This window comes from Phascolarctos cinereus, unplaced genomic scaffold (genome assembly GCF_003287225.1).
Source record: "Phascolarctos cinereus isolate Bilbo 61053 unplaced genomic scaffold, phaCin_HiC Scaffold_5;HRSCAF=322, whole genome shotgun sequence".
NCBI classification, from domain to species: Eukaryota; Metazoa; Chordata; class Mammalia; order Diprotodontia; family Phascolarctidae; genus Phascolarctos; species Phascolarctos cinereus.
In genome coordinates this window covers 353,407,306-353,468,253 of record NW_027555958.1, presented here as the reverse complement: position 1 = coordinate 353,468,253, position 60,948 = coordinate 353,407,306, and the positions used below count along the sequence as shown (strand labels likewise).

At 42.7% G+C, this 60,948-nt stretch overlaps 1 protein-coding gene across 5 annotated transcripts; it reads right to left on the bottom strand.

The window, feature by feature from the left end:
* Positions 1–993: 993 nt before the first annotated feature.
* On the bottom strand, positions 994–45,347 carry TMEM63A (transmembrane protein 63A). Of its 5 annotated transcripts, none has more exons than XM_020982156.2 (24): positions 45,181–45,347; positions 40,445–40,661; positions 34,768–34,967; positions 32,572–32,651; positions 29,602–29,665; positions 28,181–28,218; positions 23,353–23,495; positions 22,639–22,690; positions 21,157–21,265; positions 19,283–19,353; positions 17,275–17,355; positions 16,727–16,850; positions 16,362–16,495; positions 14,535–14,672; positions 12,307–12,460; positions 11,151–11,257; positions 10,927–11,013; positions 9,721–9,783; positions 8,791–8,953; positions 6,213–6,318; positions 5,697–5,864; positions 4,128–4,243; positions 3,582–3,644; positions 994–2,145 (listed from the first exon to the last, which is right to left on the bottom strand). In XM_020982156.2, exons 3-24 carry the CDS (start codon positions 34,963–34,965, stop codon positions 1,984–1,986), a joined length of 2,421 nt encoding a protein of 806 aa, XP_020837815.1. In that variant the 5' UTR covers positions 34,966–34,967; positions 40,445–40,661; positions 45,181–45,347; the 3' UTR covers positions 994–1,983. The 5 variants fall into 5 exon arrangements, with proteins under 5 accessions (XP_020837815.1, XP_020837813.1, XP_020837817.1 ...); XM_020982154.2 differs by lacking the exon at positions 45,181–45,347 and adding an exon at positions 44,967–45,075; XM_020982158.2 differs by lacking the exon at positions 45,181–45,347 and adding an exon at positions 44,967–45,075 and having other exon boundaries at positions 994–2,142.
* Positions 45,348–60,948: the final 15,601 nt, after the last annotated feature.

Genomic DNA, 60,948 nt, shown 5'->3' with positions numbered 1-60,948 from the left:
GTAGTAGCCCTTGCCTGACCAGTGCTCCTAGAGTGGGAAAGGCCCAGGGCTGGAAAACCAGTGACTATCTCTTCTCCCTGGGTCTTCCAAGACAGCAATGCTGTCCACCTGGTTTCCCAAAGTGGGGCCAGGGCCATACTTCAGAAGGGAAAGCGGAAAAGCAGCCGACTGCCTGTCTTTAATATGCTTTTGCTCAAAAGTGGGGGAAAGTAGCCCCAAGTCATGGCTGGAATACTCAGATGAGGGCTCTTGCACCATGAAACCCACACTAGGAGCAGGATATTAAAAACAATTGTTTCATTTTGGACTTTGCATCCCCAGCATCTAGCACACAATAGGCTCTTAACAAATGTAGATTGGTTGATGGATTCCTCCCTTAATTAGCCACAAAAGCCCAGGAAGATCTTAGCACAGGTCTGGCCAGGTAGCAGAGACAGCCCAGGGCTTAATAGTCCTTGGAGCAAGGTCAGATGACAAAGGCCAAAGGTGAGCCTGGAACCAAGGCCTAACATTACAACACTGAATGGACTCATATAGTAGCTAGGGGCAGGATTCATTTGGAGAACAGGGAAGGCCCCTGATGCAAGCTGTCAGAGAGACCAGGGGTGGGAAAAGATGCAAGATGCCCTTCATTCACCCACACAGCCGTGTAGTATAGAGATTTAGAACTGGAAGGGGCCCTAGAGGTTATCTTGTCCCCAAAGCCCTTTTTAGGGCTATGGAAAATGAGGACTAGAGAGTGATTTGCTCAAGGTCACACAGGTAGTTAACAATGACATGGCTGAATTAATGGCTGGGTTCAAGCTGAAGTCATCTCACTGCAGAGTAGGCGCTCATTCCAGTAATATTGAGTCAAACAGCTGGCTGCCTGGGGAGGTGGGATGGAGAGGCAGAAGGATGAAAGGGACCGGGACAGCTAGCTGCCAAAGGTAGGGTAGGGGTGTATGTTGTGGGGGAACAGGTCTTACACTCCAAACAGTCATAGGGCAGGCGGAGAGTCAAGTCAGAGAGAGAACCTGGCCTGGCCTGGCCAACTGTGCCCTCTCTGTTCCACTCTTTATTAAGGGACCATCATCTTCATCTTTGCACCGTATGACACAAGCCCTAGTGACCTGGCTCGCAGTGTCACTGACATCACGAGGCAACAGCAGGAAAGCCCAAGAACCAACACAAGCAATAAGGCATTGTAGGCAGGGAGCAGCGGCGCTGTGGGTGGAGTTGGCATTCTGCCCAAGAAGAAATGGGCTTGAAACCACCTTCCCCTTCATCACCACTGGCCCCGGGACAGCGGCTGGGAAGGTCTTTGGCAGACTGGGCCCAGCACCAAATAAACTGGGACTCCCTGACAGGTAGAATTCAATGGTACAGAGGGAAGACTGGACCAAGAGCAGTCCCCTTCCTCCCACCTGGAAACTTACCCAGCACCCTCTGCCCCGAAGGCTCTTTGCTTACAAATTATGTGTATTTGGTGTACATGTGTGTGTTTGGATATACATGTTAGTGCAAGGGCTCAGGAGGAAGAAAACCCTGCTCCAGGCTGCCCTGGCCCCAGTCTCTTATTCTCAGTGCCCTGGATTGTTTGTCCAGGGCCACAATGCTAAACATGAACCTTTAATTAAAGTACTTCATTGCAGACAGCGAGCTATAGATGCTGGCATCGTGGGGGTAGCATTGCCAGGGAACAGAGCTAGAGAGGAAAACCTCTCAAAAGGGGCTATCGGGAATCCAAAAAGCTGGGGTTGCCCCTCCTACTGGCCATCTAGTGGATATCCACCGAGCAGTTTGGGCCAAGAGCCTTAACCACCCTCCCAGGCAGACCCTCTACTTTGTGAGCCATTTGGCTTTCCTGTCCTAGGAAAATGGAGCTTAATATGAGTCAAAATTACAGGAGAAAGCTGAGGTGCTTGGAAACCAAGCTGCGTGTGCCCAGCTTCTCCTTCTCCCCAGAGCCAGATGGAGGGCTCCACCCCATTCGTGCTCATCTCAGTCATCCAAGGAAGGAGTGAAGTCTGAAGGCCGTGGAGAGCGCTGTCCGGGGAGGGCCCCACTGATGTTCTGGACGGCGCCGTATGTCTGCTGATCATGCGGGGACAGGGAAGTCCTCTCCGAGGCCAAGCTGCTCAGGACCCTGGGCACATACATCTGCTGGTGAAAAGAGGAGTTGGCACTTTGGTTCCATGGCTAGATCTCTATACCTGTCCAAGACCTCAGCAGCCCATCCCAATCCAAACCCCTACTCCAATTTGGAAGGGAGGTAAATAAGCACCTACTGTGTGCCAGGGACTGTACTGGCCACTTTACAAACATTAATTATCTCATTTGATCCTGCCAAGTAGATGCGGTTATATTCATCTTATGTTACAGTTGAGGAACCTGCAGCAAACAGAGGTTAAGTGACTTGCCCAGGGTCGCACAGCTAATAAGTATCTGAGGCCAGATTTGAACTCAGGGCTTCCTGATTCCAGGTACAGCCCCCCAATCCATGCATCACTTCACTGCCTATTTACTCCCAGCGCCAAGTTGAGAACACTTCCAACTGTGCAAAGGTTTAAACCAGACCTGTGAGCAATTTGAAAAGCTCTGCCCCTAGCTCTTCCCATTCCAACACAACACTGACCTCAAGTATAGTCCTTTCTAGGGGGCTCTGGCTCCTGGCCTGAGGAACAAGGAATTGAGATTCACAGTTTGTCTCCCTTCCCTTCCCTTTCCGCCCTCTCTGACAGGTGTGTCTTTGAGAGCAGAATAGCTTTGAAGTCATTGCTCCAATGAATCCTACCCATGGTTGGAATTATCTGCTACCTGGGTGACCTGGGGCAAGTCGTCGTTGTTCAGTTGTGTCCAATTCTTCACGACCCCATGGACCATCTGTCCATGGGGTTTCTTGACAAAGATATTGAGTAGTTTGCATTTCCTTCTCCAGCGGATGAAGGCAAAAAGAGGTTAAGTGACTTGCCCAGGGTGACACAGCTAGTTTGAGGCCAGATTTGAAATCAGGTCTTCCTGATCCCCGGCCCAATCCACTCTATCCACTGAGCCACCTAGCTATCCCTGGGGCAAGTCACTGAGCTTGTTGCTTTAGCTCTAAAATGAGGGATTTGGACCAGATGACTCCTACCGTGCCCTCCAGCTCTAAAGCTAACCCTAACGTAGGAAGCGCAGGGCTCCACACATAGTAAAGACTCAGTAAATCCTAGTTAAGGAGAACAAAATTATAGAGCTCTGGGATTCTCCTCCCCCAAGCCAGAGGGTTATGTGTCTTAACTCTGCAAAAAAGATAAATGAGCACAGAGGCCTGGGAGAGGAGGGGAAAAAAAACCAACATGACCACTTTGGACTGTCCCAGGAAGACGCATTATCTTCTCTGGGCTACAAAGAAATGGGGACTGCTGATGAGCATTAACTTAGAAATGTGTTTCATCAGAGAATCAGGAAGCGTCTGCTCCATAACGATTGATTCTTATGCACTCAGCCAAGGCCCGGAATCTTCTGATGTGTCAGGACCACATTAATCTGAGCAATGACGCGAATGACCCATCCTACGACAACTCTTACTATTACTACTAGTAAAAGGGGTGACTTACGACAGCTCTGGGAGGGAGGCTTCCGTCTGTTCCATTTCCTTTGTCGTTTGCCGATTCATCCGTCTATAGACGACAACAAAAATTGCAACGATAAACAAAACCAATCATCCCGAACTGACACCCTCCAAACAGACAGCCTATTAACACCCAGAATAACGGCACCAGCTGGCACCAGACGGCACCAGACTCTCGTCTGAAGTACAGACAGAAGACTGGGGGAGGGGTGATGAAGAATGGGGGACCAGGAGAAGGTGGCGTGAAGAACACTAGCCTTAAAGGATCTGCATTCAAATCCCAGCTGTGGCTTCTGTGTACATGTGCGTCTCCAAGCTGTGTGACCTTTACCCACCCCACCCCACCCCTGTCCCCCTGGCCTCGGTTTCCTCATCTGCAAAATGAAAGGTTTGGTGGGAACTGCCCTTCTTCCCTACCTAAGTCATCCCTCCCTACCTACTCTGCTTTAGGTAAAAAAGAGTGTGCAGAAAAATAGTGGACATTAAGCATGTCTCCATTGCTCTTCCTTGTACTATGATGGAGTTTTCTTACCTTGTAATTGAGGGGGCTGAGGTGCTTGAAGCAGCCGAAGCAGGTGTAACCTATGCAGACGGCAATGGTGAGCAGCACTGCCAGCAGGGTGAATAGGCTTGTGGGTGCCTGGAAACCTGAGGATCAGAAACAAACCCCAGCCCTGGAGAATGGGCCTGACCCAACTGGGGCAGGAGGGAGGAGACCCCGCACTCCCCAACCTTGAGAAAGGAAGCCCTTCTCCCAATGGCAGGATGCTCCCAACAAAACCAAAGCAGAGGACATCCCCCAAATGTGTGAGCTCTAAGACCTTGCTCCTGGGCTGCTCCCCTTGCCTTGCAAAGAAACCTATGTGAAAGCCTTTCCTGATACACACTCTGCCCCAAAGAAACCTTGTGTCAATTTTGAACCTACTTATATATTGGGAGATACTGTGGTGCAGTGCGAAAAACTGTGGATTTGGAGTCAGAGGTCTTTGGTTTGAATCTCACCTACAACCTGTGTGACCTTGGGTAAATCACCTAACCTCTCTGGGCCTCAGTTTCTTCATCTGTAAAGTAAGGACGTTGGGCAGGATGTCCTCTAAGGTGCCTTCTACCTCTAAATCTACGATCCTATGATCTTTTATTTTACATCATCTCTTCCAAAAGAATGTAAGCTCACTGAGGGTAAGGATTGTTTCGCTTTTGTCCCTGAATCCTTAGTGCTTAGTATAATACCTGATCAATAAATGATTGCTGATTGAGAAGCAGATCTGCCCACTTTTTCAACCCTTAGTAGGCTCTAATCCCTTATCAGTTCAGACAGCTGACAAGGGTGAATATATGTGTGTGTGTGTACACACATACACACGTTTGTATATACATACGTGTATATGTGTCTATATACATACACATGCACGTACATACAAACACACATGTCTCCTTAGTATTTAGCACAGGCACACACACATGCACACACACCCTTTTGTCCAGTGGAGACATAGGCCAACAAGCTGGGCCCTTGACGCCATGGAATGCTTCTATGTACCAAATGGCTTGGAAGCTGACTTTGTTGAAGACCTCATCCAAATACAGATAAGGACCATCCTTAAGTTAAGCTGTTTTCTAAACCATCAACTAGATGCCTTAAAACCAGCAAGAGAGTTGCTTGGCTGGTTCACATAGACAACGCAGTGTCCAAATCCTAGATACTAAGGCTATATAGGCTTCCCAAAGAAAGGCTTAGGGACAAGCCTTGAATCCACTTGTCTTTTCATACTATCATAGAATCAGAGCTGGAAGGGACCTTAGTCAAATTCCCTCCATTTTAGAGATGAGGAAATGAGTTCTACTGAGGGGAAGTGACTAGCCCAACATCACCAAGACGGCAAGCAACAGAACTGGCATTGGTCCCAGGTCCTTTGACTCCTGATTTGTCTTGCTTTGTCTTTGGGGATGCTCTTCCCACCCAGAGCCACAATTCCGCCACCTCATGGACTGCAGGGGCTGGATTGACTTCAGTTGGGATAGACCTGTATGGGTATCAGTGCCACATCAGCCTCACTCCTGCACAGGCGTGCTCAGAGCCCAGGCTGGCAAGGCTACTCACCTAACCTCACGAAGGAGAAAAAGTACAGCCAGAAAAGGCAGAGGATGGGGGCAGCCAGAGCCTGGTTCACAGCAGCAAAATGGATCTTCTTTTCCAGTTTGGTAGGGAGATAGGCAAAGTAGAGGTTGTGTCGATCCACCATGTGCTTGAGGAGGATGTAGATAAGACCTATGGGAAGGGGGTAGGGAGCGCAAGGATCAGGGCGCCATGATGAAGAAGCAGGAGGGGCCAGGTCTATGGCCACGGTGTCACTCTGTTCTGTCCCTGGTGCCCCTTTCTGTCTACCACAGGAGGGTGGGACAGTCAGGGACAAACTAACAAACATCCACTTCAACTCCAACAGCAGTGACTGTGATTTCTGATGGCTGCTGGGGAAAGGCAGCTGCTATACTCTCTCTGGGATCTCCCCTCAAATAGGACTTTTCTGGGACAAACTCCTTTCCAAACTCATAATTGAGAATTCTCTTTGGTACAGCATTTCAAAGAATACTGTTGGGGGCGAGGGGAGGCACTCACCAAAAGGGACAATGATGGGGCAGACAATACTGTAGGCCATGATGACGGTGAAAACACACAGCATCCATGCATACATAGCTCCAAACTCGTACTCAAAAGCCTGATGCTGGAGGTTGGAAGGAAAGGAGGGTTTTAGAGAGGAAAGGGGTGGGAGGAACAGGGGAAGGTGAACGTATAGGGCTGCCTCACTGCAAAACTCAACTACATATCTTACACCAATGAGTTTAGTTAAAAAAAAAAAAGGAAAAGGTAAAAGTGAGGAATGTATAATGAGGGATTTTAGAAGTAGAAGACAAACATCTTGTCTTTGATGCTAACTGAATGACCTTGGGGCAAGTCACTTGATCCAACTGGTTTCCTCTTTGGAAAAACTAGGGAGTTGGACTAATTGTCTCTGAGGTCCCTTTCAGGTCTGGAACTACGTTTTTATGAACGAAAGTCCCTAGAACTATCCCTCCTTCTCCAAATACACCCCCTCCAATCTTTTAAAATCAGTTTATCCTCTTGCCATGAAGTCTTTCCTGAATATGCTATCCTACATATGAAGAACAGCACAATAATTCATACACTGATATCCAAACATGACTTTATTCTGACAGCTCTATGGAGGTATAGTAATAAAGTCACTACTGACTCTTCTTCCTTACTCTCTAATATTTTTTTCTCTCCCCCCCCCCAATCAGGATTAAGGGACTTGCCCACAGTCACATATCTGGTAAGTGTCTGAGGCCAGATCTGAACTCGGGTCCTCCTGACTCCAGGCCTGCTGCTCTACCCACTGGTCACCTAGCTGCCCATCCACCCTAATATCTTAAACAACAGGGTACAAATTGTCTTACAATACTCTTCCCTATTTCTGTGGGATAGAGAGCAGATACTATTATCTATAGCAGAGAGGAAAACTGGGATGCAGATGGGTATGCTGGAGCCAACTTGAACTGGCTTGGGGAAAACCAGCTGTTAAATCTTCAGTGTAAACATTTATATGATGGAAATTGGCAACCATGACAAATCAGGGCTTGGTTTATTATTTCATTGAATGTCTAGACTTAAAGCATGAAGAAAATGTTAATAATGCAAATTAAACTTGAAAGTTTTTGTGTATCCCTTTGGATTTTTGGGGGGTTTTTTGTTTTTGTTTTTGTTTTTGTTGTTGTTGTTGTTCTGAGAGCCAGCATACCCTGAGATGCTGACAATCTGCTCATCTTAAAGGTGGCAATACCAATTCACTTCGGCTGTGGGTCTCTGAGGACTACACACAACACATTCTGCACATAGCTTGCGCAGATGACACCTCCTTCTTTGAACTCAGAAGATCATAGAAATTAAGGGCCAGAAGGGACTTTGGAGATCCTCCAAATCAAGGGTTCATAACCTTTTTTGTATGAGACCCCTTTGGCACTCTGGTGAAGCCTATGGAATCCTCAGATAATGTTTTTAAATGCATAAAATGAAATTCATAGAATTACAAGGGAAATCAATTACACTGGAATGCAATTATCAAACATCTTTAATAAGAATAGCTAGCATTTATATGGGCAGCTAGGTGGTACAGCGGATAGATTATTGGGCCTGGAGTCAGGAAGACCTCAGTTCAAATCTGGCCTCAGACACTTACTAGCTATGTGACCCTGGGCAAGTCACTTCACCCTGTTTGCCTCAGTTTCCTCATCTGTAAAATAAGCTGAAGAAGGATCTCTGTATCTTGGCAGTATCTCTGCCAAGAAAACCCCAAATGGGGTCATGAAGAGTTGGACACCACTGAAATGACTGAACAAAGAGCATTTCTACATGGCTTTAAGCTTCACAAAGCACTATACAAATATTTCATTTTGTCCTCACAACGATCTTGGGAGTTATTATTATTATTATTATCCTCTTTTTTATAGATGAGAAAACTGAGGTGGACAGAGATTAAGTGACTTGCCTAGGGTCATGCAGCTAATAAGTGGCTGAGGTTGGATCTAAACTCTTCTTAAGTCTTCCAGATTCTGGGTCCAGTGCTGTATCCACCATGGCCAAGGTTAAGAATTGAGCCCCAAGTTAAGAACCTCTGATCGAAGTCCAACTCTCTTATTTTCTAGAAGAGGAAAATGAAGTCCCCCTCAAAGTTAAGTGACTTGCTCAGTCACACAGATAATAAATAGGGGCAGCTAGGTGGTACAATGGATAGAGCACTGGCCCTGGAGTCAGGAGGATCTGAGTTCAAATTCAGCCTCAGACGCTTGACCCTTAATAGCTATGTGATCCTGGGCAAGTCACTTAACCCCAATCACCTCAAAAAAAAAAAAAGATAATAAATAGCAAACCCAAGTCCTGTGATTCCAAATGTATTGCTGTTTCCCACTCTAGCACTAACTTCCTAGTGCATTGAGAGCAATTGATTACACTCCGGAGTGTATAAGTACTCTGCCTGGACAAATTATAAGCTACTTAAGGGCCAGGTCAGTCTATTCTACATCTCTCACTCCTCCCTGAGTGTCCACTCAGTTGTTGTTAACTGGCCAATGAAAGGAAGAAGGCAAGAGAGGAGAGGGCGCTGAGTCCATTGAGAAGACAGCGGAAAACGTTCCAGCACCTGTTTGAGGTTCCTTCGGTCAGCAGCTGTCTTGGCCATGATCATGCGGATGGTGTAGAGAATGAGCCCAGGCAGCCGCAGGAGCTCCATACCATTGCCGATAAAGGCTGAGGCGATGACATAGTTCACAAAGAAGGCTCCTTGGTCAGGCAAGAAGACACACCTAAGGGAAAGCTGGGGTCAGGGTCAGTGATAGAGACTAGGCAGGAGACTGGGGGAAAGGGAAGGTCCCCAAAAAACAAGAAAGCAGGAGGGCGTGACCTCTCCTTTAGAGAATAATCTTTTGGGGGAGCTGGAGAGATAAGCAAATGAACTATGCCATCATGCCAATAACACAAGAAGGCAAGCAGGGCAAGAGTCCTTGGAAAGGACAATAGGCGGGTGGGTGTATGAGTGTGCTTACAGCATATGTCTGAGCTGTTCCGACAAACAGATCCCACAAGGACAGCCAGTTCAGTATTATAGTTTAATTATCCTGCTGCTTCCCTTCCCGAGTGTGCCTGCTCCCCCAAGTGGATGGGTTTGCTGTAAATAAGTTTCAGAGGATGAATAAGGCTCTGGCTAATTGAATTTTATCCTCAGAAAATTAATAACATTCCATAAGCACAGTATAAAGTGGGTCAGCTCAGAAACATGTTGACAAGGCAGGTTCCACAGGTACCCACCCCCAAAGTGGCTGAAATCCTAATATGGGACAGCAAAGCCCAAGGCCTTGCTTTTGGGGGGGGGCATGGAAAAGAGGGGGAAATGAGGGAAAATGTCTTTTCCTGCAGCACAGATTTCAACCTGAAAGCTTCTGCACTGGGTTCCCCCTTTATCCTGGGCAGGCTTCCATTCCTCTGTGGGGTGTTTGCCCCTGGGAGTATGCCAGACAGATGGGTGGAACACTAAGGGTTATGTGTGTGGGGAGATGTTATGGGTACCACTTACTCCAATCTGACTGAGGTCTCAGAGGAAGCTTTGTCAAACAGCCACCGGAAGAAAAAGTCTAGACTGGAATAGAAATGGATCCCATGAGATTATTTTCATTATCCACAGAGACAGATGCACACCTACACTTTTTCTCTAATCCAGTGGCTGGTGTTATATCTGTTCTCTGTAAGGAATTATAGAAAGTTAGAACTGAAAGAGGCCTCTGAGATCATCTAATCTAACCCCTTCGTTTTCTTTCTTTTTCTTTTTTTTTTTTAAGCTCTTTCAGGTTCTTAGTGGGTATACTTTTTTTTTAAAAAATTCTAAACATACACACCAAATAAAAAACTATTATATGGAAATAATAATGTTTGTGTATGTATGTGATACATACACACACACACACACAACAGAATGGAAAAAGAAGACTGTACATGGAACTGCTGGTCTTGATTATATACAGCTGGCTTTCCCTTTTAAATATAATAAATTCAGCCTTATACTTTCAAAGCTCTCCTATTTGTCTGTTTCCTTCTAGACTTCCTTCTGTTTTCTTCTGTGTGTTAAAAAAAAAGTTTCAATAACCCGTTTCTCTTTCTTTTCTTTTGTAACCCTATTACTAGCTTCCCTCCACTTCTGATCTTGCCTCCCTACAAGTGAAAAAGAAAAGCAAAACTGATAACAAATATACGAAATTAAACAAAACAAATTCTGTGATGTCAGTGGGCTTTGAAATGTATGACTCATTCCACATCTTGATTCTGTCTCTGTCAAGAGATGTAATCCATCCTTTTTTTTTTTACAGCTATCAAGGCTTATCAAGGATAAGGGATCTGTCCAAGGTCATCCTACTAGTAAGAGGAAGAACTCGGATTCAAACCCAATTCTCCTAACTAGAGGTCTATGGCTTTTCCCACCATACTGTGCCACCTCTCTTCTGTGACTTTTAAATAGGACACATATGGTCAGTGACTAGAGCTTCCCCAAGTGACATAGCTAAAAGGTGGTTTTGCTTTTAATTATCCAAGTAAAAAGGTGGCGGGGTTTGAGATGAATCTCTCTTTGATAAGTCAATGCCTAATTCAAACTGAACCTCTACAATCTTACTCTAATAGGTAACATATAAATGAAAAAAATAAAAATACTCATAGGTCAGTGTGAATGAAATTCCATATTTCTATGGAGAAAGACATGGATCTCAAAGTAGAAAGTGATGCTTTATACCTGGTAAGACCCAGAGAGGGAAGGATCAGCACCATGAAGATCAGAAAAATGTACACCTTGACCATCATTATTCTATTTTCTCCTGACCTGAAGAAAAGAAAACGTGAGCGTCCAAAAGATTCCCACCATGCCCTCCAATGATCCTTTTCAGGTTCCCTGTCATGTATATACAGGCCAAAGCCACACCTCTAAGAAGGGAAGGCTGGGGGACCCTGCTCACTCACTTGGTCCAATGTGACTCCAGCAGTGTGGAGTAGTAGACAATGGAAGGCAGCAGTGCAGAGAAGGACCACAGAAGGAGTGTTGGGAAGAACTGACTGATTACTGGGTCCTAGGGAATAAGAGCCAGAGTCAGCCTCAGCAAGGGCAGGCAAAACAGGGCCCACCGGACTCTATGGAGAAAGGACCTGCTGGCATCAGCACTCAATGCCTGGGAGGGGAGGGATAAGGGGAGAATTAGGGGTCTGAAAAGAATAGCTGACAATTTACCAAACACCAGAATGAAATAGAAACAAAATCCACAAAGATACGTGTGAGTGGGGGGAAAGGAATGGGAAAGTGAATATCTCAGCCAGGCCAATTCCAGGAAAACCAATGACTATAACCTCAAGCTGAAATATGATGCAGTAAAATTAACTACATACACATAGTGGGATGAAGCTTAGACTGGGAGTCAGGCTCCATGGATTCTTCCAACCCCAATTTTGCCACTAAGGAGTGATGTGACCCTGGACAAGTCACTTCACCTGAAGAAGCCTCATTCTTCCCATATGTAAAATATGGTGGTTGAACCAGGCAGGACAAGTCACTTAATCTGAAGGAACCTCAGTTTCTTCATCTGTTAAATGGGGATAATAATACTCATATGCCTACCCAACAGTGATGATGTTTGGTTCAAATGAAAGACTGCATGTAAAATGCTTTACAAATGCTGACGTGTAACATAAATGTCGGTTATTTTCATAGGATCATAATTCTACAGCAGGAAGGGACCTCAAAGGCCATCAAGCCCAAATCTCCTCATTTTATAGATAAAGAAACTGAGGCACAGAGAGATTTGCTCAGGGTCACAAAACTAATAAATGAATGAGAAAGGATTTGAACTTAGGTCTTCCAGCACTTTATCCACTATACTATCTAGCCATCTCCTTCTTCATTATCGTTATTATAATTTTAAGGGATTCCCAGTCTTAAGTGTTAGAGATTTTTCATCTTCTCTACTCAAGACTTAAAACTACAGAAAATAAAACATGTGTGGCCCCTTCATCCCTCTCAGTCTCTAGCCTTCTTATCTCAATTACCATGCCAATTTCTCCCTCTTTCTCTCCTTCCCTGTCATCCCCACCCTCCCCCCTCCCAAGGTGGAAACCCAGTACTCACATTTAGGGCATGAATGGGTTTGGTGACATTGAACTTGTCCATGGTGGAGATAATGATGGAGGGAGTGGTCAGGAAGAACAATACTACGAAGAGGATGAAATTGATGCCTGACCACTGGAACCACCATTGGAGGCCCTGAATAGAAAGATTCTTCCTGTAGGAGAAAGGAAGACAACAAGGGAAGAGAAACTCATTTTCAGTGTTTCCTGACCCGCCTCAGCATTTCCAGCTAGCAGCAGGCCCAGGTGTAGAGGTATCGCCCATGTCCAGAGACTCAGAGGTATTAAAGTATATCTAGTCCTTAGACAACCAAGGCTGGGGCCGTGGAGGATTCCTACTGAGGGATTCAATGCAAAAACTTGACTTTTGGACATGCAGGAGTTAACGTAAGACCCACCTCTGCACTGGCTTTCAACCAGAGGCAGGCCAAACCACTGGATCCCTGCAGGCTTGGAGGGGAAACAAAAGAGGCGAGTTCACCCTCCTTGGGTTACCCACTGGATGACATATATGTTTACTTTGTAACTGTAACTTGGAGACATAGCTGGGGCTGTGGAAAGGGTACTGAGCCAGGAGCCATGAGAAAAAGTGGGTTCTGGCTCCTGCTCTGCAGCCTACCAGCCATGTGATGGGCTCTCAGCTTCCATATGTGTGCATGTATGTGTGTGTGTAGATAGATAGATAGATAGATAGATAGAGAAGTTTGATTTACAATATATGTATGTATAAAGTTACATATGTGTGTGTGAATTGTGTGTATGTAATTTACATGCGTTTATATTTTTATGTGTATACTTATATTGCATGTGTATTTTATATATGTATAATATTTTGTATATTTATATATAATTTGTGTGTGAATATATATTTATGTGCATATCGATATAATTTATATGTGTGCATCTATATATATGCATGTGTATATGTGTATATTTACCTATGTATTCCCCCATTAGCACGTAAACTCCTTGAGGGAAGTGATGGGGTTTTTTTCTTTGTATCCCTAGAGATGAACATGGTGTTTAGCACATAGTAGGTGCTTAACTGAGGTAAGAAATAGTATCACCCACATTCATAGGGAGCCAACTGAGTTAGTGACAAATAAGAAAAATTTCCCAAATTATAAGATGGATTCTCCACTCCCACCACCCCCTCCCCCACTGCAATTAAGCAAGTTTTCCTTAAGCTGAGTTGTAAAACAGCCAAGGAGAGAACACTTCTGGCTTGAGGAGGGAAGAAGGCAAAGTTAGGCAACCTACAGCACTGATGTGTTGCTACCAACCTCTGTGTTTCTCTCTTTTCCTATTCTTCCTAGCACCTAGTACAGCACCAGGCACATAACAGGTACTTAAGAAATGCCTGTTGATTGAAGCTTCCAGCTTATGCCTTAGACCAGGTATTCTTAACGGTTTTTTGTTTGTTTGTTTGTTTTTTGGTACCACATGCTTTGAGCATATGGTACAACTATGGCTCTCTTCTTAGAATAACATTTTAAAATAAAGGCAATGCTAAATTTCAGTTAAACATTAGTGAAAGTAATGATGTCACTTTTTTCCCTGATACAAGTCATGACCCTTTGAAATCTATCCACAGACTCCACATTGAGAACTCCTGCCTTAGAATTACCATGGAACAGAGGGGCTGCTAACCCATGACCCAGGGGAGGGGGTAACTGGGTTAATAAGCTACATGTAGGGACCCCAAGAAGCTAAGTCATTAATAGTCTGAACTTCCACCATTTAACCTGTCATAGTGTTACAGCGAAGACAGGTCAGAAAGTGATTAGTGAGACAACTAGGCAGAATTCCACTAAACTGCACGTAGTGTGGTACAGTGGTTAGAAGTGGTGTCCTGTAAGTCAGGATAGACCTGGTTTCCCACCCTTTCTGACACTCATTAACTTTGGAAAAATCAGTTTCACTTCCTCATCTGTAAATGTGGATAATAACACTTGCCTGTTATATCTACCTCACAGTTTGATTGTGATGATCCAATGAGATAATGGATTTAAAGACCTTTGCAAACTTTAAAGCTCTGTATAAATGTGAGTCATTACTACCACTGTTATCAGCATAGTGGGGTGGGAAGGTCATATCTTATGGTCCCCAGGGATTTGTGCCAGACACAACTATGAACAACTGATACAAAAATCATCGTAATAAATACACGTCTTTTCCACCAATACCCCTCCCCAAAACCAGTCCCTTTGAGTCAGGCCGAGAGCTCACCAACAAATATCCTCTGGATAGGAGGCAAAGGCAACAGTCCAGTTGGAGGTGCAGAGTTCTCTGCTGTAGGATGAGGGCTGTGGCTCACCTTTGCATCTGCAGCCCTGACACTTGCAAGCGTTGAAATCCTTGAGGATGCTGTCGACGCAAAAGACAGACTGGAACAAACTCAGCACACAGAAGGGGCTCATTCCCGCTTCGGCAAAGACTAGGATTCATTGGAAGACATTCTGAAAATGCTTGAGGCAGTGAGATGGCCACCTCTGCCTTCCTATGAGACATTCCTGTCCCTGAAGTCTCTCCTGTCCAAGATCATGGAGCTTTCTCCAGTCTTACAGGCTAATGGTCCTGCTCATTGGTATACCTTCAGGGCCCACTTTGTCTCTTCTCTCCCTCTACAAATAAACTTCCTCAGAATATTCCTCTTTCCAATCACAGGCCTTTTTCTATCTCAGGCTCATCCTCCACTCCTCCTGTTATTCCTGTAGCTCTGAAGCCCCCAAGTGAATGATGTGATACTTATCCAGGGGTAACACTGAAAGAGATGTTCTCCCAAGGTCCTACATATATCAGAGACATGGGGTGGGAGAGGGACCTAGTTGGCCTTCAGGGTCTGAGTAGGGGAGGGAGGGAGGAAAATACTTCAGATGGCTACATTTTCCTTGGAGCCAGGCTGCTCCCAAGTATAGAGAGGCAAAGAGAGAGATGCCTTTCATTGTCCCTCTTTTGACATGAGTAACTCTAACTTAGAAAATGGCTTCTGCTTAGTTAAGCTGAAAAATGACATTTAATTTTGTCTTGGTTCCCCTCAAGCCCTCCATGCTTCTATATTGCTTCTAAGATGATAAAACAGACAGTCTTATTTCTGGAAATGAAGATTAGCCCACCTACAAGACTAATACTAACAGAAATTCTGAGAGGTATAAAACTCCTTCAGGCTCAGTGGTGGCAAAGGATGTGATGACTGTCTTCTTAAAGGAGACTCCTTGTGGCTATATGTGCCTCTTGTCATCTTTGGATCTTTAATAAAGTTCTCCTAGATGATTTATGAGCAAGGAACCATGACAAAAGGAAGAGAGTCTTCCATATGATGATGTCTTCTTAAGGCTAGTGACACTGGGGAGACTTTACCTCCAATGGATCAATGGTGCCTCTTAGATATTCCCACATTCGATGCTTTAGTGAGTGGGCCACAGATGGATATAACTGGGTTGGGAAGAAACCTGGGACAGCAAGCTCATGTTCTTCCCAGACTTAATGTTATTCAGACTTCATGGAAAATTGGGGAATTCAAAAGTTGGAGAAAGGATCACTGTGTTTCTAACACGGATATCACGAAGGTGGGAATGGAATAGAGGGAAGACTTTTTAAATCTGGCAAGAAGGACAAAGCCTGAGCTAAAGTGGGATAATTCTCTAAGGTGACACCAAAGCTTGTCAGCTCATTTAATTAAAGCCTAGTGCTGATGAGAACAAGGCCAGCAGTGAATCATTACATGAACCAGTTAGCAATCCCTGTTCTGTGATCGTAAAAGACTATACCCTTAATCTATTGGCCATCTTACAAATGTATACCATGGGTCATAAAGGAGAGTAGCTGAGAAAGTGAGGATGGTTCATTGTAGTCCCTTACTTCTACGGCAGAAGAAGAGAAGGCCATATGTCCTAGTCATGGTGAATTAACAGTATCCTCTTGGTATCTAAAAGTTAGCCCATGAAAGTCCTGGGCAAGTAGGAAATGAACAAAAGATGAACAGAGACAGGAAACAGAGAGAGCTTTTGAGGAAAGCAGGATCCAGGGCCCATTCCACAAATTGTATCCACTCACAAGGTAGCCATGGAGTGCTCCTGGAAGGTGACAAAGGCCATTCCCAAGGGATGATCCTGAACTGTGCATTCCTCTTGCAATAACCTTTGCAGCAGCCTGTCTTTCATCCGGGTGTAATAGACGATGGCATCTTCCTGCCGGGAAAACACCGACTTGATCCACAGCAATATGGTAAGGAGAGATGAGACGCTGCCCAGCCCCAGAAAACCATGGGACCTTCATAGTACCACATAGTACCATAGTACAAATAACCCGTTCTGTAGGAACTCAACCCACGTACACTGACTGAGATAAAGAGGAGGCAGCTCCCAGAAGATTGTGGAACAGTATCTACTCCTGCCTAACTAAAGGGTCAAGGTCCTCACCTTCTCGCACCCCTGGATTTCACAAAAACAGAACTGGCCACAGGGCTTGGGGTTGATGAGTGTGCTCTCTCCAGTCTTTGTCTGCAGGTTAGTATAATAGTTCAGGCTTTTCTCAGCTTTTTTCCTGAAAATGGGGGTGGGAGGTGGGGTGGGAATCAAGAGAAACAAAAAACACAGTCAATGTTTTCCAAAGTGTGGTCAGAGAACATGAGTGGATAAGATTGCTCTTTGTGGCCACGGGGACAAAATTTCAATTAAATTCAGAGACTCATTAAGTGCCAATTATGTGCGAGGCACTGTGCTAGAGGAAAAGACAGACAAAAATAAAATAGTCTCTGCCCTCAAGAAGCTTATAGTCTATGACAATTTTTTTTTAAATTAAAATTGTTTTGTCATTTCAAGCAGAGGTCTCACTCACTTTATAGCTGAGGAGACACGGCTCACCAAGGAAAATAGGACCAGAACAAGACAGTCTTGCTTAATCCATTAGGTTCCCTTTCTCCCACTCTCACAGGACCCCTCAACATCACGCGTATTCCCTAACTTACCTTTCATTACACAGATAAATCAGCTCGGCGACATCATAGCATAGTTGGACCTCTACTACCGCACAGGTGGGATAGGCATCTCTGCAGCATGGAAAAAGGAGGAAAAAGGACACAAAGTAGGCATTATGGGAAAAAAGCAAACTTCACTCAGAGAATATCAGCATTCATTTAAAATGGTAACCAATGGCCAAAATGAGCTTCTCATAGGTTGTTTTTATGAAGAACTCCTAAAAATCTAGAAAGGGGTTCTTAATCTGGGATCCATGAACTTTTTTTTTAAAGATTTGGATAACTATATTTCAATATAATTGGTTTACTTTGTAATCTTATATATTTTTATGCATTTAAAAATTTTTATTGGTGTTTCCTAGTTGGTCTTGCTGCCACAAGTCTCTTTCTGCTCCAGTCCATCCTCAACTCAGCTATCAAAATGATCTTCCTTAGGCACAGATTTGACCACATCACTCCCATACTTAATAAATTCCATTTTATCCCCTACCCCTCCAGCTTCAAATAGAAAATCTTCCATTTACAACCTCCTTAGTGCCCCACGTCATCACGCCCTCCTCCCTCCCATCCCCCACATGCTCTGTGATCCAGGGAGTTCTTAGAACTCCATGTCCTCCATGCAGTTCTTTGATCTCCAGACTCTGGGCATTTTCCTTGGTTGTCCCCTATTCCTGGAATGTTCTCCCTCCTCATCTCTGCCTCCTACCTGCCCTGGCTTCCCTTAAATCCCAGCTAAAATCCCACCTTGTACAGGAAGTCTTTTCCAATTCCTCTTCATTTTAGGGCCTTTCCTTTGTTAATTACTTCCTATTTATCCTGTATAGTACGTAGCTTGTTTGTGCATAGTTATTTGAACGTTGTCTTCCCAATCAGACTGTGAGCTCCTCAAAGGAACCTTTCATTGATTTCCAGCACTTAAAACAGTGCCTGGCACACAAGGGGTGTAAGTGTTAATTGACTGAATGACTGATAAATTGTTTTGCATTACTCTTCCAATTTTTGTTTTCTGAGTATGTTAATAAAACTTCTAGGAGAAGAGACTTTGAGGGATATGCTCTAATTCCCTTGGAAAAATCTTATCTAGCCTGCTTGTACCCAAAAATCTGCTGGAGATCAGTACTCTTTGGATATTTTGGCATATAAGATAGTATGTTGATAAAGCTGACACCCGCAAAATAAATTTATGACTTTATTCAAGAAAGATGTTTAACAGGAATTATCCACACATGATTATTCAAGGAAACTTCCTAGCTCAGTATAAACACACAAATCTAAGTTTCTCCTTTTCAGGTATAATATTCTTACTCTTACTACTTATGTCATCTTTGGCAAATCTCCTGAGGCTATACGTGGTACAACTATGTGGTAGAACACTGGGCCTGAAGTGAGGAAGGCCTGAGTTTCAAATCTAGTCTGAGGCACTGTCTAGCTGTTACTTAACCCCTGATGACCTCAGTTTCCTCATCTGTAAAATAGGGACAATGATAGCACCTACCTCCCAGGGTGGTTGTGAGTATCAAAGGAGACAACATTTTTAAAGCATTCAGCCCATGCCTGGCACATAGTAGGTGTCTGATAAATTCTTGTTCCCTTTTCTTCCTCAAAGCCTGGGCTTGAACTCAGGTCTTCCTGACCCTAAGCCCAGCACTCTAATCACATTTCCATGCTGTTTCTCTTCTTGGTAGACTGGACAAAGATACACTTCAGCCCAGCCCTGGTCCAAGGTCTCAGAGAAGACAGTCTGAATTAATGAAGTGCTACAGTATAAAACAGGTTTTCTTGTTATTATTCCCACTCCCCCCTATCCAAGGGGATTAGTTACTAAACAGCCAGAATGGTTCCATGACCAAATATTCTCAATGAGGCCACCCCAGGGCAGGTCCTGGAGCGTGACTTCCACATGGCTCTGGGATATTTCCTAGGTTGACCTAATGAATAAGAGTGTTTTCACCCCTGCTGCGGGCTTGGCCCTAGGAAGCTCCACCATTGCCCTTCTTACCTGAAGTGGCTTTCTAATGTCTCTTTCCTGGTATTTTTGGGGAGTCCTGTAATAAACAGAGTGCGTCTCACCTGTAGGAGAAAAGCAAAAACCAGTCTTACTTTTGTAAATAACACCTCTAGGACACGTCCCTCAGGGCTGCTGCAATGCCCAAATGAGTCTTGTACAAAGAGTCCTTTGCAAACCTTAATAATCAATAAATAATTAATGTATGTTAGGATTCCCCCCTGCCAAAGCGTTCTCCAGTTTACAGAGTATTCTTATATAAATAATTTCATTCCAACATCAAAGCAACCCTAGGAAGTAGATAGACCAGGCAGGGGTCATTCTCCCCATTTTACAGAGGAGGAAACTGAGACCCAAAAGGGCTCAAGGACTTGCCCAATGGTGTTCACCCAGTAAGTGGCAGAAGGGAAACTAGGATCTAGATCCTCTGACAGCTGCTCCTGAAGGGCTTTGAGAAACTCACAGAAAATAGCACAGTTTGTTTTGTTCTTTCCAGAGTCCCAGAAAGAAAACATCTGGGAAACTAGTGGATGGTTTATTGGCTTTTGCTTTGGGCTTTTCTGCTGCCTTAAACAGAAGGGGTTCATTTATGTAGCACCTTCTTCAGAGGCCTACAAAGCACAGGAAACCACAATGGTGGCTTTATTGGCAAGGTGGGAAGACTGAGAAACAAGAACCCAGAAAAGAGAACTGGCCAGCTCAAGGCCACACAGTAAATCTAGGGCCCAGCTAACTGAGAACAATTCACCTAGGGGAACTAGGCTTGCCCTCAATCACACAGAGTATACTTGACCATAAGAAGTAGAAAGTACAGACATGGAGTATTATGTGCGGGGACCAGCAAGAAGGCAGATGCTGCTGGATCTTGGGGCATAATACTTCTTACTTGATTTCAACTTGGAGAAGAGATTAAAAGATTTTTTTTTTAAGATATGACTCATGTGAATGCAGGTTGAAGAATATTAGTGTGTGAGTGTGTGTGCGTGTGTGTGTGTGTGTGTGTGTGTGTGTGTGTTTTCCTTTAGGTCTGTGTCTTCTTTCACAATGTGGAATTTGGAAATATAATTTGCATGACTGCACATGTATAACCTATAAGAAATTGCTTACTGTCTCAAGGAGGGAGAAGATGAGAGAAGGGAGAAAATTAGGAACTCAAAATTTTTAAAAAACAAATGTTAAAAATTGTCTTTATATGTAATTGGAGAAAAATTAAATACTATTTAAAATGAAAAAAAATAAAGATATGACTCAGGAAGTAAGAAGACCCAATACCCAATGACTATAATGATATAAATAAAAAAGATCACCAAAAGGAAACTAACATGAATAAACGAAAAGACCAATGATGATCCTGGGGAACAGATAATGAAACAGAGAGACCTCTCTCCTCAAGGCACAGGGGTGGGGAACACAAGGATAGAATGGAATATACATTGTAAGACAACACTGCTGTATCAAGTGTTTTTGCTTAACTGCTTTTCTTTGTTATACGGGGGAGTTCAGTCTGGAGTGGAGAGAGGATTGTTGGGGTTTTTTCTTTAGACAAAAGGCATCAGTAAAATGTTTTGTTTTGTTTTTAAGATATGACTTGAGGATAAAATGTCCAAAATCTCAGCAGAAAAGAACCAGTCAGCAAAATAAAAAATAAAAGTCAAAACTCCTCTGCTGATGGTCTTGTCCTTTAGACCTTGGAAGAAACAGTTGAAAAGCCCAGGACAAATTCAGGAGCAAATCTACAATCTTGGGCTCCACCAACGCCCTTTCTGACCTCAAGCAGAGATCAGAACAGACTGGGGGAGTTCCCACTGGGCCTTCCCTCTTTGCACTCTTCCCATTTCGGGGCAGAGGCTCTGGCTATGTTCACTGACCAGGTTTTCCTCTTTGTACTTGATGGACTGGGTGTGGTGCCTCATGAAGCCAACGGTGAGCAGCAAGTAGATGACGGCAAAGATGGTGTGCAGCCAGAGCAAGTCATTTCTGAGAAGGGAGAAAAAGAGGCTCAGAGTTGGGTTTGGGGGGCACCAAAAGGAGCACCTAAGAATTGCACACACAATCCTCTTTTTTGATTCTACTTCGCAGAAGTTCATCTGCTAGCCACTTCCCTTCTCAGATTACCTTTCCTCCACTCTGTATATCTTGTACATACATAGTCGTTTGTAGGTATCTTCCCCCATTGGAAAGTGAGCTCCTTCAAGGCAGGCACAGTGTTTTTGCCTTTCTTTGTACTCCCAATGCTTAGCACAGTGCCTAGCAAATCCTAGCATTTAGTAAAATGCCTAACTCCTCAGCTTTGCAGCAGTTTCTGGCCCTGGGACCACTGCTGTCGTCCTTGGGCTGGGGCTAGAAAAGCTCTGGTTCTACTGAAAGAGAAGGGGTAGGAGGAAGGCAGAGCAGAGATTCAAATGTGAGGGATAAAGAAAAGAAAGGTGCCTAGGACAAGATCAACAGTCTATACTTTGGGTCCTGAAGTAAAGATATCAGAAAGCTCCCTCCCCGCCCTTATTCCTTGTTAACTGTAAAATATCTGTATCTCCAGGGCATCAGGGGCTCCACCTTTTGTAAGCACCCCCTGCAAAACATGGGTTTTGTCTGTGACATTCACAGCCACACACTCACAGCTAGGGAGAGTTCATAAAACTGCTTGCACTTTCCCTCTTCCCTCATCAATATCAATAAATCAACAAATATTTATTAAATACTTAAGAAGTGACAAGCACTGTGCCAGGTGAAGAAGATATGAGAACAAAAATTAAACAGTCTCTGCTGTCAAGGAATTTACATCCTAAAGGAGGGGATAAGTACATTTACGTGTATCTACAGCTTAAGTTAAAAGTGAATAAATACGAATCAGTCCAAGTTCATTAAATACAAGATAGTTTGGAAGGGAGGGTACTAGCAGTTGGGAGGGGGTGGATAGGAAAGTCTTCATACAGAAAATGATGATTGAGTTGGATCTTACAGGGAGGGACTCAGAAACACTCCACTCCCTACGCTTGCTCCCATCATAACCTCACTCAATTCTGTACTTTCGACTACCATCTCTGACTCCCAAAGCTGATCCTTCAGCCCTGAACTTGATTCTGAGGTGGTGCCCTGCATCTCCCACTGTCTATAGGTTATCTCCAACTGTTATATCCAACAAGCATTTCAAAGTCAGCTTGTCCAAAACTGAATTTTGTCTTCCACCCTAAACCCACTCCTCTTGTCTTCTGAACTTGTGTGGTGGCCTTTCCTGAGCTCTCTGGTCTGGCTTCCCATTAAATTCTTCCCTGAGAAGAAAGACACATCAGAGCAAGGATTGCTGGCCCAGCCTCCGCTGGGGTCATACGCTCCCCAATTCTGATACTCACCCAGTCTGCAGATTTGCTATCGTCGTCCTCCCAAAACTGTAAGGATCTTTATCTGAAGATAAACCACAGATACACTATCCTGAGACAGTCTTGAAGAAGACTGATAGGGAAAGTCAGCTTGTGTTTATAGAACTCTTGTAAGGTGTTGAAATAAAATGTTGCCTAGCCTCCAAACCAGTGATTCTCATTTCTCAGGAAATTAGAATACTTCATCCAGGGTTCACTTTGGAACACCATCCTGGATTTTTCTCCTTTTAATATCCAGTATGCATGCATTTTTATAAGTCAAAATAAATTAAAATTTAGTTCTAGATAACTTCATTACAACCCTTAGGATAATTAGAAACATCATAGGGCATCACAAAACTAGGTTTGGGAATCTCTGCCAGGGATGAAGATTAATTTCAGCATTTGCAAATGAGATCCCTCATGGAATATTCGAAGGGGGGAAAAAGTTACAGAATGTGGAACTTAACTGAAGAGAGTTATAATGTGAATTTAGAAACAAAGGACCTACGTTCAAATTTCAGGTTTGCTATATAACATATTTGTGTGACCTTGGCTAGGTCTCTGGCACTCAGACTTTCTCAAATCTGAATTCAGCACTTAATCCCTAGAGATCCATGCTGGATCTTTGTGAATGAGCTCTACAGGGGGACCCTGCTCTGGACTCTCTCTTCTCCAATCAGAAAAATGGGTAGGGAGAATTCTTACCCAGTAAATCACCCGAGAGATTGACAGGCAGGATGACACAGAGAGACAAGAAGCTGATCACCACCAGCAGGAAGATGATATGGCGTTGGAAGGACAGGTAGTGTATGGCATCATCTCCACACCACTCCTGGATCTGCTCATCTCTGGGCAGACACAGACACAAACATATAGGTCAACTGAGTAGCTTGGGCCAGAAATTCCTTCAGAAACCGGCTCCTACTCTGGTTTGTGTTGATGGCGTTTTATGCAACCACCTAAGTATGTAAAAGTGTGTGCACATATATGTGTGTATACATCCCAAAGATCTTTCTGCCTGTATGAATCAATCAACAAACATTTACTAAACATCGGCTGTGTGCCAAGCACTGAGCTAAGTGCTACAAAGCACTTATCCCTAAGCGCTAGCAATACAAAGACAAAAATGAAGCAGTCTCTGCCCTCAAGGAGCTTCCATTTTATAGGACAAACCAAGATGCTAACAAGATAGGTTCTAGGAACTCCAATCAGCATTGCATTGGGCAACCACACAGGAAGACAGCCCAACCTCCAAGGAGAAGGTTTCTGGATGGCAGGTGGCATCCCCTACTGCATTCCCCTCTCTCCATCTTTGTTCACCACAATGGAAATCATAAATGGGAGAGAAGAAGTGCCACGGAAGCCCAACTCTAATCCTAAAGGCTGTCCCCTCTGCCCTGGCCTCTCTCTGCTGGGATCTCAAGACCAGAGGGATAAAGTGATAGGCTTTTTTTCCTTTATGATGTTGTATTAGGGAAGTCTAGGGATAGGAAAAAACCTGAGGTTAAAGATTTGAGAGCTGTGCCGTGGTGGGGAAAGGATTAAACAAAGCCAGGAAGACGCGGGTTTGAATCTGGCCCCATACTTACTGACTGTCTGACCTTGGGGCAAGTCACAACCTCTCTGAACCCGTTTCCTCATTTCTAAAATGAAAGATTGGACTAGATGGCCTCTGGGGTCCCTTCCAGCTATAAATTGATGATATCATGACTATTACTTTTTGCGCTTTAGAGGGAGAAGGTTGGCCACCTTTTGTTCAATGCTGCCTGACAATGAGGCCCTTAGAGACCCACCATTTCTCAGGAAGCCAGAAATTAATATATCCAACAGAGGAATGACAGCCCCATGAGACCTCCAGACTTTTTAACCATATCCCACCTTCTGGTTTCAAACCCAGCTCTCTCCCAAGAATACCAATGGAGAAAGTATTGAGGGATAAGGAGGTCACTTCTCTGACTTAGCTTCAGGAGCAAGAAGAGGGATGGACGGGCTCTGTGATTTCTTTTCCACTACTTCACACCATTCCCCTAAATTCCTGTCTCTCTTCTGAAGGCCAGGCAATACACACCACACTCTGGTCTACTCACCTCTGGTTCCCTTTCCTAATTTCCTCAATTATTTTAGCATCTTGCTCATGGTTTTCCTTTCTGCCCTATCTCCTGCCACCATCCTGAAGGACTTCAATATTCAGTCCCTTTAAGAGCTGGACCACACAATTCTTCAACCCCACAACCTTCTCCACCCTACTTCAGCTGTGTGTGGGCATGGCTATATCTTCCAAGGGTAGGGAACCTGTGGCCCAGGCAACATGTGACCCTCTAGTTCCTCAAGTGTGGCCCTTTGACTGAATCCAAACTTCACAAAACAAATCCCCTTAATAAGAGGATTTGTTCTGTAAAACTTGGACTTGGTTAATAGGCTGAACCCAAGCACCTAGAAGGCCACATGTGGCCTCGAGCCTGCAGGTTCCCCACCCCAGCAAGGCTTAGGCTTTACTATTTCTCAGAACCATGCCCCTTTCAAGCTCCCCAACTTCCAAAATTCTATTCTCTAACCACAGACTCCAGCTCTTCCACCCTCTCATTCTCTCACACTAAAATCTATTTTTTGTCCTTATCACGACTACTGCAGACCCATCTCTGTTCTCCCAGCCCATCCTCCCACTCTGGTTTTATCTATTTCCCCCCAGCTTGATGACCTTCCACTTTCATGTTTTACCAGCCACTGTCCCAGAAGGCCTTGCCCTTGACCTTCTTCTGTCCTTTTTGCTTCATTCATTTCATCCCCGAGCACCATCCTCTGCATCTTATTTCTCTATTTTTGCTTCTCAGGCTGAGAAGGTCACACAACAGAGCTGATTTCACTCTAAATGGACGATCTATACCTTTAGCTGGGCTCTCACTGAAGTTCAAAAATCCTACTTTACTCCCTCACTAATTCTCCCCCAGACCACCGGCCTTGCTTCCTGCCTGGATCTCAAAGTCATCATCCTGGGAAGCAACTCCCAGAAAGATGCATCCCGGCAATTTCTTCTGCTGGTACTGTTGGTACAGCTACTATAAACTTAGAAAAGAAAGTTCTTGGCACTGTCAAATGGTCCAACATCAGAAACTGGCATGATTTTATCAATGAGAATGACATGGATGCATTACCATCTGCTTTGCTACTGGATCCGAAGGACCTTTCCATCTCTCCCCCCTTAGAATATGAGCTCTGTAAGAGCAGAGACCTTCTTTCCTTTCTATTTATATCTCCTATGGCTAGCACAGTGCTTTGCATGTAGTAAACACTTAATTAATGTTTTTTTTAATTTATTCATTCAATAGTAACCTTATTCAATCCCATATCTTTAACTACCACTTCCATGTGGATAACTCCCAAAACTCCATCTCCAACCCTGGTCTCTTTTCTGAGCTTGATACCTCTATCTACAATAAAGTATAGGATATCTCCATCTAGATATCCCACAAACACCTCACATTCAACATGTCCCACAAACTAAGCTTATTCTCTTTCTCCCTAAACCCATTTCTCCTTCTGACTTTGTTGTTTCTGTCTGGGGTGACACTAATCTTTAAGTCTCAAAGGTTCAAAATTCTGGGGTTATCTTTGAATCTTTTCTCTCCTTCACCTCTCATATCCAATCAATAATCAAATCTTGTTGAATCTAGCTGTTCAATATTTTTCATGTCTGTGTTCCCTTTCCCCATCCCCACCTCTAATCCCACTGCCATCACAGGCCCTAATTACTATCCACCAATAACCTCTAATAGGTATCCCTGCTTCCATTCTCTTCCTACAAAATCACAGAATTTCTAAATTGGAAAGGTCCTCAGTGGCCATCTAGTTTACCAACCCTCCCCGATCCTTATTATACTATAATATACCCAAATAGTCATCCAGTTTATGTTTGAAGACCACTGACGAGCAGGGAAACCTGATATCTCCTAAGGCAGCCCAATTCCACTCTTGGATAACTCTGATTGTTAAGAATTAAGTACAGAAAGTCAACTACAAGGAACATCTGAAGGAAGATGCTATCTGCATCTAGAGGAAGAACTGATAAATAGCAGTTTACATAGAACGATTTTACATATTGTGTCTAATGGTAGCCACGGGGAGAGGGAAGAAAAAAAAGAAAAAAATTTACATAAATTTATTATATACTTAGAAGGAATAGCAAGTTGTACATAATAGATTTGCTGTTTCAAGTGTAATCATCTTTTTATTATCCCACTGTTATGGAAATGCTTATTTTATTTTATAAATTAAAAATAAAATAAGTTTTTAGGGACAAAAAAAAAAGAATTAAGTGCAGGTAGGTGGCACAGTGGATAGAGTGCAGGGCCTAGAGTCAGGAACACTCATGTTCCCAAGTTCAAAACTGACCTCAGGCATTCACTAGCTATGTGACCCTGAGCAAGTCACTTTATCTTATTTGCCTCAGTTTCCTCATCTGTAAAATGAGCTGGATAAGGAAATGGCAAAACACTCTAGTATCTTTGCCAAGAAAACCCCAAATGAGGTTGTAGAGAGTTGGACATGACTGAAATGACTTAACAACAAAGCTGTAAAGCCACCACACCACAGTGGTGAATGGAAGTAAATGTCATGGTCCTGAAGAGTTGAATCAACAGTATTATGCACCAGGCCTCAAATAGGGCTCTCCCCATCTAATTGTGTGGTTTTTACTTCTAAACCAGAGTTCTTACTATTATTATGCCTTGCACACAGTAAGTGCTCTATAATATTTTGATGAATGAAGGAATGAATAATAGAAAAAAATGAACTATTTCCTTCGTCAATTTTAATAGAAACATTCTTCTTGCCCCACAGCTTCCATTAGCTTTTGCTAGGAGTAGAAGGAGAAAAACAGAAAAATACCAAACCCCTTGTAGCTTAACTAGACTCAATGTTGGTGATTTGCAACTAATAAAGAACTCTTAGTTGCAGTTTTTATCAATGGTAGTTTTTCATGGAGCTAGCTTAGAAATGAGGGGGAAAACAGATTTCTATTCCCCTGTTTTCATAGAGTGACCTGGTCCAAGTAGAAAAAGGCCAATGACATACCCAATCCTGTCTAGAAAGAAAACAACATACAAAGCTATGGGCTCTAACCAGTGGCAGAATTTACATTTTGGGTAACTGAGAAAAAAAGGGGAGCCCCACCCACAGCTGCCTTTCCTCCTCTGTCGTTTCACAATCTGTATTCAATTGAACTCTCTTTGTGACCACCTCACATTCCCACACATAAGGTCCCTCTACGCTTCAGTAACTCATGCTCTGTTTTTGTAGGTTCCCTTCATTTGGGGCACTTCTATTTCCAAGCCAGAAGGGCTCCTGGGATGAAACTTATGCTTTAACCCCAAGATCATGCTTATGATGCAATAAAAAAGCACACCCCATCCTATAAAAACGCGATCATTCTACACCCCAATGCAGCTCAGCTCTTTCCTCCCTAATCTTCCTACCACCCAAATAAATGAGATGTAACAAAGGAGCCAAGTAACAGCTCCCTCCATCACATACTTACTGCATTCGGAAAACAGCAGTTAGCCATGAACAACACCCCTGGAAATAAAGAACGATTTGATTAGCTTCTAAACAGCTGTTGCTTTGAGGAGACAGCTGTTTTCATAATCTTTGAAATCAGACAACAATTTAATCTCCTATTATGCTGAAAGCAGTTTATCTGTCCCCAGTTTTGCAAGCTGCCCCTTTGTCCCCCTTAAGACAGTCTCCATATGCTCCTTGTTAAAAAAAAAAATCACAGCCATGCACCATGTGTGTGGAACACTGGAGAAAACATTTCTTTCAAGTCTCAATAATTTTGGGAAAAAATATTTTTAAAGCTCAAGAGGGCCTTGTCCAAACTCTTAAATCGAGAGATGATGACATCTCACAGCTGATTTGGAGACATTAACACAGAGCCGGTCAGTAGAACATTTGGAAAACAATTGATGTGCCTGAGTCAGAAGCTTGGGGGGTAGAAAATAGAAATTCGGGGGCAAACTTTTAGAGTGAAATCTAAGGGGAGAAAGTTGTCATTTGTTTGTAGACTTTAGAAGCAATCAAAATTAATTTTAAACTTAGAAGTCCCTGGGGTTTAATACTCCCTTAGCTGAGAAGTAGGTCAGCAATCCAGTTGCTGATCACCCACTGCATGGGCACCTCTTCTTTCCTCTGCTATCTTATTTCCCCTCCCCTCTCCCTCTCCTTCCCTTTTTCCCTTCTGTCTATTCTCTTGGTCTTCTTCCTCTCATTTCCTTCCCCTCTTACAACACTACCTCTTCAGCCTACCAAGTGGGCCTCTTGGACATGAGGGTTAAAGGATTCCTGACCTCTGTCTTACTTTTTCTCTCTCTCTCATTCTCATGAATTCTCTAAGTATCCCAATCCTATGCTAACCCACAACGCATCTTTCCAAATAGTATTCACGTATTCTCCATTGTTGTGTCTACAGAGCCGGCTGTCACAGGCACATTGTACTTGGGAGAAGTCACAACCTCTCTGAACCTCAGTTTCCTTCTCTGTAAAATGAGAGGGTTTGACTAGATGACCTCTGGGGTCCCTTCCAGCTCCAAATCAGTGATGTTCTAATTATTACTGTTATCACCGTTAATATCAACAAAACAGCTCATATTTAGGTAGCATTTTGACACTTACAAAGCTCTTTCTTCATAACAACCCTGCAAGGTAGATAGTAGAAGTATCATAATTTTATGGCTAAGGAGGCCGACTCTCAGATAGGTTAAACAATTAGCACAAGATCACACATTTCTGAGTACAAGAGTCAGGGACTCAATCCAACTCTCTGGATCCAGGAGTCTTTCCCCTACACTTGCCTGCCCCCTTGTGGAGTAGCTAATGATTGGAAGTAGTCCTATTCCCGAATTTCTGTAGTGAACTCTCAGAACCCACAGCCCACACTGCTCTGTCCTTTAAAATACTAACCAGATCTGATTCAAAGTCGTGATGCCCTGAGGAAGAGGAAGACAGCCTCTGATATCTGGACTCTCTGGGACATACAAGGAGAGAAAGATAGGTAAGCCTGTGTAATCACACCTGGGGCACACTGCCCACAATTATCCCACCTTTCCGGGCTGGGATTCCATTCCCCATCCTAGGTTACCCCATTCCCTTAGAGGAGAATCAACTACATTTGTTTCCTCTAACACCACTTGGAGAATTATTGACTCAGATGGAAAGGAAACTCAGCTTTCTACTTTTCCCTGCTGCTAATTTCCAGCTATAGAAATGTAAAAGGTACTGTGAGATTGTCTAAAGTTACTCTTTGCCTTCTATAGGCCTCTAATCAACAGAACAAAATTAATGCAAATAATGCAAAACTTACCTGAGGATACCATAACTGTTTCAAAATACAAAATATTTTTAAAAACCTGTAATCTCTGAGAAGAACTATGTGGCTCTGGGCTGTTAGTAGATTGTGGGTTCACACACATAGATTGTGGACTGAATTTGTCCTTAACATCCATCTAAATTTCCCAGGCCCAACTTTCTGCAGGAACATTGTTAGGTGGACAATTTGACTGGGGCAGCACACTTAACCATCTGTGTATAGGTACTTTACAGTACTGGTGCCAAACCCTCTCTGAAAGGGATCCCTGGGGGCTGCATATTGACTTAGAAAACCACAAATTAACATTATCTATGTTTTGTGATATTTTTATTTACTAAACATTTCCCAGTTACATTTTAATCTCCACTCTGGGAGTTCTGCAGGCACAAGCTGACACCCCTGCTTTACAGATTACAAATCATTATATTGCAATTTGGTGTAAAGCAGGAGTTCTTAACCTGGGATCTATAGACCCCACTCCCCCAAAAAAGAGTCTATAGATAGATTTCAGGGAAGTCTAAACTACATCACACATTTGGTCATTTTCAAAAATATTTAGAAACTGTATATCAATACAATTTATTTACTTTGAAATTTTATATACATATGTATATATATGTGTATGTGTATATACACACATATATGTACGTGTGTGTGTGTGTGTATATAAAAATAAATTTTATGCACTTAAAGATATTATTAGAAGATTTTACCAAAGGGGTCATAGGCTTTACCTATGACACACAAAAATGTTAAGAACACTTGGCGTAGCAGCTAGAAGTGCTGGACCTGAGGTGAGGAAGTTTTGGGTTCAAGGCCTGTCTCTAAAGCTAGGCAAGTCCTTTAATCCTCTGACCCTAAGGTAAGTCTCTAAGACTATAAATTCTGGGCTGTGTGGTGTGTCTCTGTGGAGGGAGTTCCCACATTCACTAAAATGTGGGCCTAGGACTCGCTGACAAGCACTTTCCTGACAATAAATCAGCAATAAGGAAATTAAAGATCTGAGAAGTTGTGACTCGTCCAAATTGATTGGCATAGAGTGTTGGAATCAGGATTCCTTCTCCACCTTGTGTCATCTAATTCCATGGTTAGTGTCCTCACCAATAGACGACCTCGCAAAAACTTTTATTGAGGCTTGCTTTTTTGCTCCCTACTCTCAAAAAACAAACAGCCTAAGACTTCCTTCAATAAAACGTAAGCAAATGGTATTGTGGTTTTGTTCTCAAGGTCATCACATGCAGTTTTCACAAAATTGATACAGGGCAAAGATAACTTTGACTAACAACCCACGTTCCCCAGGGCTAGGAAATTCACAGGTGTCCCTCCACCCACAGGGGCCACATTTCTGCACCAGCTTAGCCTCATGGGAAGAGAAGGCACTGGAGGGAGGAATTCTCAGGGGAAACTGCCTATGGGCCCCAGGCAAGGGACAAAGGAATCCACTTTTCCCCACTAACACACTACGTCAGCAGCAGATACAATACTCAGGTATGTATCACATCTGGCCAGATCTGGAAGTTCCAGTTGTTTAAATCTATAATTTGCCATCACCTTTCTCCCTTTGATGTAAAATATACAAAGGGCCTTCAGACCATGGTATGATGTTAAAGGGGACAAAGAGTTTATGTCTTCCACTACAGATGTTGTTTTTCAATAAACTCAAAGGATGGCCAAGAAGCTGCGTTATGCCCATGGGGCTTAGGACTGCTATAGCTTGAATATTCACAGATGGACTTTTTGGCACTAATCAGTCTCTCCCTTTTTTTGGAGTTCGTTAACTTCAAAAGGGCTACACTTGAAATAAGCAGATTGAGTAAAGAACCCCTCATCTTTCCACATTTTCCTCAATGTTGAAACATATCGGGAGTTATAGCTACTTTATTTCCTTTGTACATTTTCATTTGGGTGCCAGGAACCCTGGTCAGGAGGCCAAGCACTTTCCTGAGATGGGCAGCTAGGGACAGGGCAGAGGAGGGGTGTTTCCAACAGGAAGAACAAACGGTCTTTTAAGTGGTGAAGCACTGACTGAACAGGGATTATATTATAAGCCCACATTCACTTCCTGGGCCAAGAGCCAATCACATCTCTGAACCACCCTCAACATGTTTATTAAGTTAATCAAGTTAAAATGAAGATCTAGGGTCTCTATGAAGTTTTTAAAAAAAAGTCAAAAATAGGATGCTTGGAGGCAGAATGAAGAAGGTGGAACGGATTAGCCTTGGTGACCATTTTATAGGTTGCTTGCATTATAATAACTCACACTTACATTGGCTTAATGCTTTGCAAAGCTCTTTACATAAATTATCTCATTTGATCCTCACAGCAACCCTTGTGGGGGATAGAATGAGTATCCCTGATCTGGTAGACATGCCAGCTGGAACAGCTGCCTCCTTTGGACACTGCCCAGAAGCCCCCTCCTCTACCACAACCCTACCCTCTCCCCCACCCCCTCAAAAAGTAAAGGGTCTGGGTGACAGCCCAATTTGTAGTACCCAAGGGACAGTTCTGCTTCCATTACACTGAGGTAGGTTTCATCTTCTCTCATACCAAGGAATCTTTTTTACCTGTCTGTTTCTGACACCAGTGCGATGCGGCCATAGTCCCAAAATCTTCTTCGAATTATGGAAAACACAACTATTAAAAACTAGGAGCAAGAAACAAAAAAAGGGCCAGGGGGTGGGGGTGGGGAGGTAAAGAGAAAGACAAACAGATGCGTCACAGATTTTTTTTTCTAGTTAGAATTGGAGATTGCTCAGGGATGAGTGCAATGTCACCCTAAGTCTACTAACTACATAGCTCAGCATCCTACGTACCTCCAGCAATGGTAATTCCTCTCCATGGGCACAGAAATTCTGTCATTTCTACTATGCTACTCAAGTGTATCCCAGTAGGAGGACAGACCCTCTTGTAATGGAGGCTTCAACATAAACTGCTTTCCCCGACCTCAGTATGATCTAACTACGACATTCCCACTGCCCAACTTCTACTAACATCAAAGCAGAAAGATTAAAAAGTGACCCTAGGAAGCAAAATCACATTTATGTAGCAGTGCTGGAGACCAAGTTCTCTCACTGATACACATATACACATAGACATATACATACATTTATATGTATCTATATTGTATATATATGTGTATACATAGGCACATGTACACATATACATACATACATATATGGCAGCAAGGTGACACAGTGGCTAGAACACTGGACCTGGAGTCAGGAAGACCTGAGCTCAAATCTAGCCTCAGACACTTACTAGCTGGGTGGCCCCAGGCAAGTCACTTAACCCTGTTTGCCTCAGTTTCCCTATCTGTAAAATGAGGAGAAGGAAATGGCAAATGACTCCAGTATCTTTGCCAAGAAAACCCCAAATGAGGTCACAAAGAATTGGACCTGAACAACTGAACAACGTGTGTGTGTGTGTGTGTGTGTGTATTAGAATTAACAGCAAAAAGCCTGGTCATTTTCCCTTAACTGAGCCCTGATCAATATTCTTTAATCACTCAGGTTTTGTTTTCTTAGAGAGAAGTAACAGGGCCTGGCCTGATTCCAATGGGTCTGAGCTGTCACTGGGAATTTTTGCCAATAAGCAAATATGAACTTCATTTTATTTCCAATCCATCCTCCAAACAGCTGCCAAAGTGATATATCTTGGGCAGAGGTCTGATCATGTCACTCCCCAGATCAGTTATCTCCAGTGGTTCCTTATTACTTCTAGGGGTAAATGCAAATTCTTCTATTTGGCATTTAAAGCCCATCACAATGTTGGCTCCACCTTACTCTTAAAAGTTAACTATATTTAAAAAAGTTAATTATATATTACTCTCCTCCATGCACTCTATGGTCTATCCAAACTGGCCTCCTTGGTGTTCCTCAAGGCTGTCCCTTTGCCAGGAATGTACTTCCTCCTCCTTTCTCTAAAGTACAGAGACCGAATGAGGTCATCTGCTCATCATTCTCTCCTATGACTTACTGTTCGACCTCTACAACCTTGGTTTTCTCTCATAGAAATTGATTTATTCTTGCTATCTCAACCTCCCTCTGGGAGAAGGTTTTTCAGCTTCTTGGAGATATATTCCTTATATGTTCCTCCAGACCAAGCTACACCTGTACTGATTTTGTAGATACTTAAAAGTGTACATGGTGTTTCCCCCATGAGAATGTAAACTCCTTAAGAGAAGAGATGCTTTCGATTTTGTCTTTTTATCAAGGTAGCTGATACATAGTAGAAGCTTAATACTTGTGGCTTGGGGACTGACTGACTGATCTTAAAGGCACATGCTTGTTGACTGAAGTATACCATAAGCAATACAGCGTGTTCCTGGAAAGACTCAAATAAGAAACTATGTTCACACAGCTTTTTTGCAATGCTTATGTGCTACAGTTTGGGAATTTCCTATGCCCACTATCTTACAGGGCACTCTGATATTCCCAGTACAAGAGGAAAGAGAGACAGACAGACAGATACACACACACACACACACACACACACACACACATTGTCTTCAAAACTGCCCACCATCTGGCCCCCCCTCCTCAGCTGTTTCTCTCTCCTTCTAGGACCTAACTCACCCTGTTAACCCCAAGCCAACCTTCTTGAAGTCCCAGCTCCAGTCCAGGCTGCTCAGGCATAAACTCTCCCCTTCCCCAACAGTCTCCCTCTTCCTACTCCTATAAACCCTTAAAAGCAGGGCTTCAACTTAATTTGCTCCACCTAGTGTTCCCTCCCCAAATCAAAGGGAAATAGGAGCACCTCACCAAGAAGCAGCTGACATCTATGAGCAGGACAGTAGGCACTCCGCCAAAGGTCACTCCCTGGAGCACAGTACTGGTGTTGTTGACGGTGCTGTAGCAATACGTATCGTTGGGCTTGAGATCAGTGCTCAGCCTCTCTCTGCTCCTGACCACCTCAGGATGCCACAGGCCCAGGGGTGGGAAACTTGTCCCTCCCTTCATTCCTAGAAGCCAGAGGGGAAAAGAGGAGGAAGGAGGTGAACAAAAAGCAGCAGGATCAATGAAAGAACAGACACTCCGTTAAGACCACACCACTGGTACCAGTATCTCTTATGCTGCTGTAGGGGACGCACACTTCTTTACAGGGATTGGTGGCTAAGCAGGAAGTCAGCTGGAGAGAAAGGGATTCAGAATTCCTATGTGCCCAGCAGCATCACTTGAGAATAGTCCCATTGTTTTAGCAATTCCAGATTGTCAGAGGGGTTGGGACAGCCAGGCTTACTCTGGGTCTCAAAAACAGGTCCCCTTGAACACAGTCTGTCAAATGGAAATTAACTGAGGTGGGTAACACCTCAGACCAAGAGAAAACACGTAGAAGAAGCTGCCAATGTCTTAAGAGACTCTAGACCATGGAATCTAGGGCTATGAACTTGTTTCTAAGAATATTTTGGTAACTAGATTTTAACATAATTGGTTTACTTTGCAAACCTATGTAATTTATTTTACACATTTAAAAACATTTTTCTGAGAGGGAGTCCATAGGTTTTACCATAATGCCAAAGGGGAAGAAAAGGGAATAAGCATTTATTAAGTGCCTACTCTGTGCCAGGCACTGTGCTAAGTATTTGCAAATATTATCTCATTGTATGTTTACAACAACCTTGGGAGGGAAGTGCTATTCTAATCTCTATTTTACAGATGAGAAAACTGAAGGAGACAGAGATTAAGTCACTTCCCCAGGCTCACACAACTAGCAAGTGTCTGAGGCTGGATTTGAATTCAGGTCTTCCTGATGCTGGGCCCAGTGATCTACCCACAGTGCCAACTAGCCGTCAAAGGGGGTCTATGACACAAGAAAAGTTAAGAACTTCTCTAGACCAAGATGAAAATTCTCTCTAATCCTAAGGGCCACCAGAAGGACTAAACAGTGTTTATGCGTGCCATTAGCAAGGGTGAAAGAAAAGAGAGAGAAGAAGGGAAAATGTAAAGAAAAGAAATGAGTAGCAGAAGAATGGAAAATCTTGTCCAGCTACATCTATCAACATGACACAGGAGACACAGAAGACATGTGATAAAAAGAATCCAGAAACACAGAATCCCAGAGCTATAATCTAGCTATAATCTAGATAACTTCTAAAATGACCTTAAAAATTGTTTAGTCCAACCCCCTCCCCTATTTCAATGAACAGTTAAGCTGAGATGAAATTTAAGAGGGCAAAATATGTAAAGCCTTGTACCTGGGTTCAAAAATTCGACTTCATCAGTACAAAATGGGAGAGGTGTGGTTACACTGGTATGTCTGGAAAAAAGCTTTGGGTTTTAGTGGCCTGCAAGCTCGATGAGGGAGCAGCATGGCATGGCAGTCAAAAACCCTAATGTAATTTTGGCTTGCACTAAGAGAGCCATAACTTCTAGGAATAAAGGGGTGATAGGGCCACTGTGCTCTTCCCCAGATAGACTTCACCTAGAGTACTGTGTTCAGTTCTGGGTACCAGAGTTTAAGAATGACATTGATAAGCTGGAGAGAGTCACTAGCAGAACTAGGATGGTGAAAGAACCTCAAGTCTATTTCATATTCAGATTCACTGAAGGAACTCGAGATGTTTTACACTCCCCCCCCCAAAAAAAAGACTCAAGGGAGGACATGATAGTTATCTTCAAATTTTTAATGACTATCAAATGGAAGAGGGTCAGATTTGACCAGTTTGGCCCTAAAGGGCTGAACCAAGAGCCACGGGGTTGGAAGATGCAAAGAGGGAAATTTAGGCTTGATGTCAGAGGGGGGAAATACTTCCTAACAGTTAGAACTCTGCCAAAGTGGAACAGACTGACAGCCTCAGGAGGTAGTAGGATCCTCCTTATTGGAAGACTTCAAGAAAAGTCTGGAAGAGGGATTAGACTTGGTCAGTCTGATCTGAAAGGCAAGAACCATGACATAGGAAGAGGCAAGTTTGGGATGATCTAGGATAAATTTCCCAAAATTAGAGGTGTCCAAAGCAATATAGGCTGCTTTGAGAGATAATGGATCCCCCTTCATTGGAGGTCTTCAAATGATTATGTGAGGGGTATGGAGACAGCAAGGTGACATGGTGGATAGAATCCAGGACCTGGCATCAGGAAGACCTCAGATACTTACTACCTGTGTAACCTCTCTGTTTCAGGGACTGACTACCTGTGTAGCTTCTCTGAGCCTCAGTTTCCACCTCTGTAAAATGAAGAGTTTAGACTCCATGGCTTCTAAGGTCTCTTCTAGTTCTAAATCTATGATCTTATCATCCTGTAGGGATTCCTTCTCAAGTATGGGTCAGACTGGATGACTGCTAAAGTACCTTCCGACTTTATACTTGGATGATTCTGCAAAATTAAAGAAGACAGTGCCCAATGCTTCATAAGAGTGAAGGCCCAGGCAGCTATACATTTTTTTAAGTCTGCAGAACAAAATTTTATATAGTGCATTGTATGATGATGGCTCACATTTCTATATGACCTTAAAGTTTACACTGAGGTACTATGAGTGTTGTTTATGCATGTGTGGAAATTGTGGCTACACCTGTGGTTCCAGCTGCTCTGTGACAAATGAAAAACCTTAAAGACAGTTTGTGGTAATTAATAATCAATTTATCAATTAGCCTAACTAATAATCAGTAAATTGATGGTCAGTGGTTTCTCTAGGTCACCAAAGACCCCTAATGGAGACAGTGAATGGCAAAAAAAAAGAAATAATATTTTTTCTGAAAGGGAATGCCCCAGGGAGAGCTAGGTGGCACAGTGGATAGAGCTCTGGCCTTGGAGTCAAGAGGACTTGAGTTCAAATCCAGCCTCAGACACTTAACACTTACTAGCTGTGTGACCCTGGGCTAGTCACTTAACCTGGATTCCCTCACCAAAAGTGGGGGGGGGGGAGAAAGAAAGAAAGGGAATGCCCCTATGATGCAAAATGCTATCCACATCCAGAGAAAGAACTATGGAGTATGAATGCAGATTGAAACATACTATTTTCACCCTTTTTTTTTGTTTTGTTTTTTCTTTCTTGTAGTTTTCCCCTTTTATTCTGATTCTTCTTTTGCAATATGACTAATGTAAAAATATGTTTAATATGATTATACATGTATAACCTATATCAGATTGCTTGCTGTCTTGGGGAAAGGGGTAAGGAGGGAAAGAAGGAGAAAAAAGTTTGAAACTCAAAATCTCATAAAAGTAAATGTTGAAAACTATCTTTACATGTAATTGGAAAAAAAAATACTATTACAAAAGAAAGAGAATGCCCCTGACAGGAGAAATCAACCCTGATTGGTGGACATTTAAATGAGGAGATAGAAATCTTCAGCTCCACCTACTGAGAACATGGTTTGATCACAAGACTCAGCCACTTCCAGCAATCTGGACAGAAGAATCTTCTAAGCCACCCCAGTGGAGGAGGGCAAGGATGTGGGCTTATTTCTTTTCTTTTCTTTTTTTTTTAAATTAAATTTATTTTTATTTATCAACAATCACTTCCACAAGGTTTTGAGTTTTAAATTTTTCTCCCCCTCCTTCCCTACCTATCTCCCCAAGACAGCACACAATCTGATATAGGCTATACATATACATTCCTATTAAACATATTTTCACATTAGTGATGTTGTAAGTAAGAATTAGAACTAATAGGAGGAACTACCAGAAAGAGGAAACAAAACACAACAGAAGGAAAAAAATAGCAAATAGTATGTTTTGATCTGCATTCAAACTCCATAGTTCTTTCTTTGGGCTTATTTCTTAAGGACAAAAATTCACTTAGAGTAGATTCTATTCACACTCTAAATAGAAGTAGGGTCTTACCCTAGAAAAACCCTGTCAAATAATCATGTCCTTCAGAGACCAGCTGACTAACTACAGGGCTTGTCAAGACTTAATAATAATTTAATAATTAGTTGTTAATATAATACCAAAATAATAATTTCTCACACCCTATTGTTCTTAGACATAGAAATACTCAACCTCCCCTCTCCTATTGCCCCTAGCCTCAAATGACTGTTTAAACTTTAATTTCAGAAATCTGGACCATTTAAACTGAGAACTCCAACTGTGCAGGGAACAAAGGTTTTAAGAGGAGCTAACATTTAAGCTTACAAACTACTTAATATATGTTGCCTCATCTGATTCACAGCCACAAGGCTGGTGGATGTGCATGTGTGCGTGCATGCGTGTGTGTGTGTGTGGTGTGTGTGTGTGTGTGTGTGTGTACATGGGGAAGTATAAGGTAAATATGAGACCAAGTGAAATAATGTATATATAATCCTTTGCAAGCCTTAAAATATTATATTAAAATGGTTATTATTGGGGCAGCTAGGTGGCACAGTGGATAGAGCACTGGCCCTGAAGTCAGGAGAACCTGAATTCAAATCTGGCCTCAGACAAAACACTTGACACTTACTAGCTGTGTGACTCTGGGCAAGTCACTTAACCCAAATTGCCTAAAAAAAAATGGGTATTATCGTGTTGTTATTGTTGTGATTATTATTTACATGCCAAGAAGCAGCAGGGCGTGGTGGACAGAAAGCCAGTCTTGAAGCCAGGAAGACTTGGGTTCAAGTTCCACCTCTGACACGTACTGGCTATGTAACTCATTTAACCTCAGTATTCTAAGGGTCAAAAAAGATGGCAGCCTGCGTTGGTAGAAGGAGTTTCCTCATAGGGAATTCCGTATGCCAGTGAAATCACAGGTCCAGTCCCTATTCTAATCCTTATTAAGTACTTCTTGTTATTTGGTCATTTTCAATCCTGATTTTTCATGACCCTATTTGGGGTTTTCTCGGCAAAGGTACTGAAGTGGTTTGCCATTTCCTTCTCCAGCTCATTTTACAGATGAGGAAACTGAGGCAAACAAGGGTGAAGTGATTTGCCCAGGGTCACACATCTAGTGTCTGAGGTCAGATGTGAACTCAGAATGATGAGTCTTCTTGACTCCAGACCCAGCACTCTATCTACTGCACCACCTGTCTGACAAGGTACATTATTATCCTCACTTTACAGATAAGGAAGCTAAGGCTTAGAAATACAAACTGACTTGCCCAAGGAGCAGTAAGTAGCAGAGTTTCTAACTCTAGTCCAGAGTCCTTTCTTCAGGAGCACAGCCTGAATGAGGTGGAGATCATGCTCCTCAATTTCAAGCAAAAGCCCAAGCACTTACTCCCATACTTAGTGAACTGACTTAATGTATGAGCTTAACAGAAGATGACATCAACATGATTCTGGACACACCTCCAACTGAAATGATTTCTTTCCCCTCTTATATAAGATATGACAGTGCCTGCAGAAGCAGCTTAGCAAGGACAATGGTTGTGGTCCTGGAATGATACATGTGGATGGGGCTACGGCTGCTGAGTCTCCCTATCTCCTTTCACAATCACCTCCTGGGGTAGGTCCCAAACTGACTTCCCAAGGAGTTCCAATGCAGCAAGATTAATGGCCTGTCCCTCCCCCTCATCCCTATACTTACTGGGTGATTGGAATCAGGAGCCTATGAAAATGGCTTCGGCTGGGGCCTCTCTGGCGTTTGCCAAGGGAGCAAAGGAGACAAACATTCCCTGTCTCTGGCTCACCACAGCCGAACCTCCCACACTGCTGAAAGTTGGACTCCACCAGGGTGACAACTCATTTCCTGCAGGTCTTGAAAAACCAGAGTCTTGGAGGTCATTCAGCCTTCATGGATTGCTCTAAGAGGAATAGGAAGGAATGTCAAAAGGTCAGATAAGTTCCTTGCCGCTCTTTTCACATTCCCTGAAAATTGCCCAAACATCTTTGAATTTGGTAGACTTTGGTTTTACCTAAGAGCCCACCCGCATCAGCTCTTTTCCCCTAGCACCTACCCAACTACAAATATTTTAAAAATTGGCTTGTTTCTGGATTCATGCCTCTGTTACTTTCTCCCTCTTTAAGTGGAGGGATAAGTGGAGAGAAAGTCTCTCCCAGTGACTTTCTGCTTTGACCAACTTTCCCTCTTCCCCAGGAAGAGATAGTAGCTGAGGGGGTGGCTCTTGAGGTCAACAGTGTTCTAGTCCCCAAAGGCCTCCTCCCCCTGCTCCAGAGGGAATGAGGAATCAGAAAGAGCCATGGCAGAATAAATGAAGATGAGACAAGAGGAGGAGAAAGAGCAGAGACCTAAGACCGAGCATTGTTCTACATCAAAAGGCAAGGTTTTCAGCTGGTTTTCAATTGATCTACCAACGTTCATTAAGCACCTGTATGACAGATACTGTGTTTGGTGCTACGGATACAAATACAAACATGAGAACTCTTTTCCCTCAAGGAGCTTCCATTCTACCAGGTTGGGGGAATGTTATGTATTCACATATAAGTAAATACAGGTTATATGTAAAATAAATATAAAATGATTGGTGGCAGGGGAGAAAATGAAGAGGTAAGGAAAATTAGGGGAGTCAGGAAAGGCCTCCTGAAAGAGGTAGCCCTTGGCCTGGGCCTTGAAGGGAATTAGGGGTTCCAAGAGGATGAGGAGGGAGGGTATTCCTAGAATAGGAGACAGCCTATACAAAGACAGAAGGGTGGGAGATGGAAAGTTGTGTGCAGGGAACAGCAAATAGGACAGTCTGACTGGAGTGCAGAGTTTATTGGGGGGAATAAGGTGTAATCGGCCTTGAAAGGGCTTTACATTCCAAATAGGAATTTGTATTTGATCCCAGAAGCAAAAGGAAGCCACTCAGAGCATCTTATGGATGGCATTTGCCATTTCCTTCGGCAGCTCATTTTACAGGTGAGGAACTGAGGCAAACAGGGTGAAGTGACTTGCCCAGGGTCACACAGCTGGTAAGTACCTGAGGTTGGATTTGAACTCATGAAGCTGAGTCTTCCTGACTCCAAACCCAGTGCTCTGTCCACTGTACCACCTTGCTGCCCCTACTTGTTACTTAATAAATGCCCATTCTTTCCTTCATTCATATCCTCAGCACCTAATTTAGTGCTTGGCATATACCAAGCAGTATTTAATAAATGCTTATCGATTGATTGAGCATTGAAAACCTCAGGCCAGAGGGACTTAGCAGTGAATCCTCACCTACCAGATGGCTGTGACTGAGGTGCGATGCTAAGGGCAGTTCCTTTGACATGGTGGACAAGAGCCTAAGGCACTGGGGAAGCCAGCCAGGCAGGCACTTACTAACGAGGAGTGTTCTGAGAGTACATTCTGAACATGTATCAGACCACACTAGATAGTTCAATACAAAAATTATAAATAATAAAGCAGCACAACAGAGTGGAGTATTAGATTTGGAATCAGGGAACCCAAGTTCAAATCCCAGCTCTGCTACTTACCATTTGTGCCATCTTAGACAAGTCACTTCATATCCACCTGTTTCCTTAGCTATAAAACGAGGGCATTGGATTAAATGACCTCTAAGGTCCCTTTCGGGTCTAAAGCTATAAATACTACCATCCTATTCTACCTAGAAATTATCTTTTTTAAATACCTAGGACAGTTTTTCCATTTGATCTCCATGATATTCCTGCACAAATTACCTCTGAGGCACAGATCACACTGCTGGGCAAAGGTATGATTGTGCTAGACCCCAGCTGCCTCAAGCACACCCAGTTCAGTGTACTTTCCAAGTATTGCTGTCCTCCCAAAATCTGAATCTAAAACCTTGGATTCTCAGCCAAATCCAGTCGCTGACCTTGACTGTACCAAAGTGGTAATTGCACATTTCAGTGCCTTCTGGGGTCTGCATGGATACATTACAAGGTAGTAGTACACAGGGTGGATTGATGGAAAGGGCACTGAATTGGGAGTCAAGAGACCTGCATTTCTTTTTCAGTTCTGCCAGACTCACTGTATGACCTGGTAAGTTACCAGTCCTGTGTCTCAGTTTCTTCAACTATAACATCAAACCAGGAACCCTTGTTATTCCCTCCCAGAGAAGCTATAGAGGGCTAAGCAGCTCAAAAGAGAGGCACTATAGAAACACAAAGTATTTTTTTTTCCTGCGTTCCCACCAAATTTAAAGATGATGTTTTAAGATAACAGTTAACTCCAAGCAGCTCTGTCTCCTCTAGCGTGCCCGGGCGCCATCCCCCTTGAAGTCCTGTGACTGGAGATCTCTGATAACTTTAGATTATCAGGGACTGAAACCTCAGTGGATTTTGCTTCTTTGCAAAAGCTTCTCCACGGAAGACCCCCTCATGGAGCAAACAGTCTGACTTCTGAAGGCACCTGCTTAAACAACCATCAACTGAATTGTACTGAAGCTGGGACACCTTGTGTGCTCTTCAAACTTGTGGCCTGCTAGTAAGGGAGGAGGGGGGAATTATAGCACTCAGTTTTTAAAAAAATCATTCCCTTGAGCTAGAGAAACACACAAGCAATGTCCATAGGAGCAGTTCATGCTTGTGTTTTCTTCCATTCTCAGGTATATGAATTGCCAGCTGGCCCAAGTTCATCCCCAAACTAAATACACTGGGGTGTGTGATGGCACTTCCAAGGGAAATGATGACATGATCTCTGTTCTTGCCCACACTCACCCTCAGAGAAATTTCTGCAGATGTGGCGTTATTAAGGGGCCTAATGAATTTCCTGTGCTGGGAAGGACATTTTTATGGGATGCTTTCTGAGGAAAAATGATTCCCTCTGGCTATACTCCTTTTGGAATCCTTCTCTACCTTCTAGTGCTCACCAGCACACTTCCGCACACCCCAAGGAAGGGTAGATATCCTCTTTGAACAGCCTCATTCAGCAGTCTGGGGCCTGAATCAACCCTCCACCCACAACACCCTCCTCCCCACCTCTCCGCTACTTAATACCTAGTTGGTACTTGGAGCAGAAAGTCTGCAGTAGGCACTCCACTACTACCTTGTCCTTGGAGGGAGTCACTTCCTTAAGACTGAAATCACCAAAGTCACCTTAAGCTCTCTGATAACTTTGGCTTATCATTAGGTTCTGAAACCTCAGTAAATTTTCTTTCTTTGCAAAAGCTTTCTTAGCCCTGTTGCTTCCCCTCTCCCATACCTCTAGTTTTCAGGTCCTGTCCACCCCCTACCCAAGGAGCCAAAATGGTAATAGGTGGTTCAAATTCAGGTTAACTTCTTCCTCTATTCCTTTGGGCTTCCAAATACAGCGTGTCCCAAGAGTCTTAGTGCTGTTTTAAGCAGTTAATAGACTTTTTGAGGATGTATTCTGTGTAAGCCTGTGAGATTGAGCTCCACTGGTGAGCTCAGGCCTCTCAATAAGCAGTCCCTAAGTACCTTTCCTGCCAAGTCTCCCCATGAGTGGATAAACTCAATCGATCAGAAAGCAGTTATTAAGCGCTCACCAGACATAGAGCTGAATTCTAGGCATACCAAGGAAAAAACCAATAGTCCCTGCCCCAAAGGCGCTTACCTTTTATTGAGGAGGGGCGCAATGTAAATAAAGAGATATCCAGAACATACAAACAAAGTAGATGGAGGTTAACCTTAAAAGGGAGGGCTAGAAGCGCAGGGAGGAAATGCCAATTGCAGCAGCTCCGGGATAGGCTAGTGGAGACTTCAGACGCCAGCTGACAGGGAAGGAAAGGGGTACAGTCGCTGAGGTTGAAAGGGACTAGTGAGGGAAAAGGAGGATAAAAGAGGGAAGGGAGAGGATTAAGGGCGGAAAAAGGAGGCAGAGCAGTTTAGGAAGAGAGTCCTGGGCAGGGTGTAAGGAACCCCAGAGGAAGAGAAGGGAGTAGCTCTGCGCTGCCCGAGGTTAGAGTCACGCTTCCTCCAGAGAGGCGCCTCTCTTGGTCCCCTTCTCTTGTTGCTGAGATACGTGGGCTGTGGATACCACCTACCCACCCACACCCCGGCAGGACTACAGCAGAAGGCCTGGACGTGCCACGCCCGCCCCGGAACCGGACACCTGACGTGGCAGGGTTCGGGCACGGTGCCCCCTGCCAGCCCCGCTCAGCCCACAGCACCCCTGGACAGACAGGCAGCCAGGGAGGCAGGCGAAGGGGCAGCGGCGGCGGCGCCTCCCAATCCTTGTCCCCCTTTACCTGGAGCAGTGACTCTGGCCCCGGCACAGAGAGGTTGTTGAGCTCCACCTGGTCCAGCCCAGAGGCTGCCAGACTACTTAAAAGTTACAAAGTGAAACTCAAGCACTTCCAATGCACATGCGCAGAGGCTCCGCCTCTTGCCCACTTTGGGCTGTCTGGGCACCCAGCAGGCTACGCTCTCAGTAATGCCCTGCAGCCAAACTCACCGACCCACCTGCGCCCCTCAATTGTAGGTTCAGCCCCCGATCCTCCTGTTGCCACCTAGCTTCCTCAAAGTCCACAGCTGAGTGCTTCACTCCTCACTTAGGCGTCCCCGAGCTTCCACGGACTTCAGAGAAATCGTCTCAGCCAAACAGCTCATTTTACAAACAGGGAAACTGAAGTGACTTGGCCAAATTCACAGAGGAAGTATGCCAGCACCCAGGCTGGTCTCAGCCAGGAGACTCACGTGGTTTGGGGGACATGAAATAAATGTGCTTAAACCTCCATCCTAGACGGAGTTCTGGATGAGGAAAAGGGAAAAGGGAATAAGAGCTGGCACTTGGATGGGAGGCCAGACCCAGGAGGAGGGGAGGGGCAGCTCCCATCTTTTCTTTTGGAATACTGCAAATCCCTGGGGAAATTATTGCCAAAGGAATTGAAGGTATGGGAGAAGATGAAAGCTGATGCAAAGAAAATATGGGAGTGGGAGGGTCTCACTAGGAGCCAAAAGATCCCATTCACTCTGCTGGGGTGACTAGGTTGCTGTTATGACTTGAATTCAATTGGTCCTAGAACCGTTGATAAAGCTTGCTACCTACCTCCTACCCACCTGCTATGGTGGATATGTAGATGGTATGCACAACGTGACACATTTTTGGACATGGCCAACAAGAGTATTTGTTTTGCTTGAATATGCATATTTGTAACAAGGATTTGGTTTTTCTTTTTTTTCAGAAAGGGGAAGTGAGAAGATATAAATGCTTGGTCCTAAGGGTCTCTTGGGGCAGCTAGGTAGCAGTGGGTGGAGTGCCAGGCCTGGAGTCAGGAAGACTCATCTTCCTGAGTTCAAATCCAGCCTCAGACACTTACTAGCTGTGTGACCCTGGGCAAGTTACTTAACCCCAATTGCCCCCCCCCCAAAAAAAGAAGAAGGAAATGACAAACCACTCCGGTGTCTTTGCCAAGAAAACCGCAAATGGGGTTATGAAAAGTCAGACAGGACTGAAAAATGACTCAACAACAACAAAAAAGGGATCCTATGGACTCCAATCTTCCAAAGCCTCCATTTAGTGAATGGCTCAGGATTACAACACTGGGCTCATTTGTCTTTGTAGGCCCAGAACTTAGCATAGCTCCTGGCACTTAGTAGGTAATTAATAAGTGCTAGTTGATGGATTGACTGATAAGTTTGCTGCCTGTCTGTTTTATTCATTTTGGCACTCCTGCCAGGCCAGGACTATGTTTTATATTTCTTTTGTTTCCACCCTCTCTCCCTATCCTCTGGCCCTCTACTATGCCTACACCTTTAGCAAGGTGATACATAAATATTAAATGAGGCTGACACGGTATAGAGGACAAGAGGGCTGGCATTGGGGTCATAAAGACCCAAGTTCAGTCTTTTTGTTTGCTTCTACAGACTGTGATCACAGATAAATAATTGGGGGGGGGATAATCGGTATTTATAGAGGTACTTTATAAATATTAACTGATTTGATTTTCACAGCAACTTGTAAAGTAGATGCTGTTATTATCCCCATTTTACATTTGAGGAAACTGAAGAAAACAGAAGTTAAGTGACTTGCCCAGAGTAACGCAGGTAGTAAGTGTCCAGGGTCAAATTTGAATTCAGGTCTTACTGACTCCAGGCCACAGTGCACTATTTACTTCACCCCCTGTTAGTGGACCTAGACAATGTCTAAGAATGTTCAATTAGAAATAATACTAGCTAGGATTTATGTAGCTAAGCACCTCACTTGCTCCTCAAAATAATACTGGGAGGTAGGAGACATAACAGGTCCTTTGATTACCTCCATTTTAGATAAGGAAATGGGCAGACAGGCTAAGTGATATGCCCAGGGTCACTGGATTTGAACTCAGGTCTTCCTGACTCTGGGTCCAAAGCTCTATCCAGCAGCCTCATAGATCCAGAACAAGAAGAGAACCCAGAGGCTTTCCAGTCCAAACACTTTATTTTAAAGATGAAGAAACTGAGGCCCCATGGAGGTTAAATGACTTACCCAAGATCTCACATAATTATCACGGATGGAATTAGAATCCAGGTCCTTTGATTCCAGAGTCAATGTTCTTTTCATCATTGCTGATCTTCATGGATGGTGGTGGTTTCCACGCTAGAAGTTCCACATACTGGTGAAGGAGGGAGGGAGGGAGGGAGGGAGAGAGGGAAGAAGAAGGGAGGGGAGGGAGGAAAAGATTTCTTTAGTTGCATTATCCCAGATTCTGGCAATTGGCTATGTATCTTAGACAATTAGGCCCCTTGCTATATTTTGCCAAACGCTAATCCTGGTCACTCCTCCCGTTTATCTCCTTCAATCTGGTTCATGTACTACCCAAAGGAACTGGAAGAAATTATGAAACCATGAGGACTGGGTCCACTACAAATTTATGTAATCTAATCTCAAGCTGGGCCTCAGTGCTGTAAGGCAATTGTTCTACTCCTCCCTAACTGATAAAGTAGCCCATTTTCCACAGCAGCTATTCCAAACCTCGTCTCTCCTCAAGCCTCCCATAGCATGCCCTGCCCTGCTCAGGGCTTCACCTTATATATGACAGAAACAACAACAATCCCCTTCCTCTCAGCTCAGATTCTAGCTTCTTCAGGAGGTTTTTCCTGGCCTCCCAAGTTGCTAGTGTCTCTGAGATAAACACTCCCTTTCCCCCCTCCCCATTCCCGATCTATTCTCTGTGTCTTATATGTACCTAGTTATTTACATTGACAGGAGAGTCACAGTCACCCCCATCAGATTGTGAACTCCTTGAAGGCAGTCACTCTTATTGCCTTTCTTTGTGCTCTCATCAATTAGCACAGTGCCTGGTGCACACTAGGGACAGCCAGGTGGTGTAGTGGATGGACTGTCAGGCCTGGAGTCAGGAAGATCTTCCTGACTTCAAATCCTGCCTCAGACATGTACTAGCTGTGTAGCCCTGGGCAAATCACTTAACCCTGTTTACCCCAGTTTCCTCATCTGTAAAATGAGCTAGAGAAGGAAATGGCAAACCACTCCAGTACCTGCCAAAAATAACCCAAATGAGGTTATGAAGAGTTGAACACAGCTTAAAAAAAAAACAAACTTGAACTCGAATGACACATACTAAGTCATACTAAATGATCGTTGATTGATTGATGGAGAGCAAGGTTTGTATCCTAATGAAACATTTCAACACAAATTTAAACAAATTTACAAAGAAATATGACCTTTTTTATTTTTTTCCAAGAATCTGAAATATAAAGGGTAAAACTATAACAAAGGACCAGATCTAGGATTGAAATGTTCTTTACTTCAACCACATTTTCAATTGTTGAAAGCTGGGAAGCAACATCTTAGGGTAATAAAAAAGCAACTATACCTTCTGTGGACTGAATAAATACTATGAGTCATATACACACACACATATGTGCCTGTTTTTCAAATATTAGCAGGTGCTGTAATAAAATATCATTACATTTAAAAGCACCACTGAGTTCATAGGAGTTCTCAATCAATGGTAATATATCCACTATTACTGGGGAGGAGGTTTGCAAAAATTTTTAAAAATAAAAACAGATTCTCCCACTTGAAACTTTTGGGAGGCAGTGGTTCCAGGGGTGGGGAACCTGTGGCCTCGAGGCCACATGTGGCCCTCTAGGTCCTCAAGTGTGGCCCTTTGACTGAGTCCAAGTTTTACTGATTTACTGGTTCATTGCCCATATCTAGAAAGGACTTCTTCCTTCCTGTCTCTAAGTTCCTTTCTAGCTTGGAAGTTCTACTCAAGTTCAATTCATTCCATTCACTTCCTTGACCTCTGTAACTGAAAGTGACTTCTCCTCCCTCAAATTTCTTCACTTCTTACACTGACCTCTCCTTTTCATTTATCTCACTCTCCTTTAGATGCCTGTTTTTTGTGTCATTTTTTGTCCTTGTGTAAGCTGAATTACATCCTCAATTAGATGGTAAGATGCTTGGGATCTATTCTGAGTTTTCTCTATCTTGCATCCCCACCACCAGGCAAAAGTGCTTTAAGTATTGTAAGTATTTAATAATTATTTTGTTGAAATGAATCAAATTAAAGTTGAGGATGGGAAGTCTATCTATCAAGGACTGAGACAGAATTACCAGACTGATAAACTCTTCATGTTCAATATACCACCTTTCTTCCTCAGAACTTAAAAGGCCCTCTAGGCAGGAAAGTGAGATAGAGAAGGACTAAGCCAGCATGGAGGAGTGGTATAGAAAGCCAGATTTAAAGCCAGGAAGCCTCTGACCCACACAGGCTATATGATTCTAGAGCAAATCACTTAACCTCTTCGTACTCTAGGCTACTCTAAGACTCTACTTACAGAGAAGGTACTGACCTGCATGGGCAGGGTTTCCTCACCAGGAAATTCCCCATGTCCATGAAATAACAAATCTAGTCCCTCTCTGTATATATACATACAGAGACAGAATGGGGGTATGGAGGCAAGTAAACCTCTAACATACATACTTGGGATGTCGAAATTCTCAGTGCCCCCAGACAACTTTCTAAGCCAATAAATGGCGGAACTCTTGCTGATCTGCACTGGAAGGAGTTTTCTCTACACCAATGAAATCAGAGGTCAAGACTAAATATACATACAGAAGACTTAGAGACCTGGGTTTGAGCAGGAAGTGAGTCTCTACTATTTTTAACTACATATTTGCTTTCTCTCTTTATCATTCTCCCTCATCAGTAAAAAGAAATGGTTACTGTTTCAACAAGAGGTAGCATACATTTCCTAAATGAAACATGGAGCTGTCTATATGTGTTCTGGACTGCTACAATATTTCAGCTGATCTGTGATCTCATTGACCTAGGGATGTTCCCTTTCGTGGCACAAATCACAACCCATGCAGAGCTTCTCATTCAATGGGGCTTTTGTCCATGTTCTATAGCTTTTCTTCCACCAAGGTTCAGCCAACATCCTGAGAGCCTTCCTCTAGTTCTCTTGACATTGCATGGCTACCAATGGAGCAGGCAGTCTTGTCCAGTGGTTTTTTTTTTCCCTTGCTGTTGCCAAATGACCGGCCCAAATTCTAATAACATCCTTTCTGCCACTTTTCTTATGCAATTTTGGTTGGTAAAATGTTATGGGCAGTTTTATAATATGGCACTGCCTTACCCAGTCAGTCAGTCAACTAGCATTTATTCAGTGACCACTAGTTACCAGACACTATGCTGTGCTAGGGATACAAAGAAAGGTCAACAACAACAATAGCAACAACAACAACAGCCAAAACCAAAAACCAGTCCCTGCTCTCAAGAAGCTCACAGTCTAAAAACAAAACCAAAACCAAAAATAAAAAAATAAAAAATTTTTAAAAATAAAAAAAAATTTTTTTTTAAAGAAGCTCCTAGTCTAAAGGAGGAGTCAACATGCACATAAGTCAGTACAAATAAGATATATACGGGAAAAAATTGGGGTAGTCTCAGAGAGAAAGTACTAAGATTGAGGAGGACTGGGAAAGGCTTTTTGCAGAAGGTGAGACTGGAAGTGAGATGTGAAGGAAGCCAGGAGAAGAGGAAGGAGAGCATTCCGGGCATAAAGGAACAGCCATTTGTGTAATCCCTGCTCAAAAAACTAAGTGGCTCCCTATTGCCTGTAGAATAAAATGTAAACATCTTCAACTGTCTTAAATTTAAATCTCTCTGCATTCTGGTTCCAGCTTATCTTTCCAGTCTTATTTCATTTTATCCTCTTTTATACACTCTTCATTTCAGCCAAACCAGCTGACTATTTTACAATCTTATCCTGAACTACAGACAGCTGATTGGTGGAAGCAATGAGGCGGTGCTGATATCTGAGTTAAGGGCTCCTCTGCCTGCCTTATACCCTGGAGATGCCCGTAGGTATCATGAAAAAGCAGGAAGAGTAAGAGCCCCAGGGCTGGTGTTTGTAGTTCAGTGTGGCTCAGCGTATATACATTTTTAGTGAGCCCAGGGGAGCTCTGGACTTGGAAGTTGGTGTTCAGTTAAGCTGTGAATTTAATTACCCTCATTTCTCCAGAGCCTGGGGTAGAATAAAGGGGTATTATGCCCCACAGGTGTTGGGGGGGTAGAGGTTTATATGTTTGTTCTTGCCAAATCTTTGAATATTTATTCCATTGTAAAAATGAATCTGACTGTTAAATGACTAAATGGAACTTGGGTGCAGGGGACCCCTAGAATAGGGGGGAGCACAACCGGTAGGAGCTTGAGCCAATGGCAGAGACTAAACACTCCCTAATACCCTTTAAGAGTACCAGAGAACCCTGGTAGAGGGGTGAAATATAACATGCCTAACTTTCAGGCAGTGGGGACCAGAGTAATCCCTGTTACACTGGTATACATGGATAATCCAAGACCTCCCTTTAGCTAATTTAACCCTACTTTGGGGAGTGGGGGGCAAAATGATGAGTCTTGAGGATACAAGTCTCTGTTTATCTTTCCCAATCTTTTACTTTCCTAGTGCCACTTCTGGGGAGGGTGCTAATGATCAGTGAAATGGCACCTCAGGGAGAAAGAGGAGATAGATGAACCCTTAGATAACTCACACTCTGGAGAACCCATACTCTGGCTAATCAGCCCCTGAATAATAGAGGTAACTGTTAACAACACCCTGTATCTTGATACCAGAGACAACACTTACTGACTAGTCAAAAAGCCCTGTCCTTGAAGCCAAAATACTAAGCTCTAGGTAAAGTCCCTTTTTATGCTTCATTTTCTGCAATTAGTGGAAGGATAATACTATCAACCAACCCCATAGTTATACACAGTGTATTGTTGATGTAGATGGATTTGGAACAACAGTACATTGAGTAGTCAAGACTTATCCACGTTCTGTTGTCACTCAGCGACTTCTAGGTATTAATTCAGCCCTTCTAAAAGGCTGACAGTACTCTGCGACAGGGGCTGGGTTGGCCCTACCTCATAACCTATGTACCCTGTAGAGACTTGGCTGTGGAAAACTTTTTTAAACTTTTTTTGTAAATGTTATAAATATATATATATATATATATATGCATATATATATTTAATATTTTATTTCCCCTAATTACGTGTAAAAACAATTTTCAACATTCTTTTTTTTTAAAGTTGAGTTCCATTGTATGAAGTAAGAGCTACAATGTGAAATGATCAACTATGACTGATTTGACTCTTCTCAGAAATACAAGGATCCAAGACAATTCCAAAAGACTCATGATGGAAAATGCTATACACCTCCAGAGAAAGAACTGATGGTGTCTGAATGAAGATCAAAGCATATTATTTTCACTGTGTTTTTCCTTTGGTTCTGTTTCTTCTTTCACAACATGACTAATGCGGAAACATGTTTTACACAATTGCAAATGTATAACCCATATCAGAATGCTTGCCATCTTGGGGAGGGGAGAGGAGAGAGAAGGAGGGAAGGAAAAAAATTTGGAACTCAAAATCTTTTTAAAATAAATGTTGAAAAATAAATTAAAATAAAATTTTTGAGTTCCAAATTGTCTCTCTCCCCTCATTCAGAAGGGAAGCAATTTTATACAGGTTATACATGTACAGTCATGCAAAACATATTTCCATATTAGTCATATTATGAAGGAAAACAGACCAAAAAAAAACCTCAAGGGAAATTAAAAAAAAAAGTAAGCTTCATTCTGCATTCAGATTGCATCAATTCTTTCTCTGGAGATGGATGGCATTTTCATCATAAGTCCTTCAGAATTGTCTTAGATCGTTGTATAACTGAGAATAGCCAGGTCATTCACAGCCTATCATTGTTACTGTGTACACTGTTTTGGTTCTGCTCACTGCACTGCATCAGTTCAAGTAAGCCTTTCCAGGTTTTTCTAATAGCACCCTGTTCATCATTTCTTATAATAGCACAACAGCATTCCATCACAATCATATATCGTGACTTGGTCAGCCATTCCCCAATTGATGGGCATCTCCTCAATTTCCAAAGATCCGTTATAAATATTTTTGTACCTATAGGTCCTTTTCCTTTTTGTTTTAAAAACATTTTTTAAAAATATTTTTCTCTAAAGCTCTTTCCAAAATCCTTGAAATTTGGAAAAATCCCCTTGGAAAGGTGGGTGATAGGTCAAATACAAAAAGGCTTTTCTTAGGGAAATTAAGGGTGGTATTCAATCTGACTTTTTCAACCCACTGTCTCTCCACTCACCTGAAGTGACCACTGGCATCCTTGCTATTCCTGGAACAAGACACTCCATCCTCCAACTCTGGGCATTTTCACTTCTTGTCCCCCACACCTAGAATGCTCTTCCTCTTCATTTCTGCCTCCTGGCTTCCCTGGATTCTTTCAAGTCCCAGCTGAAATTCTGCCTTCTACAAGAAGCCTTTCTTAGTTCACCTTACTATTAGAACCTTCCCTTCGTTGATTTCTTCCTATTTATCCTGTATCTATCTTGTTTGTACATAGTTTTTTGCATGTTATTTCCCCCTATTTGATTGTGAGCTCCTTGAAAACAAGGACTGTCTTTTGTCTTTCTTTTTTAACCCCACCCCTACTTCCCCAGTGTTTAGTACAATACCTGTGTTAAGGTCCTTAATAAATCTTTATTGACTGAGTGGCACTAGCACCTAGTTCTCAGATAACAAATGTGGATTGGAAGGGAGGAGGTCCCCTTGTTTACTAGAGCAGGGAGGGAAGTGGTTCTGATAACTTTGATGACTCAACTATTCTTGAATGTTAACCCAGATAGAATTATAATATATCTTCCTCATTCAGGTTCCTATAAAAGTTATTTCAAATCATCTTGGGGTAGAGAATCATGTCAGAGGCATGGATTTTTTTTCCTGTTTGTTTGTTTTGCCAGTTTGGACATTTTTTCCCCCCTCTAACCTAGAAATGGCTTGGATAGAGATGAATAATAAGTAAAATTCTTTATGGAAGATTTGAACCTAAAAATGCAGAGTATAGTGTTAAAATTCTTCTCTTCAACACTAGAAAGTTGCTCTGTGTAGTATGCCTTTTGCATAATTGGCATAAAGATGTTGGCCAAAAAGGAAAAAAAGATGGAGGCCAAGATCTAACAATAATAATCATCAGAGAATCCCAGGAATAGAGTTTTCAACCACCTTGCTTATCATCATGATCATCAATGATGCTAACTGTCATTTCTGTCCAGTTTCAGTCTTTTCAGGAAAGAGAGTGAATCCAGGAAGATTGATCCTAAGATTCATTAATTAATATTAAACTAATAGCCTCCAAATCTAGTTCATTGAAAAACTGAAACTAGAGGCAAGAAACTGGAAAATAGAGGCAGACCCCATCATACCACCCTGGACATCTCTGTCCTTTATTTGCTATGAGGCATTAAGTAAGGCACCTAATATGTGTGGGCCTTAGTTTCCTCATTTATAGGATAAGAAATTTAGATTACATGATATCTGAGGTCTTCTGCAGCTAGCATATTCCATGATTATGAAATTCAGCATATAGAGCAGAAACTTCACCTGTGGGACTTAGCCTCCTCAATCTGAATAGCGAAGAACTCACCCACAAAGGAGAAAATCTTAAGTTGAGAGGAACATTTAAACTTTGAAAGGTCAGAGATGTGGGCTTCTATAGCCTTGGCAAGAAGCTGAGCCATTAGACAGTTTCCCCTGAAATCCACAGTTTCCTCCTTCAGGCACAGATAGACAGATGGGATTCTAAGAAAGCTAGTATTCAGGGGCAGTGGGATGGTGCAGTGAATAGAGCACCAGCCCTGAAGTCAGGAAGACCTGAGTTCAAATCCAGCCTCAGACCAAACACTTGATGCTTACTAGCTGTGTGACCCTGAGCAAGTCACTTAACCCCAATTGCCTAAAAAAAAAGAAAGGAAGAAAGAAAGAAAGAAAGAAAGAAAAAGAAAGAAAGAAAGAAAGAAAGAAAGAAAGAAAGCTTGTATTCCCACTTCTAAGTCCTCAGGAAGTTCAGTGGGAATTCTTGGTCACTCATCCCCTAGAGTAGCAAGCTCTGCCCCTGGTCTTGTCAGGAATTTATTCATGGGACATTTCCTTTCATGTGCCATGGTGCACTGGATGGAGCTCCAGGCCTGGAGTCAGGAAAACCTGAGTCTAAATTAGGCCTCAGATACCTACCAGCTGTGTGACCATGTGTAAGTCACTTAACTCTGTTTGCCTCAGTTCCTCATCTATAAAATGAGCTAGAGAAAGAAATGGCAAACCATTCCAGTTTCTTTGCAAAAAAACCCTCAATGGGATAATGAAGAGTTGGACAGGACTGAAATAACTGAACATTTTAGCTCCTTAGGGAAGAGAAAGGCCCTTCAAAGGTTACCTAGTCCATTTCTGTGTTTCTCCACACCTCAAACATTCCATGCAGATAGATGACTTTTTAACTTTATGGTGTCCAATAATTCTCCACTAGACTTTGTAACTGCTTCATAACAGCTACCCAAACTGGGGCCTCACACATGAGGGCTAGAACAGTCCACACCAGGGCCTTGTACCATCCCAGACTCAGATCCAGCACTGCCCAGACCAAGGTCTTAAACTCCATGCCTTAACCAAGTGCTGGATATTTTCTAGGAGTGCCTCACCCATCCCCCACTCACCCCTATGTAAGGATTAAGCTATGAAACTGGGACAGTGTTTGAGCCCCTGGAACCAAGATCTCCAGATGACCAATCCCAATGGCCCACTGCCTCCACTCCCAGGTCTCTAGCGTTTAAACTTCTAGTCTCAAAACAACTTTCCTCACAGAACCCAAGAGAAAGGAAACCTCAATGAACTAGTCCTTCCTATGTCTTCTGCCCAGCAAATTCTCACCTCCCACTTTCCTAATCTCTGAGTCAGAGTTATTGCCTTCTGTGGCAAAAATTCATCTGCCCCTCCCTAGTCTCTTCTTCTTTTCCTTTCTAAACAGTTGAAAAAGTGATTATCTTTAAATGCAGGTCTGATCAAGTCACCGTCCTACTCAGTAAACTCCAGTAGCTCCCTACTGCTGCTAGGATAAAATACAATCTCTATTTGACTTTTAAAGCCTGCTATGACCTAGATCCCATTATATGTTACTCCCCTTCCTGCCCACTAGGATCCACCTGAACTTTCTCTTCTTCTCTATGACACCCCATTTCCATTTCTGTGTCTTTGCCCTAGGGGGCTGTGCCCCATGCCTGCAATGCCTTCCTTACTTGCCCCCAGCACTTAGAATCCCTAATTTCCTTCAAAACTCAGCTGAAGTGCTCTTCAACAGGAAACTTTTCCTAGTTTTCACATCTACTAGGTCCTCCCTGCCCTCCTTACCCAATTTACTTGTATTTATTTTTATGTACCAATATATGTACATGTTGTCTTCTTCAGCCAGCTTGGAAGCTCTTTGAGGGCCAGAAAATTAATTTGCCTTTGTATCCTTGGAGCCTAGCACAGTGACTGGCACATAGTAGGTGCTTAATAAATGGTTGTTGATTGATTCATTGTACCCTCTTTATTCTGTAATGCTATATGTTTCTTTTCACACTCTTTTCATCTTCTTGTGCCTCCAAACCTGGCCTTCTCCAGAAGTCATTGATTCCTTGGTCACTCTCTCCACTACTGGTTGCTTATTCTCTCATACCCTACCACTTCTGACACACCACGTTAAAAGAAGTCAACATTATCAACTAGATGGAACCAGCCTGTAACCTGTGGGCGGCTGGAGCCAAACAAAACAGGCTAGAGATAGCAGAGTCAGGAATCAAAGAGAAGTTTAATTTCAAAGTGAGAGAAACAGCTTGCAAGCAAGCACACATGTGCCAGGATCCCACTCCTATTGCAGGGGGAACTGCTTTAGTGTGGCCAAATCTCAATATTTATACCAATTCAGTGCAGTGAGCTATAGCCCAGACCACAAGAGGTAACAGCAACAACATGACAATTGATGCATATCAGGGCTTCATGACCAGAACACGGATGCAGCAGGTGCTGGTCCAAGCTCAGAGAACACCTGGTGCTGGTCAAAGCAATACAATAATTATATAAAACAATTCTGGGATTTTGCTGTGGCTGAGATCACCTGGAGGGTGAGGACAAAGGATTGTTGTTATGCCAAGCTCAGGGAACAACTTGCTTGCTGGGCCTTAGCTCTGGAAAACAGCTTATCTCCTAATATCTTGACATTTCCCTGTTTTGGCCAAAGGAAGGGGGTCTGAAAGAACCCCTACCCTTCTGACCAATAAAGGAGAGGCAGGTATAAGCCAAGATGCCACAAGAGGCCAGTTGGGCCAGGAAAAGCATTTTTTACCACAGGAGGTCAGTTCCTTGAGGGGATCTATTGGGTAAGTGTGTTCCAGGTATCATTGCTAGCTACTGTTTTCTTGCAAGCAAAATAGGGGCAGGGGTGGGCAAGAATGTAGAAGGAGAAAATGCCAACATACGATTAAGTCAGTGCCTTGGTGGGTTAGGTACATAAGAAAAGGGAAGAGGACAGTATTCCTTGTCTGGGATCTTGGGATAACTGTCTTGTCTGGGTGTCAGCAGCTACTGGGTCCATACTAGATGAACCTTGAGGCCCCCAGAGGGTTCTGCTGTCCACTCAAGAGCAGGGGCTTTCTGTGATCCAGGAGTCTATACCCACAAGTTTGACAGCTGTGGGAGTAGGCAGAAGAACCTGGTAGGGGCCCTTAGAAGACATATTTATTGACAATTGTATCAATTGATCCAAAGACTGATATAATCTTTATGGTCAGCATAACATAGATCCTTGGTTAAGGATCTCTAAACAGCACATAAAGATGGTACAGTTTCCCAGCCATGCAGGGCTAGGTTCAAATAATGAAATGAAGTTTTCTCACAATTCCCATAATTGCATTAAGTCAGGTCTCATTAATGTCACATTACAGATCAAACTATTTAGAGGACTCATAATGTTTTGAGAAGGGAGATTTACAGGTCACCAAGGTAACCATGAAAATTTAAACATAAACATCTTGAAATGAAAGACCAAAGCAATACAATGGTTATTACCAATATTAACTGACATCAAGTCTCCTTGTATCCTAGTAACACATTCTCCAGTGTCCATTTAACCAGCACATTTTGTATCCCAGATATCTCAGGTAGTCATCTGGTCCCTAGATATCTTTTCTTGGACAATAAGCTTTATTATCAGGACAGCTCTAAAAGGGGTTCTGCTTCTGTGGTTCCAGATAATTTTGAAACTTCAGAGAATTTCAGTTTATATACCATTTGCTGTTTCTATCCTTACTTAAATCCTGTAGTTGATATAAGAATCTTCAAAGCATGCTCAAAACCTGAATTTCCATGATATAAATCTTATATACATCTGTATATAATTCTTAGAGAAAACAGTCTAATCCTGTCAGCTTTTCTCAAAATTTACTATTTCATTTAATTAGAAAACTTTCACATTATGTTTTTGCCTTATTACCTTGTCTAATCATATCCCCCTCAGGAGGATATCATCCCTATATTATAATTTGACCACAGATATAGGTTAAAGTTTTAAGATGTTCATACTTGCATCCTACTATAGTAGCTCAGAGATATTCCAGTGTCAATCTCTTATTTAATAGATTTAGTATTGTACTTACAAAACTTCTTGATTATAGAAATGTGCTATGAAAGGAAAAAGAGGGATATAGTTATAACAATGTCATATATTATAACAGGGAGGAAAAACTCCCTTAGCTCTGTTTGATTCCAGGCATGAGTCATATCTGACAGTCAATCATATAGCCCCGGTGTGTTAAAAGCAAGGCTCAGGATTAACCAGTTGAGGAAATTTCCTTTTCAGAAAGGAAATAGCACAATGGAAAAACAGAGTCAGGAGGATCCTACCTAACATCCCAAAGTCATTCCCAAAACTTTTCCTACACACAGACATCCACCTTCAGCAGTTCCCAAACTGCAGCCCAGTCCATTTTCTACTATTGGCTTCATGATGATTCAGACAACTATCCCTGTAATCAAAACTCAAACAATAGTAAATTACAGTCTCAGGAATTTACCTTAAATAGCAACATTTCGCTAACTACAGCTTAGGGCTTCAATATCTTTCTTGATATTTGCCTAACAGTTATCCTTTACTTATAAATTAAAATTACCCATATTCTGGAGTTTCAGACATACATCCAATGACCAATAGTTGACTCATCATTAATGTATTGAAACTACATCTTTAAACTACCCTATACACATTTGTAATAGCCAAGAATTTCAAATGAAAATTTGCTATTATATATCATCTGCTTTATAACAAAATAGACATCATTCAATATTTAAGTTTTCAAATATCTATTTTTATCACATCCTTTTAAAAGCCCAATTCATGTGCAACAGCATCCAGATTAAAAAGTTGTTTGTCTAACAGTATTTCTGTTACAAGGGTCTCTCAAATTTCACAATATAAGAGAATTTAAACATGAAGGACATCACGTCTTTAAAACCTGAAACAAAACTTCAGATGACATCAAATGCATTTCCAAATGATCACATATAAAAAGTATTGATCTTATTGCCTTTGGCATTTTGAAACCACTTTAGAGTTATCAGGTTTGGAACAATTACATTCAATTAAAGAAATAATAATAATGTAGTGCTTAGCATATGCAAATCACTCAGTTGAGCACTTTTCAATCAATATATTATTTTGATCTTCACAACAACCCAAGGAGATAGGTACCATTGTCATTTTTCTTTTTGCAGATCAGGAAACGGGAGCAAAGAGAGATACAAGATAACTTGCCTAAGATTACACAGCTAATAATTTTCTGCAACTGGAACATATTTCAAATTTCCCTACATTATTCCAGCATTTTTCCCTGATACCTTTATCTGAGAATCTGATCTGAGATGAGAGGGGTTAATAGGGAGAGGGAGAGAGTCTCTGAACTGGGGGAGTCAGAGGAGATCTCTGGTTTAAACAATTATTCAAAGAAAGGTTAATAATAGATTGCTATAAAGTGCAAACCTTTTACTTATTTTTTTTTCTTTCTTCACTCTGGGATTACTTCCAAACTAGCTATTTTCCTTCATTGCTCTAAAACAATGAAGCTATAAATCTTGCCATTTACTTTTAACTTTTATGAAATTTAATCCTTATTTTTTCTTAAAATAAATTTTATGGAGTGATATCCCAAAATTTACTAAGATATTTCAGAAGGGAGTGAGTTCCAGGAATTACCCCAGTGTCACAGGAGTTCTCTCAGAAATCTTAAAATGATTAATCTTCAAACTCCTTAATCCACTAAGATGGTTTTAGTAGTTCCACAAACTTTGATTATTTGACTTTATTTCTGTAATTCCAACATAGTCAAAGCTGAAATGACAGAAAAAGAGTGTCTTGCAGATGTTTTTTCTTTTTCTCTTTTCTTATAACCTAACCTCCCATAGAAAGCCTAAAATGGGAGTTACTCCTGCTTACTGGGACAATTGCTCCAGCTATGAAAGTTCATTTATCTTTCCCAGTGTTCTAAACTTTCTGACTACAGCCCTTAGAAGTTTTTCTGGCTGGCTGCATTTTAAATCTTTCAAGGTAACAGAATCTAGCTCACAACACAAACATGATGCAGATATTTTACATTTTACAGACACAGAGAAAATGACAAGACAGATACAAACAGACACAAATAGTTTTAACAAAGCACACAGTTACAATTCTTATTTTACAGAGGCACACAGTTACAATTAACAGAGGTGTGCAGTTTAAGAAAGGATGTCCTTACCAGAGTGATATGAGATGAACCATGTCACTGGAGGGGCCCTGGAGTTTTCCTTACAAAGAACACTAAGGTCAACCAAGGTGGGAGCTTGGAGGAATGGAGCAAGGACA

Bases quoted from the DNA above. Each gene is read 5' to 3' on its own strand.
- TMEM63A (XM_020982156.2), bottom strand. From the start codon at position 34,965: ATGAAGGGAGGGACAAGTTTCCCACCCCTGGGCCTGTGGCATCCTGAG. The intron at 11,014-11,150 runs GTGAGTGAGCAG...TCTTTTCTTCAG, and splicing joins CTGGAGTCACATTGGACCAA to GTCAGGAGAAAATAGAATAA. The intron at 4,244-5,696 runs GTGAGTAGCCTT...TCTGATCCTCAG, and splicing joins TTTCTCCTTCGTGAGGTTAG to GTTTCCAGGCACCCACAAGC.